At 39.1% G+C, this 68,302-nt stretch overlaps 7 protein-coding genes across 12 annotated transcripts; 2 read left to right on the top strand and 5 right to left on the bottom strand.

Annotated features, from left to right (window-relative positions):
- Positions 1-7,573: 7,573 nt before the first annotated feature.
- Positions 7,574-13,479, top strand: RB195_004805 (uncharacterized protein; the record flags this gene model as incomplete). The annotated part of the gene is made up of 3 exons (XM_064182817.1): positions 7,574-7,611; positions 7,750-7,844; positions 13,361-13,479. 3 exons carry the CDS (start codon positions 7,574-7,576, stop codon positions 13,477-13,479), a joined length of 252 nt encoding a protein of 83 aa, XP_064034084.1.
- A 5,061-nt stretch (positions 13,480-18,540) lies between these two features.
- On the bottom strand, positions 18,541-19,956 carry RB195_004804 (uncharacterized protein; the record flags this gene model as incomplete). Its single annotated transcript, XM_064182816.1, has 4 exons — positions 18,541-18,566; positions 18,664-18,821; positions 18,889-18,920; positions 19,828-19,956. 4 exons carry the CDS (start codon positions 19,954-19,956, stop codon positions 18,541-18,543), a joined length of 345 nt encoding a protein of 114 aa, XP_064034083.1.
- Positions 19,957-21,414: 1,458 nt separating this feature from the next.
- Positions 21,415-21,838, bottom strand: RB195_004803 (uncharacterized protein; the record flags this gene model as incomplete). The annotated part of the gene is made up of 2 exons (XM_064182815.1): positions 21,415-21,441; positions 21,647-21,838. 2 exons carry the CDS (start codon positions 21,836-21,838, stop codon positions 21,415-21,417), a joined length of 219 nt encoding a protein of 72 aa, XP_064034082.1.
- Positions 21,839-24,291: 2,453 nt separating this feature from the next.
- Positions 24,292-26,126, bottom strand: RB195_004802 (uncharacterized protein; the record flags this gene model as incomplete). The annotated part of the gene is made up of 7 exons (XM_064182814.1): positions 24,292-24,406; positions 24,657-24,754; positions 24,820-24,970; positions 25,262-25,365; positions 25,753-25,937; positions 26,001-26,037; positions 26,097-26,126. 7 exons carry the CDS (start codon positions 26,124-26,126, stop codon positions 24,292-24,294), a joined length of 720 nt encoding a protein of 239 aa, XP_064034081.1.
- Positions 26,127-29,610: 3,484 nt separating this feature from the next.
- RB195_004801 (uncharacterized protein) lies at positions 29,611-42,012 on the top strand (the record flags this gene model as incomplete). 5 transcript variants are annotated; one of them, XM_064182813.1, is made up of 20 exons in its annotated part: positions 29,629-29,680; positions 29,742-30,113; positions 30,162-30,185; positions 30,254-30,292; positions 30,354-30,409; positions 31,096-31,245; positions 31,332-31,355; positions 32,177-32,238; positions 32,290-32,353; positions 32,625-32,717; positions 32,791-32,820; positions 33,109-33,174; positions 33,230-33,295; positions 33,604-34,185; positions 34,250-34,340; positions 39,050-39,186; positions 39,382-39,524; positions 39,584-39,734; positions 39,797-39,935; positions 39,982-41,549. In XM_064182813.1, the coding sequence occupies 20 exons, from the start codon at positions 29,629-29,631 to the stop codon at positions 41,547-41,549; spliced, it is 3,909 nt and encodes a 1,302-aa protein (XP_064034079.1). The 5 variants fall into 5 exon arrangements, with proteins under 5 accessions (XP_064034080.1, XP_064034079.1, XP_064034078.1 ...); XM_064182812.1 differs by lacking the exon at positions 31,332-31,355; XM_064182810.1 differs by lacking the exons at positions 31,332-31,355; positions 39,050-39,186; positions 39,382-39,524; ... (1 more) ...; positions 39,797-39,935; positions 39,982-41,549 and having other exon boundaries at positions 29,611-29,680; positions 29,742-30,185; positions 34,250-34,396.
- Positions 42,013-42,783: 771 nt separating this feature from the next.
- RB195_004800 (uncharacterized protein) lies at positions 42,784-45,667 on the bottom strand (the record flags this gene model as incomplete). Its single annotated transcript, XM_064182808.1, has 8 exons — positions 42,784-42,957; positions 43,011-43,099; positions 43,162-43,308; positions 43,384-43,509; positions 43,741-43,821; positions 43,924-43,989; positions 44,097-44,185; positions 45,600-45,667. 8 exons carry the CDS (start codon positions 45,665-45,667, stop codon positions 42,784-42,786), a joined length of 840 nt encoding a protein of 279 aa, XP_064034075.1.
- Positions 45,668-47,653: 1,986 nt separating this feature from the next.
- RB195_004799 (uncharacterized protein) lies at positions 47,654-64,628 on the bottom strand (the record flags this gene model as incomplete). Of its 2 annotated transcripts, XM_064182807.1 has the most annotated exons (21): positions 47,654-47,821; positions 48,215-48,360; positions 48,449-48,501; positions 49,127-49,269; positions 49,474-49,636; positions 49,812-49,937; positions 50,227-50,445; positions 50,521-50,603; positions 50,671-50,731; positions 50,802-50,915; positions 50,977-51,152; positions 51,232-51,323; positions 51,391-51,459; positions 51,538-51,617; positions 52,553-52,727; positions 56,600-56,681; positions 58,251-58,368; positions 60,660-60,736; positions 62,223-62,367; positions 62,672-62,853; positions 64,524-64,562. In XM_064182807.1, 21 exons carry the CDS (start codon positions 64,560-64,562, stop codon positions 47,654-47,656), a joined length of 2,511 nt encoding a protein of 836 aa, XP_064034074.1. The 2 variants fall into 2 exon arrangements, with proteins under 2 accessions (XP_064034074.1, XP_013309043.2); XM_013453589.2 differs by having other exon boundaries at positions 51,391-51,617; positions 64,524-64,628.
- Positions 64,629-68,302: the final 3,674 nt, after the last annotated feature.

The following is a 68,302-nucleotide window of genomic DNA, read 5'->3' as shown; positions in this document are numbered from 1 at the left end:
TGAGAAAAGACGTGATTCACTCTTTTTCGGACGTCGCTACTAGCCGAACATAGACCTATGTACTGATCACTATTTCAAACAAGCAATCAAATAATTACACAAATGACGAGCTATGGGGAATAAAATTATTTTCTTCGTCATTGTCATCACTAAGACCAAGCATCACTGTTTTTTTCTTGTTATTAGCTGCGCCTACTCTCTTTTTCTCTTTTGTTTTCTTCTTCTTAATATTGAATAAAAAAAAAACCAAATTTTAAGTTAGAAAAAATAGGGTTTTTACAAACTGTCGCTAATAGCCGAAATATGGCAGCTTTTTTCTGTTATAGGTAGAATTATTTTTGGAATAAAACTCATTCATCAATATAATTCATTATTTTCAATGTTGGCAGTTTTTGCTGCATTATTCCTGGGTTTATGGCGACATGGTTTGTTACTTTAGATGGTTTTTCGCGCACTTTTAGGCCGTACTGTTTTGGGTATCGTATATCTTGCTTGAATTCTAGATCTATTCAAAAAATTCAGCTATTCCATGTCGTTTTCGTCGGCTATTCGGCGGATATGCAGTAATTTCTGTGCTGCTACGTCTTTGACTTATTCACTTCATTTAGACATGGATTAGATTAAGGACATTGAGTGAATTTCTGTCCTTTCATCAGTATGAAATTTTTTTTTCGCCAAAGAATCGTGCTCTAATTCCATTCTGCACTCCAACATCCACAAATGTGAATCTCGACTCCCCTGTGACTGTTGAGATCTAAGGATGTCCAGAAATATGAATCCAAGGTATCAATATGAATTTAGGTATCTAAGAGCAGAGTTAGGATACCATAAGGGCCTTGAAAACGGCAAACACAACCGCAAGCTCTTTGTCGCTATGGTTAATCGCTGATTTGTCGGCGCTCTTTGAATCATCGCACTCATTTTCACTCAGCAATCGCTACGAGGTCAAGTCCTAGTTCTTCCTCTTCTACCTCAATCCCGTAAATGGATTTATTTATGTGCTGTTTACGCAACGCCCTACATTCTGATGCTCAAATTTATCACATCGTTCAAATATCGACGACGACGCCTTATCAATCGCGACGATCTTCAGCGCGATCGTGAACCATCCACGTGCGCGCACCTGTAGCTGTTTAAATGTATGGATTGGTGGTGAATTTTGATTGATTGTGCATCCCGTGATAGCATCGCGAATTACCTTCAGTCGTCCACATCGTCAGCGAAATTGTCGCGCACACACACCAAACGCTTGACGTTATCGCCAGCCGCAATCGACAGGTGCGATTTGGTGATCGTGGCGATTTTTTTTTTGGGAAGTGAGGGGTTTGCTAAGAAATTCTCGTGGTTTAATATGCTTTGTAAATAGTGCAATAAAAAAATAAAATAGAAGTAATAATTTAAGGGAGAATAAGTAAATAATAATATAACAATAGGTAAATAAAAAAATGGTAAAGTAATAGCGTAATTAGTAAATAATGATATATTAAAATTTCAAAATCATCTCTAAGATGCGCAAGTAACTCTATCCTCATGTCCGTTCCGCCTATAACTGCTGATCCAGTATGCTAATCCAATAGAGGTCGGTGCGATCAAAAGATGGCGATCAGTCACAAGTAGGTTATGTGTGTGTACGGCTATCCGATTGTGTTTCTCCAGACGCACACAAATAAAATCTTCTACCATCTGCTCATGAAGTGATTAGCATATTTGACACGTCAAAAAAATGGGGGGACCCGTTGACTTTTGATTGAGCGGGGCCATAAGAGAATACCATCTGCAATGGGATTAGCAATACAAAACTAGTGCCTCAATAGAACTGGACATATCCTGATCTGATGGATGGATGGCGATTTTTTCGAGATTTTTGACAGAAATGCTCCGAGAAAAAGTGATGTGAGCAGAATTTGAAGTTCCAGATAGCCTTCCGAAAGCTATGTAGCAGAAAAAAACGCAAGGAAGTCGAGCACACCAGGAAATTTTTTCTTCTAAATTAAGATTTTACTCCAGGGTAACAGATAATATATATTAACTAGGAAATTGAGTGAAATGAGGTCATTTTCAAGCTAGATAGCTGTTCCGAGAACTGGTCTTTAAATATTTTTTGCCTGATTTTGGCACCGAAAATCAAACCCGACATTTAATATTCGCTAGAATTATTGCTTTTTTTCTTGATTTTCTATTTTCTAAATGTTTGTACGTAGAGCTGATATTATACAGATCAACTAAATTTGTCTATGCATTGAAAGTGTGGCTTTGAGGACCAGTTTTCGCACTTCTTTGCTGAAATTCTCGCAAATTCCGTAGGATCATTGGTAGCTACATATGAGTACAGGCTCTTCACAATAAGCGGTGACGGATTGCAGCGGTATTTTTTTTTCAAAAACTGTAAGATGTACGGAAATTTCGATAGAATTCCATAAGGACACGTGCGCATACAAAAAGTAAAAAACCACTTATATTTCTGGAATATTGTATGGGAACGATTTGTCCAAAGTTATTGAACAGAAGTGCTTGTGAAAAAAAATACAAATAGAGAGGATAGATGAAAAAATTTTCTAAAAAAAGTTGATGATTTGATTTAAGAACAATATTTGCATGGATGTAGAAAATAACGAAATCCGAGCACAAACTGAATATGTCCAATTTCAAATTCCAGGATATTATACAGCTTAGATGATGTTCCGAAGTAACAGAACAGCAGCACATTTGCAGCACAAGTGCGTCCACAAACTTTAGTTGAATGATGTCAAACGCTTGAAAATCATGGAAAAATGCAAAAAAAAGATTAACAATGTCTTTCAAAATGTTATTGGTTCAATTCCAGCAAGCATTATACTTTTTCAAGAAAAAAAAAGTGTGTGGGTCCTGTAACGTTTCGGGATTGTATCGTAGCATTAATGTGGCATGTACGGGTGTCTAACATACAGTAAATTACACGCTAACTTTTCCAGTGCACTAAAGCTAGCTTTACGTACAAATAACGAGAGCACAACTATAATAGAAGAAAACATCAGGAAATTAAGAAAGATCCAGATTTGTATGAAAATTTTCAATTTTTTTTTTTTTCAAGCTGTGAGCGTAAGCGCCTTTCGTTCATAGAAGAACGGATCGACGAATCCGATAATTTATATCAGGAACAGGCGGCATCACACAGACACAAATACACACAAGCACACCGCTAAACTACGGTAGGTCGGGAAGTCGGAAACATTAGTATCGGTGCTAGAAGAAGCAAGAACGGCCGGATTACATGATGGTGGCCGGTTAAGCCCGATGGGTCAAAGAATTGGGCGCTCTGCAGTGGTGGGTCGGCTTACTGCCGCCGGCGATACAGCAGCAGCGTTCCTCAGGTGGTATTAGTCATGGAGAAACATTGCCTAGGATTTCGGAAGCATCGAGAACACTTTGTTCCAGCGAGAACTTTCAAATTTCTTCAAAAAAAAAACAATTAAAAATATGAAATTAATGAGCAATCTTTAAAGAACCTACAACCTACTCTTGGTGTTAGAATGTAAGCCGAATAAAAAGTTTACTATCGCTCTATTTACAGAATATCTCCAGAAAAAATGCCAGAATTAATCTATAAAAATTCGAATATTTGATAAGGAATTTAAAAAAGATTACAATTCACTAAGACGTCTTTCTTGGGGAAAAAGCTGAGAAGATACATCCAAAATAAATGTAAGAAATTGAAAAAAGTAGCTGAAGACCAAAAATCAGGTCCATCTCTGGCGCTTACAACTTTTTAGTTTTTTTTTCTCGTGGACGACTATTAAGTAGCTTATGTAGGGCTACAAGCGACCAGCATAGAAAATCACAAATAATTTTCCTTTTTTGTTTTTTTTTGTCATTTTTCATTTCACTCTATTGTATTCTGAATGTTTCTTTTTCTATTATTGCAGATTAAGCGCTATTTTGAAAGATTTAAATTAAATTTGAGTTAATTAATTAATCATTAATTTATTATTATATATAATTAATTAACTATTTTAAATTAATTAATTTAAATTCGTAAATTCTGACGAAATTCCGAAGAGGACTTGAGGGTACTCTGTCTGAGGACATTTTTGCGTCCATCCTTCAGAAAAGTTTTTATCCTAAAATCCAGCAATCCTGTGGAATACGAAAGGGAATGTACTAACGTTTATTTCTACCGTTCGTTGATCACTAACTGCAGTTAGAAGAAATTCTTATAGTGTCAACTTTTTTTGGCGCGCTATCACTTTTTTGAAAAAAATCCGGTTTCATCGGCAGCTTTTCACGAATTGCGGGAGGTTTCTCTGATCATAAGTCTTCCACGAAGATCTTGGAACGGTCAGGTGGCGTGAATGGTTCGAAATTACCGCGGGACATGTTTAAATTTGCAAAATTTCGGCTACGTTCCCAAACACGCAACTGTTCTTTGAGAAGTTGTGGTCGATTTGATTTCTTATGACATATTTCAGCACTATTTCTGCAGTTACGTACTTTTCGAATCTCATCACCGCTATCTCATCTTCTGATCTTATTTGTCGACATTTCTCCGCATTACAGTATCAGTGTTGATCGTCTAAAGACGAACACATTTTTCAAATGTTCACAATCTAGTTCGATGAGAATTTTTTTTCGCGCACTACGATTGCTGCGATACGATCGCACCAACCGGCTGTCAATTGCGGCTGTCCGCGAATAAATTCAACGCGTGATAGTATCGCTTGATGCGATCGTAATCGCAGATAACGTGGACGACGATGAATCATTAATTTCGCACCGAAATTTACAGTACCATTCTGTGAGAATCAAGGTGATTTTTGGAAAATCGTCAGTTACGGTTCTACCGCAGGACAACTTTATCTATCAGCTAACAGTTATCTGAATTGCATGATTTTAGTCAAGGAAAGAGATGAAATACTAGAAAAAAGATAAAATAGAATAGAAATATTTGAGAGAAGCTTCTTTACAAGTGTTTCATGTAGTAAACGAGGTGTAACATGCAGGACTACCGCAAGTATACAGCTATTGTGCTCGCTACTTCTTGAACACATTTCATGTAACACATAGTTTTATTGTAAGCTCTATCCTCAGACCACAGTAATGTAGATGAAAACTCAAATTTCAAAGGACTGTAGAGAATACCAGTAGCTGTAAAGAACACGCATTATTACAGTAAGAACCTAAGAAAATCGATTCTTATTACAATTTAGCATTAAAATTTGTATTTGTACCGGCTATAAATCTCAGCACTTACTCAGTACAGCTAATTTGACGTTTAATGGTTCTTCCTTAGTAACCTGAGGCGATGTTTGGCGCCTACAAAAGCATTGATGCGAACATGAGTATATCAGGGTGAAAAGCATAATGTGAAATGTTTGTGGAAAATAAGAAAGGATTCGACCTCTCTAGAAATTTCCTATTCGATTTTTGTCTACGCAAAATCACACATCACATTCCATAATTTCACGCACACAAAATAAAGAAAATTCTGGAAAATCTGTGTAGCTTACAGAGCTTGAACAGTTATTGAAGTTATTGCCTGAGATTTATCGAAATGATAGAGAGACTGTAAAAAGAAGCGAATAAGAATTCCACTTTTGCTAACAGCTCCTTCAAAATGTACTTTGGAGTCACGTACAACAAAAATCCAAGAAAGAAAGTACTTTTTTTATTCCTAAGTTAACTTAGTTTTTCTTTTAGTTCATAGAATAATCCTAGATTACATTTTAATTTACGCTGAAGAAAAATCCTAGAATAATTTCTCTTTGTTTTCTCTCCTTTTTAGTTCAATATCTTCAATAAAATCTTCCTCCGGAAAAATTCTACTTTACAACACGTCAGTTTTCGCTTCAGAATGTTGCAGTGGGCCGGAAATGAAGTTTTGGGAACGTTTTGTATTCGTTCTTGAGAATAGAAAGTCAAAAAGAAAGGGAGGAAAACATTCGTAGAAATGAACCAGCGAAACTAGTTGTTAATTAGCGACCAATGAAAGAAGGAGGCAAGGTTGGTCCCATAACGAAACACAACAACTTCAAATGATGAAAACTTGCGAAACTATGGAGCTGCCTGCGACACGAGTCGAGTCGTACGCAGTCAGTGCATATTTGTGATGATGGTGGGTCTGTGTTTGGCTTGTTATAAAGAGATTATGACAAATTTTTATGTGCTCTCATCAAATAACACCGACATGTCACCGCACAGTTTTAACACCTCGTTTGACTGGCTACGACCGCCCGTCGCCGGGGGTACATCGCGTTTAGATAGCGCCACGAAAAAGCTACAATGTTTACTCGACCACCCCGGAATTCGAGTGGACTTATACGAGTTTCCTCTGAGGTTATTGGAGAGGTATTCTCACAAAAATGTATAAATTTATTTAATCCTTTCCAAATTCATCCATTATGATGGAGCGATCGCTCCGCCCCATCCACGTGTTGTCCGTGAATTTGCTAGAAAGTGCACGTACAAACCTCGTTCCAAGCACATTGGTCAAGAACTACACGATATCCGAGAGAGAATGTTCTTGTTTTACGTACTTGTCGCGTCAAAGTCGACGAAATGTAGCGCGTAGTTGTTGTGTGCACTTACAAAAGAATCCTTGCAACAATAACATTTCCAGGATACCTGTTTTCCACGATACGCTAATGTCCTTTGTTGAAAAGCTACGACAGAGAATTTTACAATCAAAAAGAAGGGATTTAAACAGGTTTTTCCTCTTACATTTTTCCACTGGGAACGATTCCAATAACTGGAAAGGTTGGAAAAGACGAGTTCCCTGGTTCTGAACATGTTTTATGCAAATTTTACGCTTCCACTTTTTTCTCAATTTCTTTTGAAAATCCCAAGAAAAATCCAGGTGCTATTTTTAATTCAAAATTATTTCAACAAGTCATTCAAATGGTCAAATAGTTAATAGTAATAAAATGTTAAATAGTTATTATTAGCTGAGACGGTAATCAATAATGGTACGTGTCCCAAATACGATACGAGCTTAGTAGAAACATGAAGAACGCTTTGTCTTTATTCAATATTTCAAACAAACAAACTTACTACAGTAATCTTTAGCATGATTCCTAGTTGTTCTGCGGTTAAACCGCATAGTTCAATGGTATAGGTCCGATTTTGTAATATTGTTGCTATTATTGTGCGTTGCAATGAACTCAAGCTCTTGACTGTAGTTTAGTCAGAGTCCAGAAGTTTTTGTTGCGCTATTAGCCGAAGATACTCCGTGGACTACAGCAAATCTTAAAAATTTAGGCTGTTTCGTTCCAATTCAGTTGAAAAAATTCGAAAGATTCCGGTTCTTGATGATAGCCATTCTTAGTCTTATGACTTTTGGATTTATCGATTCACAAAGTGTCTACGGTCTAGGATTTTTCGGGAAATTAGTTTTCACTTCAGCAGAAAGTAGAAACTTGATAAAATTCGAAAGCATTCATGGTATCCTGAAAAACACAGCAACATAACAACCGTAAAGTCATCGTCCATGCAGTCGAGCATCAGAAATACCTCCTATTTATCTGAATTTCCCCTGGAATTTTCCCGAAAATTCTTTTTTGGAGATTTTTTGCCAGCGCTGCTTCTTTCTTTTTGCCTGTTGATGTCGTACCTGCAATCCGTACGACCTTATCAGTTGAGGTATTTGCTTCCGTAAGCAAAATTTAAACATTGCTTTAAAACTTGCCGAGTGCATTTGTGATTAGTGGACAACTGACACACGATGTGCGATAAATGTCGTAAATATGTCGAACAAGTGTTTGTAATGATAATTTGCAGGACTATCAGAGTTGATATGGATAGTATGGAACGGTACGTCGATCTCTGCTGCCCGAAAAATGAAGATGACGCGGCATCCGCTCCTTTTACTAAAGGTTTTTCTGGATAGATCGTAAAATTTCTAAGAAAATGTATTGAAAATGGTCTTTGTGTAGATATTCTAACAAAATACATGTTTCTAAGTTCATTTCGGGTACAAACTGCAAATTTTAAATCACTGGAAATCCCTCGAAAATTTGTTCATTCAAACTTTTAAATTTTCATAATTATATTTAAATTTATCAATATATTACTGTTTCAAAAAATCGATAGCATTTCAATTATTATTTATGGTATCTATAGTGTATTTCACATATACGCGATCTATTGTGTATCGCTTTTTTGAGGATTTAATTCAGTTTAATTAATTTTGATTTAATTTAAGTTTAATTTTTCAATTCAATATTTCCTACAAAACCTTGCCATGTTTATTTTCCTTGTAGAGTCGGTCCATCAAAGTAAACGGTAGTAAAATCCGAAAATTTGTTGGGGGAAATTCATGTGATTCATCAAAATCCGCTATTTTTTCAAGGTATTCCCTAAAAAGTAGAGAGAACAATTGGAAGCCATACAGTTCCTACCACGGAAATTTTGTTCATAATGACATATGGGGAATTCTACCATGCATCAATGCAGAAATCCACCAAATTTCTCAGTGAAAAAAAATATGAGCTTTGAAAAAAAAAATTTTCTCTGTAACATCAAGAGCTTCTCCTACAGTACCCCCAAATCAATTCGATCCATCTACAGTACCCCTTATAGGCGATTAAGTCTAAACAAGCATATGTGTGTTTTTACACAGGAAACGGTTATGAAGCGTATCGCATAACGATCAGTGATAAAATTGTGTGTCACAGCGTCAACACACACACACACACACACATCGCAGTCGAACACCAACGTGCGACGGAAATCAACGTTTAGCGATTGAGGTGGTCCGTTTAGTGATATGTTGAAGGATCGCACAGGAATCGCTGCGATATCGGCAACGGCTAACGATTTGTAGGTGATCTCTGTTCTTGCGTGGGAAGAGCTAATTTCTGCGGTGAAGCGTTAGGGCTACGTTTCCCCACCTGAGTAATTATAAAAAAAGAAGTTCCTGGAACAGTTTCTGGAGCTGCTGCAGGTTTTTCGGATGGGAATGGTACTCATTTTTTCGCTCACAACTATACCTAGGTGGGACCCTTTTGCTCCATAGTCACGAATGGTTACTGGAAGAAACCTTAGATTTTCCGGACTTGGATTCCCAATGAACTGTTATTTTTCTACAAGTTCTATGCAACGGTAATAATTAGGTAATGATAAATATGAACAATGGAGATTCACGATACTTTCATGGAAATATTTGTGGACCTTCCGATCGCTAGTCCCATCGATTAGCAGCTTTTTGACATGGAAGTTCGCCTTAGCGATGCATCCTGATTCTTTTGAAGGTCATATTTTGGACAGAATACCCCTTTCCAGGACCGATTAGGTTATCTTTAACAGAAAGAAGTTTTTTTTGCTTCAGTCACAGCTATGTAGCACTGTCATAAGAAGCGTATACGGGAGGACATTAGTGTATGAAATTCTTATTCAGGAATGAGTTCTTATGTGGATTTTTTTAAAGTTGTTCGGGTTCGGGAAAAGTTCGGGTCTGAGAGTAGTCGGCAAATGGATGTTGGCACCGTGGTGACGAAGTACTGGGAACGAATCCGAGCGCCCATATTGAAATTTTTGACCTTCGCTTTTGTGGAATTTCTCGATTTCATCGAATTGTCGACCACCAATCAATTCAATTCGACAATCGAACCAACGAGGTCGGAAGTTCCGCAGCTAAATCAGAAACTGTGGAGATCGAATTTTTGACACTTCCAATTACCAGGAAACGACAATAAAGCAATGAAGTAATACTCGTCCGTCAAAGCGACTGCAACTTCATCCATCGCTACGAAATCTCCTATCTGTTTTCACTTTATTAATTCTTTTATTTATTTTTCTATGTTTTTTCTACTCCAGATATGGTGGCATCATGAATGGAAATGAAATTGAATGAAAAAATGGAAACATGAAATTCTACTCCGAAAAATCCTCCAAACAATTTACTCGAAGGGAATTATGAGCCTAAGTGCCGACAGAACAACGGAATGGAATGTATTGAAAAATATTTGCTTATTCCACGCCAAAAATTTATTTGTTATGCAAAAAATGCCTCAAAATACAAATTATTTCCTCTGCAGTCTTCTTTTTATCGGACGATTCCCAGAAATTCCTTAACTTAGTGGTAGCGTCGTAATTATAGGTGCTGTTACAGCGTAACTATAATTTATGTGGGCGTCGGGAATCATCAAGAAATAGAATAGGGATGCTGATTGTCCTGCTGCGGTACTCCCGACCTCGAATTCAAATTGTTTAGAAACTTGTAGTCGTCGGTCGGTCTGATCCCTTTTTGAGGTTTTTCTCCTTTTTTTCTGGAGATTTTTCCTGAGATTGCAGATTAAAGAGTTATATTTCGATATTTGGACCTCTTTCCAGCATTCTCCTTCGTACACCCCGTTACATCCATTCCCAATTACTTCTGGATCCCATCTAGAATATCGAGAACACGAAGATTTTTTTTAAAGAAAATAAAAATTATCTACATTGAATTTCTGCAGTATACGGTTGTCATCGCAGTTTTTATAAAGTTATTTTAAAGTTTTATCTGTCTAAAATGTTAAAATCAACACGATTCGCCTCACTGTGAGATGAGAAAGTAATTTTTAAAAACACTAATGAATAAATAAGTGTATAAAACACAAAATTTGAGAATAATAAATAAATATAACAAATGAATAGAAGAATATGAAACACATAAATCTTTTCCCTTCCAAAAAGAAAAAAACCGAATGAAATCCATTCCTTTCGCTTCTAGATTTGATCTTTTCACATTAGTTCAAAGATCATCCATGAATTGCTCCAAAATCGCCGCGATTACGTTATGCTATATCGTCGTTTCACTTCATCTGACCACCTTACGACAAAGCTATTTCCGATTCTCGTTAAACAGTTACTAAGCACTACGTATTGACAATCTCGCTCAGTCGAACGTTATCGCTGGTCGTTACGATTCGTTTCAGGACCATTTCCTGTGTGGCTTCTCGCTCAGATTAGGAGCGTTGTTTGCAGCGTTATCAGGAGCGTTATCAGGAACGCTGACTACGGTATCCGCCACTGAATATGCTGCGAATATCATTTGTTATTATTAACGGGAGAAATACCGTATCATATAATACACTCATCGGAGTTAGGTGTAAGAATACTATAGTGACAAAAACATTACTTTTCTAATTTAAAAAAATTTCATATTCTGTAATTTTTACCCCCAAAAAAATCGTTTTTTCTGAGCAAATGTCTGCTCGTTAATAATTAACATTCGTTTGGACTGCGATATCGCAGTGCGATAGTAATGCGAAGAGAACAACGAAAATCGTAGTTTTACAGGGATTTATTGTAAAATTGCGATCTTGTCGCAAACACAAATACGTAGATTTTCTGAAGCGATTAAAGCTGAATCAATGATGAAATTAAGTACAGCTTTCATGCGTTATTACCCGTTACTTTAAGCGGGTGCGATATCGCACCGCGACCACACATCACCAAGGCACCTCATCAATCCTACCATCATAGCCATAAGTAGTGTAAAGATAACAAATAAAATTTAAATGGAAAAATAATGAAGGAAAGTGTTTTTGGTGGATTTTTAGCGAAACAGGAGCGATTCCCGTGCCTTTTTATGCAAACTACAATTAACGACAATTACGAACGCGTTTCTTTAGGAGTTGTTCTGGAATTTTCTTTGCATTTCCATCACATTCCTCAAACATAGCGTTCAACTTTCTCGTAACCATTTTTCATCGCCTCACACCTACCACTTATCGCTGCGGTCGTCGTCCAACGATTCACGATCGTGGTGGTGGTTTTTTTTTCGCCGCCACCACGATTTATCATGCCAACCGAGGTGTAAACGAGCTATTAGCATGGTTCGGCGTGCTGGTGAACAGCACATAATTTGAACGTACTTGATTTACATCAAATGTCAAGGATACTGTAGAACACATTTATTTCACATCAAGAAACCCGTGTTTAAGGAGGTGGCGAACGTTCGAGAGAATTCATAGTTTGCTGAAATAAGGTGCGAGTTTGAAATGGTTTAAGACGTATAGGGGGAAACAGGGATCGGAACATTTGAGGTTCTTTTCTTTGTGTCAGTTGTCCACTTCGCCAATTCGTTATTTAGTTATTGTAAAGAAATTGTAATGACACAGTGACGTATGGTAAGCGATGCGTAATCTGATATATGTTTGCCTGACGGACAGCTGCTACCAAGTGGTAATGACAAGCTTCAAGTAGGTACGATATAATCGACGGAGAGGAAGTGAGGGACGTTTCTGGAATTATTGCAGTTGTCCTCGGTAACGGTGCGAAAGCGCTGAAGCTCCGGGAACTTCGGGAGTTTAGAGAAAACGACGACAATTTCTATCGGAATGACGAACTTCTGAAAGCACGAGTAATTTCAATTCAACGCATTTGTCAAGGGGTTCCACAGCCTTCTGAAGCAGCACCTTAGCAGCACGTTAATCCACGAAAGTGTTTATTCTCTCCGAATCTCCTCAGAAAATACTTTCTTCTTCTTTCTCCGTGGACAATCCTATAATGTTTCGAAAAAAAAACCTGCGGAAATCCCTATCAACTTTAAGCTGACCTTAAGGACTTTAATCAGAGATCTCTTAAAAGTTGTTTTACATATAAAGTGTACATTTTTTAAAAATTTTCTCAATAACTTTTTTTTTAAATAAAAATATGCTGACCTTACCAAGAGCTGAGTTTTTCTTTCTTTCGTTCACATAAGGCTGATATTTACGATCGACCTCAAACGTGTTGATTGTGCGATTAAAAATCGATCATCAGCACTATTAAAGAGCCATAAAATATTGATTCATGCAGGTGATAGTCATATAGCACATAATATGCACATACAGGTGGTCGAATTATGTCATTGTTGTGGAAGATGCTGGAAGAACGAGGGAGGGATTTGCTGTTTTACGCACACATTAATGGCCGATCGATATATTGATTTTCGCCGTTAATCCGCAAAATTCACCTGATACCAATTCCAACACGATTTAACGTGAAGTTAAGACATCCCTGTTTTTAAAATCGACTGGTCAAGGATGATTACTGTAAGCTTACTGTAGCTTAGCTAACTTGTCAATACTAAAGTTTTGCGTTGCGCAACCGCTTGCGGCACATGTCCGCCAGTTGTCTCAATTGTACTATCGCATATCACCAACAGCCGGGAGCAGCCATACCGTATACACGATGACGTCATCGTGATACGATACGTATGTGGCGTTTCAATTACTCCGGACATAATGACCTATTGACCTGCGCGACAGCTGACTCGACCGATCGGGGACCTTGAATGTTGAGGAGGATCGACTATTTTAAAGTTGGGACTGGTCTTGTGTGGAATATGAAGAGTTACCGTAAACGAGCTCATGTATATGTGCTCAGATCCAATAAATAGATGTCAGTGGAGTTTTTTTTTCAGGACAACCGCTACTTTGTCAGGTGTTCACAGCTGGTGTTAATTATTCATGTTGTCCTACAAATCCCTGTAATCAATGCGGGCGATCAGCAGCAGGTGCTGCTAGTGAGATTTTGCGGTGAACAGGGAGGGTGAGTTTAAAGTTAATGAAAAAAATACGAGATCTTAACTGTAAATAATCACGATAACGTCTCTCTTGCTGTCTAATCGGATAGATTGTAAAATACCAATTAATTCTTTTAAAAAATAACTATTCTTTAAGAAAAAAAGTCCCGGTTGGGCTCTGTTATCTACAGAGCCCTACCAGGACTTTTTTGTAGAAGATATGGCGGAATTTTGAAGTGTTCTTTTGCTGTACTGTTTTAATTGCCATAGATTTTTCGCCAGCAGCAGGACTACCGCAGCTGAAATCTTGCAGCTAACCACTATTATAATGTCTTTGAAGAAATGTAACCTCATTTTTTTATGTCTGAACTTATAAGGTTGCCATGCTCTTTCTCCATTAACCTGAAAACGTTCTCTTTCGTATGCAAAGAGCACTATAAGAGGTGTATTGCCGCCATTTTGCTGCGGTAGTTCCGGTTTTTTTCCTCGAAAAATAATCTGCTTCTTTTTTGCATCAAAACCAAAACAGCTGAGCGATTTCTGAAGGAAATCGCCGCCGAATACCATTACTTTTCTACATTTTCAGCTTTTTTCAAGCGTTTAGTCACAGTCCTCCTGAAACTACACCTTAAATGTGCTCTTTAATCCATTTTTCTTTCAAAATGTTTGCAGGAAATTGTTGAAAATTATTTATAATTGAAACTGTGGTACTTGATACGAATTTTTGCACTCCTATACGAAGAAAAATTTTCGAAGAAAAAAAGCAGCGGTTAGCAAAGACCCATTTTTTGACAAAGCTTTGGACAAAGCTTCTGGCATTAATCAATGCGGTTGGGATGCGCCCCTACGTTCACTTCAATTCAGAATCGTTTGTGGTTTACGAACGTAAAATTGAATGCGCAGAGAAAATGGGGAAAAAAAATCTAATTTTACGTAGGACGTAGGTAGAGCACATTGAAAACAATGAAACAGAAGCAGAGAAAACGAACGTGAAATTGAATGCGCAGAGAAAATGGAAAAATCTAATTGTAACTGGTCTACACTAAGACTTACGGGGCTAGCCGATGTGTCAAGTCAGTGTTTTTATCCTCCCAGACAAGTCTGGTACCAATTCATCGACCCCGGAGAGATGAAAGGCTTGGTGAGCACTAGGGCGGATTCGAACCTCCGATCGATCGTGCAGGAAGCGGAACTTCTTACCGCTACACCACACCCACACATCCATTTTTTGACGACAAATTAAAATTAGATTTTTTTCCATTTTCTCTGCGCATTCAATTTCAATGTGCTCTACCTACGTCATACATACTCAATCAAAAAGTAACCTATACCTAAATCTACTCATTTGTAGGCATCAACAGATATGCGGAGTTTGGTTGATGTACCACAGTGGGATGGAGATGTGATTGTGGTAGTACAGTTGTTGGTGTTTCGGGTCCTTCTGATCGGTACTGGTAGGTCAGGGCTCTGCTTCCCTCTAGTTTTGATAATTTGAAGAAATTATTTGAAAATAAGGGCGTTTCTGCTTCAAATTCCAGAAAAATTTTCAATAATCAGACATCAAAATATGTTTGTCATATGAAATTAGTAGATCGAACGTCATTGATAGCAGAGATTTACTCAAGTTGGGAAAAAAATTGGAATTAGAATGGAGCTTAGAGCTGCAATTTTTAACATTTTATTTCAACATTTTCCGCTATCCAACTAGAAAGAATACATGCCTACAGTACATAGTCTTGCTGTACAGTACATATAATGTACTATTATAGAAATTGAAAAAAAAGGAAACAAAATTCATGAATCCATGGCGATGATCGCTCACATTACATACGTTTAGTGAAAAGTATAGAAATTTCAGTCTCTCACCAGATCGAGTGCGTTTTTTACGATGACAAAATAAAGATATATTTATTGCTCGATATAGCACTGCTTGCCTGGTCGGTCGGTCAACAATTTTGATTGTAATCGTACGGATCTCGATACTGACCCAGAAATTTCATCGTTAATAGTAACGCTCTATTGGGATTATGTACTTTCAGCCCGGATCTCAAATCCTCAGTTTTTGGGGCCAATTACATGTCAAGAATGATTTCTTTAATGTAATGAAGCGCTTCGGAGGATAAGTCAAGCTACAACTAGCCGAGCCTCCGGAAAATCACTGAGTGGCTGTGATTTCCCGGAGGCTCGGAGGAACGAAGAAACGTTAGTTCTTAGTTAATAAAGAAAGATAAATACCAGGTCTCGGTTACAGCTCAGGCAAACCAGTCAAACCTTCTTATCCTGAATGCATTGTTCCATTTCTTCTTTCCTAGAGACAAACATATTTTTTCTACTCTAAGCACTTAGGTTTATTACTGTAATTCCTATGCTTTGTTTAGGAGAAATAAAACAAAGAACGCCTGTTCAGTAAAATTTTTGCATAGATTAGTTAAATATATATTCGAAATGCGGTCGTTGACGAATTCAGGGCATAAGTTCTCTCCTGTTCGCCTAGTTGTTTAAACACTTTCATTATTTGAAAAACGACGAAGTGACGTCATTTTTTCTTTTCTTCTGAGAGGAGACATTAGGTTAATTTTTGAAAGATTACATTTCAGGCCTTTTAATAGGCTTGACCAAGGGAAAAACCCAGGTCTAGCTCAAATTTGAAATTTTCGAGAAAGATTCTTTCCGTTAGAAAGGCGTTAGTATTTCATGAGCTTAGGTACGGTATTTTACAGTAGCCTATAAGTTATTTATTACCTATAAATTTGTAGAATATGTTTTTTTTTGCTACACAGTCTTTGCTCTTAGTTTTTGTTGACTAAGATATTTGTTCCTAAAAATAGTTTCGCTTAGGCAATCATTGATTCCAGTACCGTAACCGCTTTTGCTGCTCGATCATATCATCTAGCCGAGTGTATTCAAGGGCACCTGTCATGAGCACATTTCAATACCGGCGACACTTTCTTGACGATCGTGTAGAATTCAACAGATGGATGTTAACAGGTGGGAACTATTCGTTAGCAGTGAAACGAGTGGTGGGCGACGATCACATTGTGTTCCAGCCGTTATCATCAGCTCGATCAGCAACAGATGTAAAGCAGCTGTACCGACTGCGCGCTATCCAGAAGAAAAACGACCGGTTTTTTCCGACGAACTCAGCGCCTTTGCACCGTTAGTCAAAGATTCCGATAGAAGTTGGGGAACTAAGAAAGAATATCATTAGAATTTTTGGAATTTTCACTGGAAAAAAATATGAGAGACAAGGCTACTCCTCGTTCAGAAGTTCCCGCCGCTGTATTTGTTTACTCGTCGACCTGTGTCCTCGCACGACCTCCATCCGCGGTGAGCTCCTCTTCCGCTTTTTTTGAATGAGAGCAATCATGAACGATTACGTCATCATAAGGTCGTGATTAACTTGATCCACATCTGCACAAAGGTGCCGCTCGGATATTGCATCATACGGTAAGTCGATTTAAGGCACAGTAAATACAAACGATTAGAGCATATGTCAGATGGGTATCGATTACAAACGATTAACTCCGTTGGATTATCCCGAGAATTTTTTTCGCCGGGGACCTTTCCATGCTTTTTCCATTCTTTTAGCTGTATGTATTATTTGCGGTTAAATTTTAAGGTCGTGTTTTTTTTTTTCATTGAATAAAATGTCCAGACTATGGTAACAACTGTGACTGATTGTGGGTGGGTCATTATCCGTCAGGTTGTGAACCATCCAGCGTTACATCCATCGAAAATCAAAATTTTCTTCGTAACATATCTAGGATACCTAACTGGCCTGATCGAACAGGGTGGCTTGTTTCCAACGTGGTTTGGTGAAGAACGTTTGATCCTCCCCCAAAGTTTCCCAGATAGATATTTAGGAGTTCAAATTAAGTTTATTAATGACTTCCTTATAAGATCCATTAAAAAAAGCTTACAGCACCTCGGATACCGTAAAATGTCAAACTGTATAAGTACATATAGTTAAAGGCATCACCTCACAAATCTGAGGTGGTACAGATTTCAGGTGGAGTATTCCCGGAAGATACGGCTTCGAGTGTTCCGGCGCGCTATTTTCTACAAGGTGTTCGATCGGAGCGCGCCAGCCTTGTGCATACGCCGCATCTTCCGGGCCGTTTTTTACGGCAATTAGGAAGAAATGGACGCAACCACACCACTCTCCATAATCTACGATCCCATATACGAATACTCCACCTTAAATCCGTACCACTTCAGATTCGTGGGGCGATGAATTTAAAGCAGCATCTATAGAAGCATTCAACCGTCGAATTTCATGAAAGTATGATTTAAGTATGGTGTCAATCAACATCATTATTATTATTTTTTTATTTTTCTTTTATTTTTTCCCAATTATTTTTACGATCTAATTTTCCATCTTCGTCTTTTCTATCTTATCTAAGTTGAGTTTCGCCCCATATTTTGTTATAGATGTTATAATCAGTGCGAAATCAACGAAATGGCAGAGAATAAAGTGCGTGCGGTTGAAATCAAACATCAGAAATGGTCGCCAAATGCAACAACTCCAGCAAGAATTCGAACCAGAGACCACTCGTCCGATGACCAAGGCATTTACCACTGTACCACAGAAAAAGTTCTGCTTCATTATTTCAAAACCCTTAACATTTACGCTCCCGATGCTGTAGATGGTGTCGCATAGTATCGCACGGATTATCACATCCTAGGTATTAGCAAGCGCATTCAGCGCCAATGGATGTTCAACTCACCTTCTGTTATGAAAGTGAAATTTTGTAATTAGGAGTATTGTAGGCAAAAATGATCGCAGCACCTCTTAAAATGATCAGCAGTAAATACGCAAAAAAAGAAAACAAAAAGAAATCTGAGTGATTCCTCTCCACATGAAACGCTATCATGGTTGCATTTTTCAAAATTTCACTAATTTCAAACTACATTACAGTGAAATTTATCTAAAGAACAATATTTCTATCATTGTCCCTTAATTTCGATAAATACAACGCTACCAAAAAAAACTATTGAATCGATTCCAAAAAATTTTATTTAGCGCCATTTGGCTAAAACCACTACGTCTGTCTTTTCCTCTCTTTTCCTCTCTTTCTTCACATTGTCTCTAGTTCTGAGCCAGCTGAAACATTAGTTTTTTTTTTAGCTTTTTTTCTAAACCTACTTATTACATGATCGGAGCTAAAAAGAGCGAATGAGCACAACAAATCAACACATACCGTAACTAACTGGTCCCCAATCACGTATCGTTGATGTCACATCATCTGTGGTCATAGACTCAATCTCATCTTTCATTGTTTCTCTCAGCGAATATGAAATCTCATACATCAACATGGCGAAAATAATCGATACAGTAACGCATGTTGTGAGCATTCCACTGAAAATTAAGGATTTCTAGTAATTAGTCGAGAGACCTTAAAAGTCCATAAAATCATCGCACTCACCGCTTATAGATCACACAAAATAAGTAATGATGCTAACGATCACACGGAATGAACGTTGTTGCCTCAGGCGATATCGATAATAAATGAGTGATAGAACGTTTGCAGTTCTGGATTATCTTGGATTGATAAATTTCACGGGACGATTTTAATTCTTTCTCTCAGATAAGCGGAATAATATTGTGATTGTTTTTTTAAATGAGCCGGACACCAGGTTGTTACAATCCTTTATTCGTGACTAAAGGTTCGGCAATATCGCGTTCTTCGGGGCCTGAAAAGGTGAAATCGAACGTGATTAAATTCGGTCAAACGCCTTATCCGCCCAACAAAGAAAGTCCTACGTTTACTGTTGGGCCTCATAGCTACCAGTGGAAAAGAACATCGTACCTTAGAATCAGCTGACTATCTTGCCACTGCTAGATACCTGTTGTGAGGTGACTAGCGCAATCAAATATCAGCCTTAAAGGAAGCATACCACGAATCTGAGGTGGTGCGGATTTCAGGTGGAGTATCCGTATACGGGGTCGTAGATTGTTGAGAGAAGGGTGACTCCGTCCATTTCTTCCTAATTGCCATAGAAAACGGCTTCGAGCGTTCCGGCACACTTTTTTCTACAAGAAGTTTGATTGGAGCGCGCAGGCCTTCTGCACGCGCCGCATCTTCCGGGCTGTTTTCTACGGCAATTAGGAAGAAGTGGACGGCATCACACCCCTCTCCATAATCTACGATCCCGTATAGGAATACTCCACCTGAAATCCGCACCACCTCGGATTCGTGGGGTGATGCCTTCAAATTTCCGCGTAATGCAGAGGCATTCCTCTTTGCAATTCATCTTTGGGCTCTTGGAGTGGATCCAAAAAGCCTCTAGAGCCCTGCGCGCCGCAGTACTTGGTTTGTGCGCCAAAATCGTGATCTTAACTTCAAAATTTTCTTCGTTATGACCCTATGAGCACTTAATGCAGTGGAGTCACATGATTTCCTTTTGCCGTCCAGGTGTTCTTTGATTGGAATACATAGTGGTCTAGCTGTTTCTCCTATGTATTCGTCACCGCACTGTACACAGGAAATCATATAAACAACACATGAAATTCTCGATAGATTCTTGATTATATATAAACAACACATGAAATTCTCGATAGATTCTTGATTGAGAATTGAATTGCAGTTGTGTTGGTTGTGTTGGGAATGCTATAAGAATTTGTGGATGTTCAGATTATTTCCATGCGTTTATTTTTTCTAGGTGGATTTTTTTTTGCGTATAATTGCCATCACTGCTCCGTTTATCTACCGTTTCTCTCAATGTTAAGAGTATCCAAATTCTAGAGTTCCATAAAATGTAAAGAATAAAGTCCATGACACTGAAAATCTCATTCCTTCGATTTGTCCTTTCCAAATCAAGGGAAAATCATTTTTAGATCTTTATAGGAGGCATATGCAGGCTCCCAATGACTTGAGGGAACTAGCCGATGTATTAAATCAGTTTTCTATCACTGAGCACATATGTCTGATGTCTGCTATTGATTCATCGACTCCGTATGAATGAACGCTTAGTTAGTTGACAGGGAGGCGGTTTCAAACCACGTGCTGTGTTGTCGCAACTGAATCTCTTACCAACTACGACAGGTTTTTTTTTCAGACATTCTGTTTTCGCTAACTTTTTCTTGTCCCTCTACAAATTTCCTGGATTTTCAGGATCTTTTTGTTGGGGGATAATGGATGAGATCTGTGTATATTGCGCCCGTTTTTGGCCATGAAACGATGTTCTGCTTTGTTCTGTGTCTTTGCATAATTTTTCTAAAATTGCCAAATTTATTTCACATCTGGAATTCCCTTAGAGCTTCAGAAATCTCAATCCTACTGAAAATCTTCGATTTAAAGTGTTTAAGTTTTTATTTTTTGTTGGATCGCACACAATTTCTATTTCAACAATTTTTAGCATACTTTCTTTGAAGAACAAGGACTATTTCTCTGATGGATGCTCCGTCCTAAAAGAATGATTTAGTTTTAGTCTCATTTAGTCATTTGTCAATGGTTTATGATCTTATAAATGAATTAGAAAATAAAAAAACAAACCGAATTTCTAAAATCACCTTTTTATGATGTTGACCTCAGGGGATTCTTTTTGAAGAATTCCAAAGAAAAAAAGCTGAGTGAGAAACGACGTTAAATGTGTCTTGTGTACGAGTTTTCATGTCATAGCAGAAAAAAACAAAAAAGATTTACTGTGCATAAACAGGTTATTTTTTAACACCCTTACTGTACTGACCCCAAAACAAAAGTTTATCATGGTCCGCAATTGCACACAAGTTAAAATGGCCCATAATTACAATGGTGGTGAGTGTGCACTGATATGCAGTCTGCTTTCTACAATTCTGTAATTGCAGACTAAGACAAATATCGAAGCTGAGATACATACATATTATACATACATATATACAAAGCAATATCCATGTAATATAACATCTGAGAAGAGAGGAATCTCTTGGGAAGAAATATCACCGAGGACAGTTTCAGTAGTGCCGAAAGCGTTCATGAATTGTAAGTGCAGCCGAAGAGCTGAAATCAAAAACTTCAAATATGTACGTGATTGCGGCCTGGACAATGTAATTGACGGCAGCTTAGACGGAGTGTCCTTTAACATTACTTTTTCTGTAGCACCCATGTTTTCAAGCCTATTTCCAATCAATTTTAGCGAAATTTTAACGAATTTCACATAAGCTAGAAAGACGCAAAAAAAAAACGAAACAAAACAAAATTATACCTTCTTGATATTCCGGACTTCTTCAGATCTTCCCATACCAAAATCTACATCGTTACAATTTATAAAAGATGTTGCAAATGGTGGATTTAGTTCCTTCAATGATCCCATGAATCCCTCTAGATCTATTGGAAAGGCGGTAACCAACAGGAATAAGGAGAAAATTAGTAGAATTTCACGTGAAAATAGGAACATCGTTGTTCGGAAGTCGTTCGAAATTGAACGTACGTATGTGTATGAGGAACTGAAAACATTGAACCGCATTGTAACATACACGAAAGCTGATCAGCTGACAACTAACGTGACTGATAGTAGAAAGAACGATGGAGGAAGTGCAAGGTCAACTCTGAGCGGATCCTGGCATATACTCGAGGCTCACGAAGCAATGAAATCACATGAAAATGGTGAGAAATGAGACGGAAAAGATTTTAGTGGAATTTAAATACATTTTTTTTGGAAGAGATTACGATTGTTTTCAACGCTCCACGCTCCTCTGTTAAGTGTTGCCTTATGACAGAGTTATTCGAAAACAACACGGTGTAAACATAACATTCTGCCCTTACACATGCAAATATCGATTGACAACGACAGCAATAGTTGCTATTTTAACATGTGGAAGAAATAAAACTATGGATTCGGATAGTAAAATATGTGAGAGGAATTTATGGCGAAAAATTGACCTAAAATAGGCAAGAGTAATCCCGAAAGCACGCAAAATTTGAACAATCTCAGTGAATTCCATATAGCAGAATGTGGTGAATTTTGTAAATTTGCATTTTTTTCTACCTGCTCTGTCGTAAACTCTTTAAACTGTGTCCATTAGAAAAAACACATGTCTAGAATAAACAGCATAAGCAATTTCTAATCAATATGTTCATGGCGATGTACATATGTAGATGCTCTATTAATTCCCTAGGTTGTAATCAAAAAAATTCGAAATTTTTTGCACAAGTTTATATTTTGCTAATAATTATGCTGAAATAAGTCACTATTGTGCCTTCATTTATTTTTTCCTTTTTATTTACTTAAACACTGAAAAAACGGCGAAGAGTGAGGTGACGTCACCCAGCTCCCTCTCCCAACCCTCTTCCTCCTTCTTCTCCTCCTCCAACTCTTTCTCGGCTTGTGATTGAATTAAAATGGAAATTTCGGAATAATTTCCACACATCACTGAGCACCTCTTCTTAGAATCTACTCAATAAGTGGCAATAATTGAGAGCAAGTTCTCAGCAAATATTCAAGTAGCACTTGAATATTTGAAATATTTGCTGAGGCACTAATTTCTTCTGTTTTTTAAGTAATTTTTCAATTTTTTTTTAGCATGATGTTGCAAGTTGGAAGAGTTTCAAGGATCCAAATATCTACATTATCATCATATCGCACCAAAATACCAAGGAATTGTTGAGCATAATCATTACGCTATATAATAACGGGCTTATTCTGTCTACCAGTCTGAATGTCCGGCTAAAGCCGAACTTCAGACTTTCGGTGGTTTTAGCTTCGCTCCCTTTCACTGATCAATGAAAGTTAATTCTGTAAAATTAGATTTGTGTTTTTTTTAACAACGCTTTCCTTCTCTTCTTTATAGTATAAATTAAGGCAAAAGATTATGGAGTTTTCCTTCTGAACGCGTCAATTCTACGTTTGGAGAATATTCGACCATCAGCTACAAACACTCCTTCGATGTCAGATTAATATAGATACAATTTGAAAGCATTACTCGAAGTATGGGTATTCCTCCTGATTTCCCCCAATAGTTATCACAGAATGACGTTTTAGCATAAAATGAAGTGAAAGACATCATTCTACTGATAAAGATAACGTTCAATGCCGAGAGGACCCTAAAAACTACCGTCTCATATGCTTGCTGAGCGTATTGCTTAATATATTCAACAAGAGCATTCTCACGCGCATATCTATGACGCTGCGTGAAGCCAAGCTCCAAAAACAAGTAGGGTTCCCCCAAGGGTTCAGCTCCAAGGACTACATCCAGATCGCAACTACATCAGTATTCAGGCAATTTGGTCCGATCATGCAATATGCTGACTGTGCTGCTTATCTTAAAATCAACACAGCGAAAATCGTAGTATATATCGCATAGTGTCAAAATCTGCTTCGCCATGCTGCCCTCTCGAGAACAGAGTTATGTCCGTCTTTCTTGCCAGCGAAGAGGCTACTTGAAAATTAACGAGCAGGATCGCTACAGAGGTGTGAAATAACGATGTCCGTTCGAACAGATAGAAGAACTGCTCAAAATTGCTTGAAGGCAACGTATATGAGCAAGTTCAGGCATATTCATCAAAATGGGAAGTTCTAGGATCCAGTATCTTTCTTTGTCTCTTCACTGGATTCTCAACCACAGAGAACTTCGTTTATAATTGCTTGATTCCCAAACGTGGTTGTAATCTATTCACAATGTGCTTGTTGAAGATTCAGTACACCGTCTCTCTCAAGATGAGTTGTTTATGAAGCAGAATTTAACATCTAGCCTAATATTCCACTGATGTTCTACTGCGAAATTATAGGAAGATTATAAAAAAACAATAGATGGCCCATAGAAGAAAAATTGGAAGAAACCCTTTATTCGATCGAATTATCGGAGAAGCTTCGGATGGATATTAGTTTAGGAGAAATTATGTTTTCTGACTTCACTTGGTCAAATCACAAAATCCAGACTGATCGCAGATCCCTTTTTGGCACGTCTCTCCTCTATTGCATCCGCCTAATCCAACTTTGTAGACGACAGCACCATCCGTTAGGGGACTGAAAGGGAAAAGAGTGGATTACTTCATCTAACAAGGCTGCATTCACGCTTCTACGTGCTTGTTTAAATCTACTATTAGTATTCTCTCTTATCGGAAGTACTATTACATACAGATAAGCCCCTTCTTAAACACTCAACTATATAAACAAGCAAATTATATTGCGACTCTAACTTTATCCTCCTCATTTGTAAACAAAACCGAAGTCTTACTCAAAGTTATCAACTGGGCTGATACTAGTAATAACCTACTTCCTATTGAGCAGGCAGAGTGCTATATACTTTATCGAATTCCCTCTTCTGCAAGTTATATCCGCGCATCCAATTTTAGAGCTGACGGCTCTAACAAGCTGAAAAAATGTCTTACCATCTCTCGCACTAATACGTGTAGCTTGGAGAAATAGGCTGAACATACGGTCAAGTACTCGTACAAATTCCGATCCTTGTTCCTGTATACAACGTGTTTGGCGCTAATAGCATCATCACTGACCGCAAACTTATTGATCTGTTTAGTCCAGTCCCAAACAGCTGAGAACAGCTCATGGTCGTCAAAGTCCTGATCAATTCTGAAACATCTTCTTTTCAGCTAGGAAACACCCAAATTGATTTTTCTTCAAACATTTCTGAAGATGATCAGCTCGCATCTCTTCGTCCGTTCACAACCATTTCTGCAATGTGTGAAAAACTTGCCTTTAACTACGTGGGGAAAGTTTCGAAGATGAGTTTATCGCTACTTTCTCTACTTTGGTTCACAGTGATTTTAAAAACTGCTGAAAAGGGAACAGAAAAAAGTTAAAAAGAGCACATGGAGCGCTTATACACTCTATAGTCGATCATTTAGGTCAGTATGAACATACTGGTAGAACAAGGCTGTCGTTCCATCGGGAGCGGTAGGAGCTTTCGTTGAACAGCATTCACCCATCAGAGCAAAAGCTTTCTTTTCAAGGTTGCAGTCGTACTCCTGAGTTCAACGTAATTTTATCCCACACCTTTAACTTGATCTTCTTTTCCCTTGTACTTGCACTTATACTGAGGCAGCAATTAAATTTCATACAGAATCCAGAGTCTTTAACACAACCGTTTAAAGGGCAAATTGAAATGCCGGGTGGTCCAGCTGATTTTCTACGATACTACGATTTTCGTTATGTTGATTGTGAAATAAGCAGCATAGTGAAACATCTATCGCATAGTTGAGTCAAAAGACCTGAAGATGTTTTCGAGCGGAGTTTCCCGTTTTCGGGGATTCCGAACGATATAATCAGAAAGAAAAGTTACATTAAGCGTCGTAGTCCACCAGAACTGGCTCCAGCTTCTAAGATATCAAATATTTCATCAGGTTCCAACTTACTAATCTATCCATAGTCATTGCTAGTGGGAACTTCTTCCCATATACTGTTCCATTCCACGGTCCATTCAGTGCAGATCCTCTTAACAGTGCATAGCGGTGATTGTTGATGGTTTGGACAACGTAGTCACGAATGTATTTCTCATTATATGTGCCGCCTTCACAAAGCGGTTTCGGCGTAGTATCTTCTGAACGTTTCATGTGTAGAGTTAGTGCGATTTCTCTCACACAAAGGACAACGCGGTACTAACCAACATCTTGGGGAAGAGTAGGAGGAAGAAGGAGCACCTAAAATATCTGATTCGTATCCTTAAAGTCAGACACTAGAGGAAAGTCGACAACTCTACCCCAACTGCAATATTGAAGATGACGAACATGGCTGAATGCAAATGACGATGGCACACCTCTTTTATACAGATCGAATACGAGTTCGAAGTGCTGAAATTGATCGTTTGTACACGTGATCTTTTATGGATTACTATTTACCCATGTCTTTTGTATTCTTGGTTTAAACGCATTGAATCTGGTCTATATCTTGAATAGTCGGCTTGTGCTCCATTGTGTTTTTTGCTTCTATGTGGCTGAAAAATGCGAAAAACGTTGACAACTCTGTGGCATTGGCTTTGGATTGCTTGATTCAACAATGCATTCGTAACTGAAAACTTGAACTTTGAAATTCACGCAGAGTTAACCATGTTCATCGCGATGCATTGTCTCAATTCTTAAGATTGGAATTGGTTTTATGAAATTAACAACTTTTGATGTTAGTTTCATGGAAACGTCATCAGGCGTATGGCCTGTATTTGAGAATGCACCTTATCGGATCCCTTAAATAATGTACTCCGAGATATCTACATGGTAGATTCGGCGTTCGATCTAAGGTGCTCATACAGAAGCTGAAACGTAAATACTGATTCAGACTAAGCAGAGTGATCAAACATTGAGGTTTGCTTGATTAGGTACATGCTCTTTCTCTGAGAAGCGGACGTTCCATTTAAATTTGTACCAATTTTTTAGACAATCACTCTGGGGAATTTTGATCCTTCGTTTGATTTGGTTCTTAGTGAATTATTATAGGGGACCAAAAAATCAACAACACCGATATTCCCCATTTACAGCAATCGACAGCACATGTACGAAGCAATATGAAAGGTAAGGAACTTATACGACAAAGTGTCCTTACGATTTTACCTATTTAATCGAATTCGCAGAACATACAACTTATTAGAAGTCACGCTACAATGTTGTACCGATTACCCAGGTTCTAAAAGCAATACGCCACAAATTGACGAGTTTACATGTGTTCTTGAAAAGATACTGCTGGGATTGCAGATGACGCTCGATTACCTTTGCTCGTTATTCGAAGTCACAATCAATGAGCTCCTTACCACTTCTTTCCCTCTCACTCGCACCTACGGTTTGTACGGCTTCGGAGTGGGATCTGCGATCAGTCTTGATTATATGATCTGACCAAAACGTCTCCGTGAAATCAGAAAACATAATTTCTCCTAAACTAATATCCATCCGAAGCTTCTTCGATAATTCGATCGGGAGAAATTTCCAATTTCTGTTGACTCATAGTTGTTTTGTGATAAAGTTATAAGGAATGGCTTCCAGTGATACTAAGGAAAGAGAATATCCCAACCAACGGTTGGTTTACAGATTTAGAACTGTTCTCAACGTAATTTTATAGTGTCCTAAATTCTGCGAAAAGCCACGAAAATTTGACAGGTCAGAAATTTTGATCTCACAAGAAAAAGAAAACCTTTAATCTAAAAAAACTTGCAAACCAGCAATTTTTGTAATTGATGATGCTCGGTATTCAACAGGTTCCTCGTACAGTTCTCTCCTATCAGAAAACTGGAGTAAGTTGAATAGAAGAAATAGCGAGTTGGACAATTTTCAAAAAGTTTCTACACAGTAAGTGTAGGTATGTATGTAACAAAATACTCTGATTCACAGCTTCGAAATACATCTCTCTACTATATATATATATATATATATATATATATATATACATATATATATATATATATATATACATATATACATATATATATACTATACATATATATATATATATATATATATATATATATATATATTAGGTTATTCGGATATAAACGAGACTTTCGAAACCTTACGAATTTCGAACAGAAACTTGGACAGTTTTAGTTCCATTTTGTTCCTGGCGTTTTTCTGTATACTTTACTTTCTTTTTTGTTTATTTTTGATTTCTGTAATATTTTTTTTATCTCATGAAAATTTTTTATTTCATAAAAATAAAAATTTATTTATTTATTTATTATTTACTTTCTTATCTTTTTTTTATTGAAGATGTGATTTCGCGAAGTCAATGCTACAAATGGTTTCAACGCTTTGAAAATGGAAATGAGAGCTTAGAAGACGAAGAACACCGAAGTCGTCAAGTGGTAGACGACGAATTACTAAAGAGGGCGATCGAGTCTGATTCGACACAAACTACAAGAAAACTTGCCCTAGAGTTCGGATGTTCGAATTCGACAATTGACGAGCATTTACATACAATCGGGAAGACAAATCGGTGCGGCAAATGGGTTCCTCATAAGCTGAGTGATGAAAATAAAGCTGTCCGTAAATCGAAAAAAAAATCGAAGAGTTGGGCTGGAAAGTTTCCCGCATCCGCCGTATAGTCCGGACTTGGCTCCTTCGGACTAGCATCTCTTTCGATCGATGCATCACGGATTGTCGGAGAAAAAGTTCAACAATATCAATAGTTTTCGTCCCGACTATACCAGTAAGACTCGTATGTGTGGTCCTCCCTTTATAGTATATATATATATATATATATATATATATATATATATATATATATTAGTTTGTCCGGATATAAACGAGACTTTCGACTCAAACTTTCAAACATCACAAAATTTTTCATAACAAGTCTTTATTCCAAACAATATTCTCCACAACTATCAACAACGCTTCGCCATCGATCATGCAGGTTGGGGATGCCGTCCTCAAAGAATTTGGTTGGCTGTGAGTCGAAGTATGATGCGACCCAAGATCGGACTTAATCGATATTGTATATATATTATATATTGTATATATATATATATATATATATATATATATATATATATATATATAGTAGAGAGAGATGTATTTCGAAGCTGTAAATCAAAGAGTATTTTGCTACATACATACCTACACTTACTGTGTAGAAACTTTTTGAAAATTGTCCAACTCGCTATTTCTTCTATTCAACTTACTCCAGTTTTCTGATAGGAGAGAACTGTACAAGGAACCTGTTGAATACCGAGCATCATCAATTACAAAAATTGCTGGAAGTTTTTTTTTGGATTAAAGGTTTTCTTTTTCTTGTGAGATCAAAATTTCTGACCTGTCTAATTCTCGTGGCTTTTCGCAGGATTTAGGCCACTGTAAAATCACGTTGAGAACAGTTCTAAATCTGTAAATCAACCGCCGATTGGGATATTCTCTTTCCTTAGTATCATTGGAAGCCATTCCTTATAACTTTATCACAAAACAACTATGAGTCAACAGAAATTGGAAATTTCTTCTGGATTTCCTCAAAAATAAGGTTTCGGATGTCTCTATAGAGTTGCTTCAACTAAACTAATTAAATTAAACATCAGAACACTCAGAACTCAAATCGATCTCATTAATCGTAATGAAACTGCTTCGTTTCGGGATTCAACCGATCGAACATTTCCGTTGTTTTTAGGAAACAAGCAAGAATCTACTGCAAAAATAAACAAACACTAATCAAAAACTATATGAAGGTTCTGAGAATGGAAAGGTTCATTTCATATTCTATTGCTACAACGCGTGGAAGGTCATCGGAAAGCGAAAGTTCGGATGAATCCAAAAAACCAGATGGATCGAGACGGAAATTATCCAGAAAAAAAAGCTAGAAAATCTTCACAAAGTCGGTTTATGGATACTATTACGACTTTTTCGTGAGCATACAACATTATGGTGCGATTCAGGTGGATCCAGTGGATCGGAATCATCTCATAGAAAAAGTCCAGAGAGTTCCAAAATGTCAGGAAGCGGTTCAAAAGAAACCAAAGCATCCGGGGAAGGTTCAAAGGAATCCGAAAAACCCGAAAAGGGTCCAAAAGACTCCAAAATTACCGGAGAAGGTGCAAAAGGCTCCAAAATAGTCCGAGAAAGTCGAAAAAGCTGCAAAGTAGTCAGAGAAAGTCGAAGAAGCTCCAAAGAAGTCAGACAAAGTCGAAAAGACTCCAAAATAAACAGACAAAGTCAAAAAAGTTCTCGAATGTCTGCAAGTGATTCACTAGGACGCAGAAAATACAGAAATGGTCCAAGAAGATCCGGAGAAACCAAGAGCGGTTCAAGTGGGTCTAGCATGTCCGGTCCAAAGCGCACCCGAACATCCACTTCAGGAAGTTCCACAAGAAGCGGAGCTGGTTGGTATCTGGTGAAATCCATGTGAAGATTCCAAAAAATCATAAATCTCGTAGTAACACCATTTCAGGAGCTGAGGCATCGGTACAAGGTCCCGCTGCTCCAAATAGTAGGTTGCTAGCATGATTTCTTTTTGGTATACGGTAGTGATAAGGATTGTTTTTTTACAGTTTTGACTGCAGCCGAAAGTGCATTAGGGAAGGTTTCAATAATACCGACTAAAAGTGTACGTTCCTAGTAATTTCTTCTTATGAAAGGTTTTAGTGGGCAAGTGCGCAAAAAAAAAACGAAAATGGAATGTTAGCGCATAAATTTGAACATGTACTCACGTTTCGAATCAGTTCGTGAGCGCCGGAGCGCAGAAATACGGAGTAAGATGGGTCCCATAGTGTCAGCTAGATGTGGCATCGGCAGAAAAGCAGAAAGACGAGCTGGGACGGATCTCACACCGTCAGACTGCACGATTACAGCAGAATGTAGGAGGATGGGGTTTGACAGGCCCGTCTGCGTTGAACTGGCGGAAGAGGTGCGCTCTGTGGTCAAATCTTGCGTCAATACCAGACCCAATCAGCAGCATTTGCACATCCAGCACGTCCGTAAGCATCACCGACCAGCGATATTAAACGCTTCAAAATGAACTATATTTACTAAGCAAAGACAAAAGAAAATAACGGATACGTATCGATAGCTGTATAAGCAGGACAACTCGTCCAGTCCTTTCTGGATGCGAAGGTCTTCAAGCAAAAGTGTTGCTTGTTCTGTTACCAATCATTGTTCTCACACATTTTGCTAGTCCATCTGCGGTTGTGGGATCCGCAAGCGCTTTTATGGCAGTAGATCAGTTTACCAATAAACAACTTGAAAATGAAATGAGCAGGGTTTAAGTTCGATAAGAACATGTATGCTTTTCAGGTCACCTTTGTTCCGAATGATAAACGACAACAGACCTATGTGGTCCTACAGAACGATTCGGAGCGTCCTGTAATGTTTAAGATGAAATCAACTCGTCCAGCAGTATATAAAATGAAGCCAGTGTTTGGAGTTATTAAACCTAAGGAAAAGGTAATTATGAACCTTCAAGGAACAGCAGCCGTACACCCAATTTCAAGATTGTGAAGAACGATTTCTACTCATGAGATTTAGATCAGACTGATCAGGCGATCGTTAATGAGGTATCATCAGTAATATGTAAAACTAAACAACTGTAGACACCGTATAACAATGGGAGGAACATCCAGTATACCTTCCTACTTACCTTATAATGTTGAAAGTCTCACGCTAAAATCCAGTACAATAGAAACAGTAATTCAGCTACGGAAAAAAAACAGACCACGTTACCACAAGTGAATACTGATACATGGAGCGTAGAAAGGTTTTGTGGACGAGTTTCCGCAACTAACGACTTTCATTGACCATTCTACAGTAAATTTTATGTAATTAATGGCTGTCTATCACAAAATTGACGTAGTACGGAAACCACGAGAAGAACGTTGAGTTCGGTCCGTAGGCTACTACGGAAACAAATGTGGTTCCGTTCACTTCCCCACTATTGTCTCAGAAAACGGCGTGAGAACCGCTTTAGTACGTAGGAAGTACGTACGAACGCACAGCATTGCACATGGTCCGGTCCGCTCAGCAGCTTATTCGTTAGTTTTACTTGATAGGCTGGCGAGTAGACCTCATCAATCTTCGACCACTCGCTCGTGAACGCGGCGCGTGCCAAGGAGAAGGCACGTTCTAACGTACCTCGTAGGGGAAAAGCGCCTTCCCACGCCGTGTTTCTTAGGGGAAGATGAGCGGACTCACGGTCGTTTCCAAAATCTACAATCCAAGCGCTACGTTTTCCCTGAGGTTTCCACACCACGACAATTTCGAGACGTGCTGCCTTCAATTATCACATGTTCATACAGAAAAATCGGTGAACCTAGCATAACCTTATTTCTATCTCATCGCCGGACCTGGTAAAAAAAAACCATTCAAATATTTATTTCAGTATTCTATTCGGCTAGTGTATTTGGGTATAAAAATCGGCTACAGAATCCCAATGAACGATAGGTAAATGACTGCCCGTTCGGGAAGGAATTCTTGCAAAATCCATGTTTCTAGGATTACAATAGTTTTGGCGGCGGTTGCACACAAACCAGGTGGTAGTAAAGAAGTCGATGCACAAGTAAGTGATACAATCCTAGAAGTTTATAAACATCGCAGTTTATGGGAATTTCAACTATTCCGCTTTGAGTGGAGCTTTTTTGCGCAACGCAACCGCGCCGCATGGAAGTCACCAATGCTGCTAAGCATAGAACAAGATTTCTGTCGTTAAAATATAGTATCTCTGTTCTGCTCCTCTTACTTTAGTGCGTTACAGAAACGCCGATGTTTAAACCCGCGCCCACATCCTTGCCACTGGAATAGTTTATTTCATCCACTGCCATCTATTTCAGATCATGACCGAAGGCGAAATGATAAAGAGAAAATTACGAATATTATTCAAAGGTGTCAACGATCAGAAACCAGATGACGACGAAGAGGAGAAAGTTCGTGACTATTTTGATCTCTGGGCGAATCAATATTTTGCTAGACTTGATAAATTCCCATTTTTTTTTTCAGAAAGCATCGGCAGAAACAGCACACGAGCAGGTCAGATCAGTATCTCTAACATAGGTGCGATAGGGAGAAGCTGGACCCTCCTCAGGTGAAGGGGGTTTAGCTCATGGGGCGCAGCTCAAGTGAAGGGGATCCTTTCGCCCACCGTCCAAAAGTGAAGGGGGTAATTTCGCCAACCGTTTAAAAGTGAAGGAGATCCCTTCCCCAACGGTCAAAGGTGAAGGGGGTCAGAGCACCGGCTCCGCCTATCGCATCTATAACCTCTAGGTCTTCGGAAAGGTGTTAGGAATAAGTTCATATGAATGAATTGATGGATTTAAGGCAGTAAAAGATCAACAGTTGTACATGAATGGCTACGATGAAGGATATAAAGCTGCTCTATTGGAGGTTACCGGTGATTTTGCAGTCATTTAAAGGAACTATTGATCGAGGACTTTTCTAGAGCACGGGATCAAAAGAAAAGGAAGGTCCAGAAAAGGAACTTGAGCGTCAACAAAAAACTGGAATTGTAAGAAGTTCTATCTGATTTTCCCTCAAAGATTACATGGCCACTATTTTCATCAAAACGAAAAAATCCTTACGTTTTATCCCTTACGTTTATTTCATTTTATTTTGTTTTATTGTTTTTGTGTTTTTTTTTTTGTTTTATTTTATTCCTTACGTTTTTATTAATCATTTTCGCGATTCAAATTTTGAAAAAAAAACTTTCTTCAACTCTAAAAAAATAATTAATGACTTTAAAACTTGGAACATACTTATAGCTTACAAATTTAAGTGTAATTCTCAAAATTCTACTGATCCAGTCACATTTTACAGGGGAAAGAACGCGCTTTCCAAGAAGGTTTCAAGGAAGGCTACAAGAAAGCAGTGGCTTTGTTAAAAATGACCGAAAAGAAAGAACAAAAAGTATCAAAAGAACAACTAAAATCACCATCAAAGGAACCAGCAAAACCTGCATCCAAAGAAGGTAAAGAAGAACAAAAAGGGAAATATTCGAGAGAACGTGGAAAAGCGCCATCAAAGGAACAAGTGAAAGCCCCATCGAAAGAGGTGGTGAAAAGAGGTTCAAGACTAGTATCAAAGGAAAAAATAAAAGCACCATCAAAGGAACGATTGTCAAAAGAACCGGTAAAAGGCCCATCGAGAGAGGCGGTGAAGAAGAAACCATCGAAAGAAGTTGCAAAGGCCCCTCCGTCAAAAGAAGAAATAAAGAAACCGTCAAAAGAGCATGTAAGAACACCAACGACGCCTCCTTATTGGAAACCAAAGGAGGAAAAAAAGCAGGAGAAACCCTCGGATGGAACAAATGTTATGGCAAAAACACCTGGTGGAACGGATCCAGCATTGGGAGAGGCTTTAAGGCGAAAAGATATAGTTCATATAGGACCAACAGGAAAGGTACGTGTGATCATGTTGTGAATTTTCTCCTTATCGAAATTAGATCACTCGTTCATATTTTCAGCGGCAAATCGTCATAGTAATGTATCGTGACCCGAAACTTCCCGAAAATCTTCTTTCACGAAGTGGAGACGAAGATGAAGCGGAAGGAAATGGTTCGGACAGAACTGCTAGTGTGCAAGTTCCACCGGTGATCATTAGATCGAAATAAGAGCTTTTTTTTACTAAACAAACTGGTAAAAAACGTAACTGAATCCGTTTTCAATAAATAGTTAATTCCATAAAATATCACACGGGATGTTGGGAAAAACGTTCTCCGAGATGAGACATTCTGCCCTCACACTCACCATGTTTCTTTTTGGAAAGATAAATGTGATGGAAATGAGAACATCGGCATCTTGTTTTCTAACCAGTGTGAACGTCCGGCAAAAGTCGGACTTCAGACTTTCTGTGGTGTTCGCTTCTCTCCCCTTCACTGATCAATGAAAATTAATAGTAGTTTATTTATTCTATTTCTCTCTGTAATTCTCTGAAATTAGATTTGTGTTGTTGTAACAACGTTTTCTTCCTTTTTTCCTTCTTTTTTATTATAAATAAAGGCGGAAGATTTCATAGTTTTCTTTCTAAACGCGCCAGTTCTACACTTGGAGAATATTCAAACCTAAGCTTCAAACAAACCTTCGTTCGCAACACAGTGTAGATACGAATTGAAAGTACTGCTCGAAGTATGGGTTTTCCTCTTGCTTCTCCCTAACAGTTATCAAAGAATGATGTTTTGGCATAAAATGACGTGAAAGACAACATCCTACTGATGATGATAGCGTTCCACGTCAGAGCATAGAAACAGCTTGCTACTATTTAAACATCCGTTTGCACGCGTGTTTTCACTTTCTGAGGAACAGAGGAGTCGTAGAGGTGGAAAGCAACGCGGAAAGCGGATACAACTATAAAAAGTTTGCAACGTCCCATTTACCTTTTTCGAGATGCACACAAAGTTACTGCGCTATACTTCTACACCATGACACAGGAATTCGAACCCATTCGACCCGTCTTACCGTATTTTATAGCTTTGCGACACCAGCGCCCCAATCCGATGCCGGTGGACCCATCGCACCCGCTTCTATAGGTATCTGTTGCCGGCGCACCAATCTGACGCCGGTGGACCCGTTTTCTTTTTGAATCCCTTTTTGAACTCCCTTTTTGAATTTCGTGACTCACACACACACACACACACACACACACACACACACACACACACACACACACACACACACACACACACACACACACACACACACACACACACACACACACACACACACACACACACACACACACACACACACACACACACACACACACACACACACACACACACACACACACACGCGTGACAGAATAAGCCCGTTATTACATATCATGATCATGATCGCCTCGCCCAGAATTATGTAATTGCTTAATTTCCTAGCGCAATTCTACTGTACTAGCATTTTTAATGTGTCGGTACCAAAATGCAATGACTACATTCGTCCATCACGCGGTGCCTTAGTCATCTGAGAAATTTTTATTGGATGGTAATACGACCACGCCCATTTATCCAGTTGGATGAGTCATACCTGATAGAGGTTCTGATACTAATGTATAGCTGGGTTAAAACGACATGAAGCACGGACAATTGCGTAAGCGACTCCGCTCAAAGCGGCGCGGTGAAGACAGCGGTTGGAACCGAGGTGGGACCATGGGGAACTGCAGAGATGGGTGGTGGCACCGAGGATCCTCACACGATCCCAACCTCTACGCCCCACCGCGCCACTTCGAGCGCAATCGTTTACGCAACTGTCCGTGCTTCATGTCGTTTTGATCCAACTATAAATGACAAGGGTGAAAATAATAAAAATAGGACTAATCCGAGGTTACATGACATTTTCACTCTCACGCAGTAATACAGTAGCACTTCAAGTCTTCACTCATAGTTCGGCATCTTCCTGTTATGAGGTTGTTGGGGTAAAAACAATAGTCGTTTCCAGAACTGTCATACACTATGGTTTGAGATGGTAAACAACGGTTGGACATCGTAATGATTTTTAATAAGCTGTACACGAGGCTGTTAAATAATTTTATTGGCTAACCTTTCGGCAAAAACCTCGATTTTTGACGATTCTAATCCGAATAAGACATTCGAATCATTCGCTCATCAGTGATCGATCAGTCAGCGGTCCCTGCTAAACGTCTCCGATCCAAGGTGAAACAGTCGCTACGCCACTGGTTGAAAAAGTAGGCTTAGAGTTTGTCTGTTTAGTTGTGGAGAAATTTTGTCGTTTAAGTTGTGAATTAAATTGAGCATTTGGCTCTGAAGAAGGCGATTTTCTCAAGACATTAGCCAATGAAATTATTTAAAGGCAAGGTACCACGAATCTGAGGTAGTGCGGATTTCAGGTGGAGTATTTGCACAAAGGATAGTAAATTATGGAGAGGGGTGTGATTCCGTCCATTTCTTCCTAATTGCCGTAAAAAAAACGACCCGAAAGATGCGCGCGTGCACAAGACTGGCGCGCTCCAATCGAACTCATTGTGGAAAATAGTGCGCCGGAACGCTCGAAGCCGTATCTTCCGGGCAGTTTTCTACGGCAATTAGGAAGAAATGGACGGAATCATGCCTCTCACAATGATCTACGATCCTGTACACAAATACTACACCAGAAATCCGTACCACTCCGGATTCGTGGGGTGATGCCTTTAACAACGTCGTGTACAGCTTGTGAAAAATCAATACGATATCGATGTCGAGATGTCGAGATTCATTAAACGTCCAACTTTTCGATTGCTTTGCAACGGTTGCGTGATCTATGTTGAGCTCTTCAGCAACTTTTCGTTCTTCTGGCTCTACTCATACCACTTTCATTTGTTGCTCTTTAATGGCGGACGGTTCAGTGGTTTCGTACGTGTGACGGCGCAAGCACTTTATTCAAACTTAAAGGTGGGTTACTAAATCCTAAAATATAAAGTAATACAGAAATGAAAGAAGATAAAATGGAAAAAAATGACAATTGCCGATATTGTCGTATAGACGCCGCATGCGCATTTTATCTGCTCAGAAACATTTCAACCGTAACACTTCATTTTCAAGATGAATTTCATTTATTTATTTATTAAAAACACCTACAGCTGTGTCATAAAACAAAAACAGGATGGAATAGAGCTCACTAGAATCTCGCCTAATTTCTACAGGACAAGAGTGGCCCTTCGAAGCATGATAGGTTGACAGGTTGTGCTCCACGGTTGCTACAGAAGGTTAGAATTCAATGAATTCTATGTGAAGTGAACAGAAACCAATCAAAGCACATTTCAATCACTCGCGAATGAGTCTCGATAGCTCTCAATTTGTTGTTATCAACTTCTGGGGGCAACCGAAGTCCACCTTCCTCATCTTCGAGACTGAAATTGCCCTTGAGTTGATTTTTTCAAGCCACCTACGCGTAGTGCGCTCTGGACCCGTACAGCTGCTATCACCCCACGTCTTGATGATATTCGCGCCCTACTCCCGCTGCATTATGCTCAAGTCTGAACTCATACAGTAAAATAACGTGAATTTCTCATTTTTGCAACAGCTTCAAAAAATAAATAAAATATGACGGTATTTCAAAAGAAAAAACATAAATAAAAAAGCAGCGACAGCAATTAAATTAAATTATCATGTTTCTATTAATATCTATTCAAAAAAATAACCTTTCAAATGATCCATATCATGACCACATTTGTAGAAAGCTTTGATTTAAATAACATTTCACAAACATAATGAAACATGAAAACATGGATTGCTGTTACAGCACCTAATATCCTATTTTTTGCAAGAAAAAAAGATTTTTTTCAGGAGTCGACCTATAAATTTCTTCCTTGCAAAGACTCCATATCCATTTCTCACTGGAACAAAGCTCAGCCGGATTTTTTTTTTTCGCAGAAATTTTAGCGATTTCAGTCCAAATTCTCTGCTAATCATAACTCCTACGTTTTTTCTCCCTTTTTTTGAATGTAGAAAATTTCTATTGCTCAATATCATTTTTTCCAGAAAAAAGCTTTTTACTAGAGCAAATTGACAGATTTTGTGCAACGACTCCACACCCATTTCATACGCGAATTGCCCCGATTTTTTTCCACAAATTTTTACAAATTAGCTTAAATTCTCTGCACAACCCACTTTCCTCTAGTTTTTTTTTTTTAAACTGAATCTACAAAAACTTCTATTGGACCTTAACTTAAAAAATAAAAAAAAATAGGGAGATCTTTTTTAGCGAGTATTTTCCTGAAGTTCAAAAAGAGACCAACGAATCTGATCTGATTATTTGTAGGGAAGTTAGTGCCGAAATCTAAGCTGTGTTTGAGCTGGTCGGCTGCTCACTGCGCGGTACCATCGCATCGCAGAGCTACGACGAGACGACGCAGAGATCAGCATCAACTCGGCGTTGTTTGTTGCCGCTCGTATAAAGAGCGTCGACAAAGTTTGCGTGAACCACAAAATACTTCCGCGCGCCACACCGTTACCACTTCCTTGGGATCCTGTGAAAGCAAATTTCCTTGAATTTCCCGAACATCACTATGTGGGAACTTCTGTCATTTTTCCTCCTGCTACCATATCACTTATCAGCGCAAACTGAGGAATATGTTCCTGACGATGAATCTCTATTTGCACTCGTCTCTTTTGTACCAGATCCTTCCTCTTTTCCACAACCACCACCACCACCGCAGCCGCGACCTTCACCTCCTCGTCCTCCAGGTGAGAAAGATCTCGACAAGTGCTCAGGCACCGATGTTCTCATTTAATCCCAAGAATTCTCAAGAATCGCCCGAAAAATCGCTTATTATTCAGGACCTCGTGATGGCTGTTCTGCTTGGGGAGATTGGCAACAGGTGACATGTTGGTGGCCGGATCAACCGCTTTCTTCTTTGGCTCCAGCTTGTGCCAATGCGCCAAATCGAACGAAATGGCCGGATTACGTGAACAAGGTAAGAATACACATCCTTACCGGACATACTACTATCCAGAAGAATAATTTCGAACAAATGCTCAGAAAATAACTCCATAGTCATGTTCGAATTATTCGAACAAAGTGTTGCTGGTGGAAAATTCACTTAAAACTCGAATACTCTTAAAAATACTGATTCCTTTTCGCCGTGCATCACCTCCTTTCTACATTTCAGCTTGTACAAGCAAAATCCGAAGAAAGATATTCTATGATAGTTGACGAGTACAAAAAGAGAGGAGAACCTGCAAAATGTGGTTTCTGTAGTCGAAGTTTCGAATGTCGCATAAGAAATGACACTGATAGCCGTCGCCAGTGCATGTAAGTTACCGCTGGAACCAATTCTTGCCGACGACACCGATAGAATCCCTGATTTTCAGGCTTAAAGAAATCAGAGAAATCCAGCGATCCTGTGATGATTCCAAGCCTTGTGAGATTAGTGTTGAAAATGGTGGTTGTCCTCCGCCGGCTTTCTTAGCACGAGGTCGTCTTGGTCAACTGCAGAGTCTTATACGAGAGGGGAAATTCCAGGTAAGTTCAAGGTTATCTTACGCTAAACGAGTCCAGAATTTATCTAGTATTCCACCATTTAGGATTTTGCCACGCAATTTTTCGATATTAGCGGGATTAATGTAATGAACACTCAACAAAGGAGAAAGGGAAGATCATACGACGACTCGGAGAACTCCATTTGGGACAATTCAGACTCGATGGGACCCAATGGAGAGAATGGTAACCCGTACGGCTCTGAAGATAATCAAGAAGGAAATTCATTCAGACGTGGACAAAGCAGCGGTGAATATGGACCATTCAGTCCTGCTGAGAGAGGAGGTGAAAACCGATTCGAACCTGCCTCTTCAGGTGGAAGAGGTGCATTTGGTCCTGAAGGACAAGGTCGAGGTGGAAGATTTGGTCCCGAACCCCGCAGAGGAGGAGACCGATCCGGATCCAGAGGAGATGAACCATTTAGTCCAGGGGGTGGTAGAGGTAATGAAGAAAGATATAGTCCCGGTGGTGATAGACCAGACGGTGGAGAGCCACATGAAGGAAGAGGACCGTTTCGACCCGGAACCGGACGAGGAGGAGGTGGCCCATTCAGACCCGGAAGGAGACGTGAAGATGGCCCATTCGGACCAGGAGGAAGAGGAAGAGATGGTCCATTTGGACCGGGAGGAAGAGGAGGAGATGATCCGTTCGGACCTGGAGGAAGAGGAGGAGATGACCCGTTCGGACCTGGAGGAAGAGGAGGAGATGGTCCATTTGGACCGGGAGGAAGAGGAGGAGATGACCCGTTCGGACCTGGAGGAAGAGGAGGAGATGGTCCATTTGGACCTAGAGGAAGAGGAAGAGGAAGAGATGGTCCATTTGGACCGGGAGGAAGAGGAGGAGATGGCCCGTTCGGACCTGGAGGAAGAGGAGGAGATGGTCCATTTGGACCTGGAGGAAGAGGAAGAGATGGTCCATTTGGACCGGGAGGAAGAGGAAGAGGAAGAGATGGTCCATTTGGACCTGGAGGAAGAGGAGGAGATGGTCCATTTGGACCTGGAGGAAGAGGAGGAGATGACCCGTTCGGACCTGGAGGAAGAGGAGGAGATGGTCCATTTGGACCGGGAGGAAGAGGAAGAGGAAGAGATGGTCCATTTGGACCTGGAGGAAGAGGAAGAGATGGTCCATTTGGACCGGGAGGAAGAGGAAGAGGAAGAGATGGTCCATTTGGACCTGGAGGAAGAGGAGGAGATGGTCCATTTGGACCTGGAGGAAGAGGAGGAGATGACCCGTTCGGACCTGGAGGAAGAGGAGGAGATGGTCCATTTGGACCTAGAGGAAGAGGAAGAGGAAGAGATGGTCCATTTGGACCGGGAGGAAGAGGAGGAGATGGCCCGTTCGGACCTGGAGGAAGAGGAGGAGATGGTCCATTTGGACCTGGAGGAAGAGGAGGAGATGGCCCGTTCGGACCTGGAGGAAGAGAAGGAGATGGTCCATTTGGACCTGGAGGAAGAGGAAGAGGAAGAGATGGTCCATTTGGACCGGGAGGAAGAGGAAGAGGAAGAGATGGTCCATTTGGACCTGGAGGAAGAGGAGGAGATGACCCGTTCGGACCTGGAGGAAGAGGAGGAGATGGTCCGTTTGGTCCTGGAGGAAGAGGAGGAGATGGTCCGTTTGGTCCTGGAGAAAGGGGAAGAGGAGAAAATGGTCCATTCGGACCCGGAAGAAAAGGATCCGATGGTCCCTATGGTCCTACAAGACGAGGAACAGAAGGATCTTTCAGACCAGTATCTGGTGAAGATCGACTTGGTTCTGGCGAAAGATGGCGTCGTAACATGCCTGATCAGCTCCAAGCATTGAGTACAATTATAGGGAATTTAACATCTATCGACTCATACAGAACCTCATTTCCACGCATGAATGAATCTGCAATGAGTAGAAACCGTCAAAAAACTCGAGGTCGTAACCAGAAACAACGACCAGCGCCTTCAGCGGGAGCACTTGACATATTAGCCGATTTATTACACGGCACCACTTGTGTAAGGTGGGTCTTGGACAGATTTCATTCGGAATTACTGTAAAAACAAAGATATTATTTAGCACTGGCGAGAAATGTTTATGTTGTTGCGGATACTATGTGCCAAATTTACTCAGAGGAACTTGTGAGGATGTACGGAATATTTTGCCGGGTATTAACAACGCTTACAGTGAACTAACCAAACAACAGAAGAAAAAACCACGTAAGCTTGGGAAACGACATTTTTCTTTCATAACAATACAAAATTTGACCTTTTTAGGATCAGTTGACAATCTGGACTTCTGAGGAAGATCATCTTTGATCTGTTCTTGTGTGTCATGTTGTTTACTTCTATTTTAATACGAGTAAATCAGAAAGTAACTTACCGTTCATTGTGCCTGCGCGGCACTTTGCACTCGTTGCACAGTCGTCGGGAGTTCTTTTTTTTCAAGAAAATTCTGAAACACACCACCTCAAGTAGGTCAATCCTCTAAAAGAAAGCGAACTTGAGAACTCAAGATGGTCCTATCGTGAAACTGAAACCTAAACAAACCACAAAATTGAGAATTATCCGAAGAAACAATACACTACATCGGCCTATTTTTTGTTGAGTCAGATCCAATAAGCTATCAATAACCAATATCCATTGAACTTTTGTCCTCCTCAAGAAATGTTTTAAAAAATAAATGAGACATTGAAGCGCAGCACATTCCAATTGAATAATTTGTCATTATCCGTAAGTTTATTGCCGTAAACAATCACATTAACAAAATGAACAATCATCAAACATAACCGGAACGTTAATAAGCGAAAATGGTAAATAAAAAGTTACATGGCAAGGTCATAGGTTTTGAACTACGTGATTGACTTATTGACGTTTACTGACTCACAACAAAGCCGCCAAACCGCGCGCTCGCGCGGCTCTGATCTCGGCGGGCACCCAACGATTTACTCAATTCACCTCTAATTCTATAAATAAGCACTATATCAGTCTCTTCTCCTAACGATAGAAGGTACAAAACTGCGAGTGAGAAAATAAATAAAAAAATTTGAAATCAAATGAAAACTGAAGCGTCGTTACTGTTTGAGAGCTACGCTATGATGAGCAAAATGGTCTCCAATGAATGTTGCAATGAAATAATAGCTATGATCGTAATCTGGTTGCATTCGTAACTCAACCGTTACTTTATCTGTCGACTTTAAAGATTCTGGCAACAGTTGTCCTGCAGGCAAGAATGAGTCGCTCGCACCCTGAATAACATATCTCTTAAAAAAAAAAGCTTTATCCGATCAAACGCTAATACCTGATCAATAAGCACTTTTCTTGGTGGGCCGTCGTATGTTTTCAACAGTAATGACGAATCGTACTGTTCCCAACTTTTCGTGTCATGACCTAACCCAAAAAATTTGCATTAGGAAACACTTTGCTAGGACAAGGTGCACAAAAAAACATGCCTAAGTATCCTTTAAATGCTTTTTGACCCCATGGACAATTCATAGGATTACAGATCGGAGCAAATGCTGAGATCGACTTGAACAAATCCGGATTCTTCAAACCAATCGATATAGCTCCATGACCTCCCATAGAATGGCCAAATATCCCTAAAACCATGTAATAAAATCCACTCAGATGTTGTTTCCATAGGTTATTGGAGCGCGTTTGCTGTCAAAACTCACCTAATTTGTCTAGATTGATCGGTAACAAGTTTTTGATCACTTCCGGCAATTCTTTAATGATGTAGCTGTACATTTTGTAATGCTTTGACCATGGTTCCTCAGTAGCATCCACATAAAATCCAGCTCCTGTAGTGCGAAGTGTAGAAAGACAAGTAGATCATTTTTGTCCCTCATTCTGTGACTACACAACAAACTCGTGCAGTAATGAAGGTGAAGTTCACGATAAATTTTGCATAGTCTCAGTTCTTTTTCCCATAATTGAGGAAGAACTTGTTAAATAGATGCTTGTTTTTGGTGGAGAAAGATCTTACATACATCAACCCTATTCGGAATATGGAAGAAAAATAACAAACCTACCTTTCCCAAAATCCCAGGAATCACTATCTGATGGAAGATCAACTCCTCTCGGTGAAGTGTCCGGATGTATTACGATAAGCCCTTAATCGAGAACTTAGGGTAAATCTAAACTAGGAGCTTGTAATAGACACGAAGAATAGGAAAAAGATCCATTAACGCTAAGATGACAGTGCAATTCCTCACCATGCCCGCTGGCAAACCTTTGAAAACCAGACTTCTCCATGAAATTCGCATGAGTACATGTTAAACCTTGAATAATCTTGGAAATAATGAACTTTTCTACGCCCAACTCGATCAGTGCACAAAAACCCTTCCTATTCAAGTGCTTCTAGATATATTAAGTGCGAAGGACCTACCAGACAAGTAGAATAATCCAGGCAAGTGTTCGCTTTCCTTGTGGTCAGGAATATACGCCCCAAAGTGCATATCACAATTCAAAACATCACTGAAAATAGTTTTAAACATGATATGCTGGCTTTAGTACTCTTTTTGAAACCGTTCATACTCTACGACCACTCTTTTAGGGTATACATTGGACAGATGGACGTAGAACTTACAATGGCCAGTTAGGCAGTCAAAACGTATAGTCATGAGCAAGAAATGAATAATCTTATATTATTATTTAATTTTTTTGCATATTAAGATGTTGTCGCCATGTTAAGATAGCTGGTACAGTTATGAGTAGTACTGCAGCCTACCGAAAATTGATCCCATTTGTTACGACTCTGATCCTTAATCCTTGATCAAACATTTTCATACCCTTCCAACATCAGTTACACTCAGATCAAAGCGACTCGAAGCTCGGTGTAGTTCTATACATAGGTGCAATAAGGAGAAGCCGGACCCTCCTCAAGTGAAGGGGGTCCTTTCGCTAACCGTCCAAAAATGAAAGGGGTAATTTCGCCAACTGTTTAAAACTGAAAAAGGTCCCTTCCTCAACCGTTGAAAAGTGAAGGGGGTCAGAGCACTGGTTCCGACTATCGCATCTATTGTTGTATATGCACAAGCTGCTCCGTTACTGGCGCTCAAAGAAACGCAGTGGAACTAGCGGTTATGAACGGGGCAGCTCCCTCTCTAGCTCTACACGGATTGCAGAGATGATTGAAGCCACCTAGGGTCCCACCTCGATCCCAACCGCTAGCTCCACCGAGGCGCTCCTGCTGCTCCTGCTACCACCACTCATCGCTCCAGTTAGCGAAAGTCAGATCGCGATTCCAACAGCTGTTTCCATCGCACTGCTTCGAGCGCAACTGCCTACGCAACTGCATCGTCGTGTTAACCCGACTAAAGTTTTCAGCCGGCCATATCAGAGTACTAACTGAAATATAGTTAGGTGCGGAAAAGAGATGGAGAGAAATCTATTCGTTGGTGTTTGAAGCTTTACCGAGATCCTGAGACTTACAGCCAAGTCTTGACCGCAAGTCTCAAGATCTCATTAAGGCTTCAAACACTAACGAACAAGAGTCTCAAGGAGCCACGTTAACAACTAATCCCTAGCATGTGTTCGACTCCATCGATTAGACCAGATATACTCGCGTTTAAACGATCTGAAGCTCGGTGTAGCCGGGCAAGCGGCGCAGTGAAACGCAGCGATTGGGATCGAAGAGGACCCTCGCTAGCACCATTCATCGTTGCAGTGTGAATGAAACTTGAGACGGTCCCCGATCGCTAGCTCCACCGCGTTGCTTCGAGCGCGGCAGCTTACACAACTACACCGAGATTCATGTCCTTTTGAAAACAATAACACTTCAAATAGCGCATTCGCAGTAAGCTCCGTTAAAAGAAGACTACCATATCTTCTATCCACAAAGTGGAATAGAATATAAGAACGTTAAAAAAAGAAACCTCACTGAACTCACCTATGATGCTTGTAGACATTCTGATAACCTCTAAAACATCGCACTGACGACACAACTTCAGCAGCCATCACAGAATTTTCTACTTACGGTGTAAGAACACCAACCAACTAGAAGAAAGACTCAAAACCGTCGCAGATATTCGATATAAGTTCACGATTTTTCGAGACAAAAAAAACATGCTAGAGGACTGATCAAAGTAATAAAAAAAAAAAAGTAATAAAGTAAAAATAAAGTAAAAAATAAAAAAAAAGTAATAAATATCAAGTAATAAATGACAGTTACAGAAGGTGACGCTTCTGTTTGCGCGGACGACCGCAACGCACATCCGTCAGTTGCTACCTTTTAGCCCCTCGCAAAAATAAGAATATCGATGACTTTATTGCATACCCCTATATAATGTTTATACTCAAATTACCACTAATATCATCAGTAACCTCTATGGTAATGCTGAGAACATATATCCTGTTAAAATAGGCACTATAATAAAATTTATTATGCTTTAAAAACAAATCTTGTGCGTCACAAATAATACACGAAGTATCTCATTTTTTTTTTAGAAGAAATTTTAAACATTCCAACATCAAAGATAAGCGGCAAGATCGCAAGGAAAAAACGCTACATATCACCGCTTAAAACCAAGCAAACCGTGGATGTGTTGAACATTTTAAACGATTCAAAATGAAGACATCCAAAGTCATTGGCTCTATTATTTACAGAATACTACTAAAATAGTCGATCTCACACAAGTATTGTTGCGCAAATCGACTTAGATTTATGTTAACAACGGGAAACACCACAGATAAGTGATCCACCATATCAGACAAATATGCACAAGCTAAACCGAACAGCTTTTCACACAATAATCGACGATAAATCGACGCATCGATCACCAATTATTCAATCAACAACATCTAAAAGATAAGGCAAACGAGGTAAAACCAGGTATAACATGACATGGAACGGCCCGCAATATTTGACGACCAAATATTTAGTGATAATGACAATGAACAGGCATGTCTAATGATAAAACGATGAGAAAAATGAGCAGAACGAGAAAAAGTAATCAGAAACCTGAGTGCTAACAATTACAATTAGAATTGAAATAGATGATGTGGCGTAGCGTAGCGCTCCTCGAAAAATATTCTCTGATTGTTGAGAATGAGCAAAACTAAGAAAAATCGTTCGTTGAAAAATAGCAGTAATGTTTCTGATTGAATTGTTTTTTTGAGAATTTCCGTTGAACATTGCTACCAATGATGTCTGGTACCAATATGCATTTATAGAATTTCAAAACACACGAGAACACTTAGGACCTTTAAAATCAGTCTAAATCCACTCACATCCCTAACTCTGATGGGTTTAAAGCTGTTTATGGCACCATGATAGTTATTAGTCCGAAAAAAAAATCCTCAAAACCTTTACTTGGGAGAATTTCGCCGAGCGCTACCATCACCTTGGAAACTCTTGTCCTGAGGACAAGTCCCATACACCACATTTGCATAGGTATTAGCTGACTAAGTCCTTTAAACAACTCAATTCTCTAACTGATTTTTTTTAATTCATTTCAAAAAAAAAAAAACTCAGAATGAGTTGAATTTTTCTATAAAATGATTTACATAAACATCTAAAAGTATATAAAATCACACAAGTAGCAAAAAGTTAAATGTGAATTATCTCAAAACGTTGTTGATTAATGGATGTGTTAATTACTATACATATCGCACAAAAATAAGCAAACAATTCAGTCAAGAAAAAAATGTTACCAAATCAAAGCTGTTCGTCCGGTATCAATTCAAAACTAACCGAAATCTACCGGCCTAAACTGATTTCCTGAGAAGCGCCTGCTCGATTTCGGCAAGAAAGCACATCGTAAACTGGATATACCTTTTTTTAGATATGCGGTGATACAGTAAATGTACACATGCATATATGTATATCAGAAATGTACAAGGAAATACCTACTTGACACTATAGTAGAGTATCTGAGAGGAAGCGAAATAACAGAGAGATAAAAGCTTGAAGACAGAGAGAAATGATGTGATTTCAACGTAGTGCTAGGAGAACGACGATTTGTGAGCATGTATGAGTTGAAGAAGATTTGGGTCAACTTGCGGAATTCCTTCTCGTGATGTTACTGCTAGGTGCAACAAATGACAGATCATCGCCATCCAATCACAGCATCGAGGTTCGGCATTGTTGGGATTGCCAGATTTTGCTGGCTGCTAAAAATACGATATCTGAATTCTGTGATGAAGAAAAATACTTGCAAACCAAAGCGAAGAGAAAAGGGAAATTAGAATAGGCAGACAATTGGAAGAGAGAAAAAGCAAAAAGGAAAGATAGAAATTAACAAATAATTTAAATAAATGTGCAGAGAAAAAGGAAGAAGAAAAAACAATACAAATGAGTGAGTAGAAGAACTTATGAATGAATGAATGAATGAATGAATGAATGAATAAACGAAAAAAAATGATTTAAAAAATACTATGAAATAATGACAAAACAAATTGAAATCTAGAACCCAAATAGACGCAAAATATAAATAAACAATAAAGAATGCTTAAAAGAACAGATAAGGTGCACCAAAACCAGGAATAATAAAAAGAAATTCAAACCTTAGTTTCGGCAGTTCTGATCCGTTCGAAGAGCGAACGCAAACATTGAGATCCAGCGGTAACATCTTCCACTCGTGGAGCTGCTGAAGCCGCTACATTGGCAGCTGCTTGAACGCCTTTTGCTAACTGTTGATTCATTGGATTCCCTTCAATAGAAAAAATTTGGTTTCTCTACCTTTCTTTCTTTTTCTAACTATGCAAACTAATCTTTTTGTTGTGTTGTTTTCTACTTACCATTCAAAAAAGCTATTAACAGTGGATTGGCGAATCGAAGAATGTAGATGTTACTGAAAAAGAACACTTATACGTATAGGAAAAAAGCACTCATAAGAAAAACAAACAATGCTCCATGTACAGAAAGTCGCTCTGCAATCTTTCTGAGGCAAACTGTGATACATATGAGTAAAGGATGAAATGAGGACACAAAAAAAAAAACGGGATAAAAACGAACATTCCCGCCCTTACGATGAGTAGATACTGGCTAAACGAACCAATTACACGTTTTAGAAATGCATATGTAAATACGGAAGTTTTAGCGCTAGTTCCAGAATTTTCTCAGTGCTGCATCAGGCAAAAAAGAGGCAAGATGAGGAAGAAAATACGTGTACATTGAAAACCGTCAAATTAGAAGAGTAGTTCCTAGGAAGTAGCGATAATGTGGTAACATGAGTATTTAAGCTAAAGAGGACTGTCATTTCGGAAGGTTGTTGCCGCTGCTTACATCGTTGGACATGCTAGCAATAGGAGGAGAGCTGCTGACAACATTAAAAACCTTTGAATAAGAAGAAATGCTCGAGCTCCTCCTTTTTTTGGAGAGCCCTTACCGAGAATTCGCAAATACCATCAAAATACAAAAGAGGAACATTCGAAATAAAGTAAAAGAAAAAGAAAGAGTAGCGGTGTAAAACTAACCTCAACACTCTCCGCACGAGATGAGGCTCGTCAGGGAACCGTTCACCAGCTACTTTGGCTACACAGACAAGTAATTCGTTCAATAGCGAATCAGGTGTAACTAGTTTGTCCAACAGATCAATCACGTGATCAACATCAGCTTGCTGAAAAGTATACCAGCGCTTTAAATGCCTTTTATTGGTTGAAATCTAGAATCCATGAAAGAATTGTCATTATGAAACGTTTAAAAGTATCAACTGTCGCAGAATCCCGAACCGAATCATTTTCGTGTAGATTGTCGTAGTGAGGTTACGAAATTTCGAACAAATGGTGCTCGTTGCGATTGAAAAAAAATGCCAATAATCCACCTGAAACACCTTCACACCGGAAACTCCCAGCAGTTCGAGAGCATCTTCAAGACGTGATCGACCAGCTATGCGGAGAGCTTGAGTGAGCAATGTTGTGATTAGAGAGTCCTGTCGCATAACGCTGTCAGCTGAAGATGTTGCCAACACTCGACGCATCAGACGACTACAATAGGAGAATTTCATCGGTGAGGAGGAAACTGCGAAGTAATTAAAGAATCGGCTTCTGATTACTTAAAGTTAAATTACGAGTCAAAAACGAATAGAAGGGTCAAACAAAAACAACGAAAAAAAATATTTTGACAATCAGAAATCTTCACAGGATATAATGAAGCAATCACCTTATCAAATGCAGTAGATCATCCGGACTCGGCAACAAGAGTGAGACGATCGACCAACACAACAGCGACCGTTGTTGTATGGACAACGCATCGGACGCCCATTCGAGGAGATCAGCATCTCCCTCTCTGAACTTAGGATTTTCCAAGATTCTCTTTAAGAGGAGACAACACGTAAGAATTCCAAATAAAGGAAGCAGAGAGAAAAATAGAGAGCAAATACAAATCCAGACTTCATGTAAAATATCACTGGATAAGCAGTTATAATTGCTTATCAAAATTGAAATCGACAGGGGAAATCCCTCATTTTAAGAAAACTATGTTCACTTCCACAGGTGACAATCTATATCGTTTAGGACAAACTAACATCTCACTTAAATTCATGCAGCTACACAACTTTAAGGAAAAAATCACTCACTTCAAGTACTCTACCAAAGGCGTGTATTGTTCCGGGGCTAGCACCCTTATTCTATATCGCACAGCACGAAAGGTGAATCCAGACTCTGGAGCATCAGAATGAGATCTTGAATCAGGCAGCGAGAATAGAGCTGATACTCCGAGTGGACGGCTCTTCTTGCCGCCACCAGGATGTGACAACACTGAGAATTGCAACGTCCCGTTTTCAGGAGGAACTAATCTAAAACTTAACTTTTGGGATTCTTTCGATTGAGAAAATCCTCTGAAATAGATTGCAACGAATACGAACACTTACGGTAACAAGAAGGAGCAGTCAAATATAACTGATGGTAGAGCACCTTTTCCAGGTGACGCTACAATCACAGGGGTACTACACACCTGGAAGCATGTATAAAGTCAGAACAAAGATCCCTTGTCTCGCAAGAAAGATTTAAATGAATCTAACCTTTATTCCACATATCATACCGTATGCAGAATAGAAACCATCAGGTTTTAGTGATTCGGATCTAGAAAATGTTCAATTACTGCTCAGCGACTTAGAGTACACGATAAATTCAGGAGAGAACTTCAATTTACCTGTACTTGTCGATATGAAGCTGTAATACTGCTACGAAGGACTGTTTTGGCGGTTCGAATTGTAGACCAATCATGACTGGAACAGCGCCCGTTCGAAGGCCCAAAACTCTTGGTCTAAAATTAGCAAATTTTATTCGAAAGAAGAAATATTTACGTATAAAACGTATGAACCCACCTCAACAACTCAAGCCATTTTATGAGTACATGTGTTGGACGAAAACAAAGATACACGCCGGGTAGATCTATGTCTGTCTGCGAGAAAAACACACAACCCTCACGCGAAAAAACGGAATCGTCAAGTAGATACATCACGCAATATGCCAAATCAAGAACTAGACGTGCTTTAACGCTCTGAAAGAATTTTCTTCTGATGTGACGAAAATTTCGGGAAGAACGAAAGAATTTCGCGAAAAAATTGTAAAAGACCAACCATTTCAGTATCTGCAATGAGCAGTTCACATCCACCATTCGGATCATCACATAACGTCAGCCAACATTGCTTCCAGGCTTTTTCTTCTCGAGCTAGAAATTAAAACAAGTTGCATGAAACCTAGTTGTAGAAATACAATTCCAGGCCAATGAAACCTACATTTTCTCAGAGCCTGTACTGTTGCAACAGTATGCGATGCGCAATTATGGTTCACATAGTCGGCTGTCGCTTCAATTGATGTAATATTAGGCGACCAGTCGGAGTTACTCATCGTTGACGATTCAACATTAGCTTCATGGTCCTCACTTGGATGATGTGAAGATGATTGGGATGGCAGGATAGCATGCGTCAGGCGAACGTCGCTAGCTATTGGATGCACACAGTATCTAAGAAAAAATTCATGTTCGGTTTTTCTTTTCACAAAGAAAAGTATAAGAGAAAATGTAATTTTAGAAATGTTACAGCCATTGAATTTCTCAAATGAGCTATCATAAATTCATAGTCATGTCCTGTCTACAATCCTTAATAATTCCTTATTTGCATATGAATATGTAGAAAAAACAATAGTCTTTGTAACCCAAGTACTTTTCTACTTACGAGATCACAGCCGTGTTACATCAAATTTACTGCTACCCTTCACTAACTTTCAACTTTCAAAAAAAAAACATACAACCAGATCAAGGATTTACATTCTGCTTATGAATAATTTCAAACTGTCAAAACAGTTTAATCCCATGTAGCGCTAACACGGTTATAAAGCTGCTTGATGTTATAACAGTTCTAACGCTTCAAATTTAAAAACAAATGTATTCCTCTCCATCTCAGTTTTAATTCTTTCATACAAACCTTTGTTTCCGCAGTGTTTTGTTTCCTTTCGTGTAAATTTCTAGTTATACAATATGTTTTCACCACTCGGACAAATTTTAGGAAATCAATTAAAAGAAATTGTGCAATTCTACGTGGGAAAGCACGGCGATGACATTGCAATGAGCATGCCACGCGTTTAAGCGAATGTATGTACGTGAGAATATTGCAGCCGACAAACATTGTTTTACAATTTCCGTCGACTGGACGTAATCCTTACACATTTGGTGGTAAAGAACGCTAAACTTTTTGAATGAGTGCGGATAAAACATAAAAAAACCTGGTGTCTACTGTGAGAAAGAAGAAAAAACCGCCACACAAAAAGCATTTGACAACCTCAACCCGAGACACAATCGTACTTATAGCAGAGCACGGTACCCTTTGTCTACGAATACTTGCTATGACTACCCCTTAAGAGAAAAACCTATAATCTCTATATATAAACACTAAGAAGTACCTGTCTATAATATGCTGCAGAGACGGGAAATGCCGGCCAGCCAGAAGGAAGCCTTCTGTGCCTTCCGGTGCGCCACGGATAAGAAACTTCTCGATTTTGTTCCGTGTGTTCACCAACAATGCAAACGCATCAGGACCTTGACTAGATGTTCGCACAAGAAACGCTCCAGCACCTACTGAAATTCAATATTGAGAAAGACGTAGCAGGAGGAAAAAAAGAGGAAGTGTTCCGACACTGCTGCATTCTGAAAACTACCAAAATAATTGTTTCAACGCAGAAAAGAATCGATACAATGTATCCCCACCAAAACGGAACAAGTATGAGGATCAGTGATTTCCATCAGATTAGAAAAAAAGAGGGAAACAACTGTCAAAAAAAGGTCTCCAGAAAAAATAAAGGTTTATTCACGTACTAGTAGCTTACTCGCTAGTTGATTTGCCTCTTTCACTAGAAAAAAAGCCAAACAGAAATTAAAACAAAGCGGAACGGTGCAGCAGAATCGGCAGCTGCATCGCACCTTAAGTTAATCCACAGATCGTAAAGAAATTGAAAACGACAATCATTACCGGAGCAATGTGTAAGAAAACTAAATGTTCGAAACATGAAACTTCAAATTGAAGGTGTTCTGGATAGAATATTTCAAAAAAAAAGAAGAAAAACTAAAGGATTCAGAAAGAAATTTGATACTGACCAAAACTATCACTATAACTCATAAATGATTCACAAAGCGATTCTCCGAACAGTTCTAGGGACACTCTCATAATCTTTCTAACTCCACATTTAAATCGAGGTTCTTTCACAAATACACAAAGAGATTATTGCTTTAAACAAAATTTCCATAGGGAAAGGAAGGAAAATCACAACGACAAAAACTGATTAGGCCGAAAATTAAAACCCAGTACCCACATGACAATCCCTGCATTTATTTTAGACATGCCTAGTTTGATGAATAATAATGGAGGGGCATAAGTGACGCGCATGGATGGTGGACAGCAATGTATTGTTGTTGTTAGCGATTTCTCAAGCAAAGAGATACAAATTTTCAGCGAGCTACGCTGACGTAGCTTTCTGGCGCTAACGTGATATAAGAAACGCGTAAAAATCACCTAGAAAGGACGAGAACGAGCTCATTCTCTGGCTGCGTGGGCAATACATTTTGCCTCAGGGCGTTCTTATGGTGCATACGAGTATGAGGCGCTTCTCACGACAACAACAGCTGCTGCATTTATGGAACTCACTAATGGGCACTGCTTCAATCAAAACCTATGCTGTTTACACCGATGCAGTCCATTCACAGCAATGAGATTTCATGAATAGCTGCAATAATCTTAAATACGTGTGATATGAATGCGAAGCTGTTTCATGACCGCCCACGTCTTCAGCAGCAATCACAGCACATCACAGCGACTGCAGACAGATTTTCATCAAGTTCTGCGGAAAACATGCAAAAGTACACAAATGAAAGTGGAGAAATGCATCTGCACGCGTAGTTTTACATTCATCTAACAGCTGCATAGCGAATTCTTCGAACTATACGACGGACAGTAATCAAAAATAATGTCAAATAAATACGGGAAACCATTACGTGTACTAATACAGGATCTTTTCACAAAAACAAGAAACACTTCAATCGCTATGTACAAATTTTTCTAGGCAAAGATAATTCCCTCCCTTCTTACCCAAAGCGATGTACAATACTGTACCAAAATAATTGCATCGGAGGGTTCCATGCGGAAATGAGGACATCTAACGAGCCGTTGTCAAGGCAAGGTGAAGAAATGCAAAACTTGGCAAAAATGTTTTGTAGAACCATTATTTGCAATCCATAGACTAGATCGATACGCGCACTTATAATTATCCTTCCTAAGAAATGGGAGCTGCCGCAGCATCGAGGGAAGCACTGAAGAGATATGCATGGGAGTGGGCGAGACTTGAATAGGATATATAACGAGCCTGAGGTCACGAAAATGGACAGCGTTGTGGCATAGTGAAAAAAAAACAGCGGAAAGGAAGAAAATAAGGAGAATGAGCCTGTGCCTGACTTTTGCTACCACATCGTGCCGCCCATTTGGATTCAATTCTGATGCGAGGAAGATCGCAAACAGAACTCATTCTTTTATTCAACGTGGGCGTAATCCGAACGAAAAACCATCTTTTTCGTTTTATCACCTTTGAAACATTTGTTTGCGACGTCTTTTTACGATTATTATTCCACCAAATCTGTATTTATCTGTGTTCATTCATTTTAAAACCACTCTAAGAACGACCAAACCCCTTACGGTTTTTTTTTTACTCCGCCACGACAGAGATTTTACGATGGAACACATAAAATAATCTGCTGTTCTGGGACCATGTCATAATCGTTATCCTTCAGATTGTTCTCACGTTGCAGCAACTATGTTTGTTTTGCTGTATTTATTTATTTATACTATATTTTGACTTGGTTTTTTTGTGGGAAGATTTGTCGCACTTGAATAACACAAGGCTTATCCCTCTGGACTGATGACATCGCCCACGCTCATGGATGTCTCAACACTCTTTGAGATTAAACCCCAAGTTTTTCCCGCATTTCTGGATCCATTGAGGGTTTTTTTTCGCGTGAATGCTTTTTCTTTTCCAAATGAAAAGTTCTTCTCGGCTTGCTCATAGAAACAGGAAACTGTTGAAACATTTCAGTCCATTTCGAGTAATTGAAGAGCCTTATGGTCCCAGGAGACGTACGCCCACGCACAGCCTTTCAGCAATCGCGATTCCCCGGTTGAGCACCGAGCCTGTTTTGGTTGAATCGGCCATTTTAACTTCACAATTGGTTTAACGACGCTTGTCCACTACTCTGACGTCAGATAATGTGTGCTGGCAGAATAAAATTTAGCAGGAAGTAATTGCGAATTATTATCCTAATTATTATTATCCTATATATTATCCTATTATTATCCTAATTTAACTAGCACTTACCACTGTAAAAATGATACACATTGATTAACAGCAGACGTTTCAACAGTTCGGGATATCTCAGCGCTAGACCTATTTCAAAATCTATACGGCGTCATTTGCAGGATATTGCAAGAAGAGGAAAACGGCGCATAAAAACAGCTAAAAACGCGAAAAGGCAAACGATGAGCAATATCCTAAATTGCAGACAGCCGGACGGAAAAAGTAGTTTTCCCACCAAATGAATAACGTCTACACGCAACTGTATCAACTGATTTTGATATAGAAAACTTTTGTAATATATCGAAATTTAATCAGTTTCTCGCCATCAAAATTCTTTGAAGCGACGTTCCAGCATCGGGAAACCCAGAAACATCTATGCGGCTGAAACAAGTTCCCTATCCTACCATACATGTTCCCTCAAAACGAGAGTGTGTATGTGAAAGTTACTATGAATTAAAACGTGTAGAAAACAAAAGTGAACTTCAAAAAAAAAACAACAAGAGTTCATGGAAACGAGAACTGCTGCATTCAAAAAGTTAATTTAAATTTCAAAATTTCCACAAAAATTATATGTATATCATCAAAGCACAAAAATAAATGTTTCTCTTTGTTTTTCTCTTTTTGTTTACGTAAAAGGTAATTAGGTGCATAATGTCCAAAAATAAGGAAAGCTATAAAGGTGAAACCTGTGCTTGGCCTCTAGAATATGTGTTGGAGGTTTGGGAATATCGAGAAATGATCAAATTATCGCAGAAAAAATTGAATCCAAACCAGTATCGTGCACAAACTTTTCTCTAAAGGACCAATATTTCTGAATTGCATATACTACTATGTGCATCCTACAGACTTCTACAAGAATGAAAAAGAGAAGCAGTAATGGAGATCCTACACAGCGAAATTCTCCTCGACAATTTTAGCCACAGTAGAAACTCAGGCTTTCTTTTAGATGACCGGAGAACCGAAAATGACAGTACCATATATTCCATACACATGATGTATAGGAGTGTAAATGCCTAGCGTTTCAATGTATCAATGTATGGTCAATGTATTGATTTCGATTTCGATCCGTACTACGTATAAAACTGAATATTCACATAAATACATCTAACTTACCACATGTCAACATCCTTAAAGCATCCGTTGTCAAGACTGGATGAAAATATGGCAAATCCTTGACACACAACGATTCCGACAGCTGAAATTTCAATTATCAATAAAGTTTATAAATTTACCATTATTGTGACTTTAACATATATTACCAATAAATCAGAAATGACGCAAATTGGGGAAAAATGTTGAATCATAATTGTACTCTAGCGCAATGACAACTATGGACCGATATGGAGTATCGATTATTCAGACGACAAATCCAACAATGAAATCGTGGATAACAATATGCAGATAACAAACAGAGGTGTCACAACGTACACGTAGGATGATGCAATTATTTTGACACCTTATGATCATCTAACATCCACTAACTGAATTTAACAACCGCACACCTGTCGCACGTTGGAACGAGGTCTGTGAAACTGAGATTAGTAACCGATGGAATTTCAACAGAACATTCATCGGCTATTAACTAACTGCCTCACTTCTGCAAAACTGTTACTACGAAATTTCTGTGCCCCGCTACGGAACGGACTGAAATCAGGCAAATATATGCAGAACATTTTCTTAATGTTAAAAAGGGGAAGCAACGCAAATACATCCGGAAAACTTTAAATGAAACAGAGCGCTGACGACAAGGAACTAGGTCCACCATAAAAATTTGCACTTAAATACGGTACTACAGCATCTGCACATAAATTATGGAAGTAACGTGCAGTTTAGTCAATTAATGAAATTGAAAACATGAAGAGAACGAGGTGAAATAGTTGGAAACGACGAAAATCCCCCCGAATATGTTCAACGTTGAGATAAGTGCCGCTCTCAGCAATGGAATTGTGAAGAATTATGAATTATCACATGACAAACTAGCTAATATAAGCGTGTTCCATTATCGGCGTACTCAAAACCAATTATATTTATATACAACAGGCAACGCCCACTCAAATTCATTTATATCTTGTTCATGAAATATACTGCACACGACGAAATGTCGAGTCCATCCCACGCATTCCATTAAAATACACACAAATATGCGCTGATTTCGCAATTCCCAATTAGATAACATCAAAAGACAGTCTGACTGATCTCATGCTAATAAAATATTGTTGGAAACCTACGTATGCCAATGTCTGCACTATTTTAAATGAATAGATTTCGGCATCAAGTCTAGAGCAAACAACAGATGCATTTGTTATTACCGTTTGCAGAAAAAGTATCATCCCACGCACAAAAATTCCGCTTATATACCTCTCCAACATATAAAATGTCATAAACACCCACATGCTCGCACAGCACAATCCTCTCTCCATACGTATGTCCTCTAGGGCAATTACGACTAAGCAATGGTAAGTGTTTGAGCGAAAAAATTCCGTCTAGTGCTAATTTCAGATTTCTGCAAAAATGACGAAGAACTTACCCTTTTACTGAATTCACAAACGAAGAACATTAGCTCTAATTCCTAGTTAGTTCATTACTTCTAACATTAGCTCAGTGGATGGCTTAGCTCGGCGAATAAGGATAACAAAGAAAAGCGGATATTGGTTGCGAAACATTTGCACGCAATAGTTCCACAGTTAAAAAAAGTTGTGTTAAAGTTGTTGTTAACTTTATAAAGTCAAAGAAACAAAATACATGGAAAAGTAAGTTAACTCACAATAGGTACCACAGCTTTCGTGGATAAATAACCCGTTTGACCCGTATTTTCGTTCTTTGCTAAAATGAAGCTGTTCTCCAGAACACGCAATTGTGTTATCACATCACCTCTCGATATACTGAAAAGGAGAATCCAATTTAACGAGTTAACCGTAGCTTTAATAGCAAAAAATGAAACACAAATCTTGAAACAAAAAAAGGATAGTAGGATCAAAACGAAATGAAGATAGCTGCAGTTGCGTAAGCGGGTGCGCTCGAAGCGGCGAGGTGTAGCTAGCGTTTGGAATCGATGTGGACCATTGCGAAATACAACGACGAGTAACTAGTAACTAGCATGGACTTCCTCCAGATCCTAACTGCTTCGAGAGCAGCCGCTTACGCGACTGCGCAACACTATTTTTGTAGTAGAGCTATTTTCTATTTTAAATTATTTTCTATTTTTATAAATTAAATTATAAGGGATTCTGAAGGACAAGCCTGATAGGAACTCAAAATCCCTTGCAATTTCATTAAGCTTTGTCTCTTGAACCTCAGCACAATTTTGTAGAAACCCAGTGCGTGTGGCTACACTCAAAATCACACTTGCATATTATTCTATTCGCAGTCAAAGGTTTAAGTGAACTACTATGCTCACGTCCAATGTGGTAACACTCAGAAAAATAACTTAGTTTGATGTTTTGTATTACATCAGAGTGTTATTTTCCTGGAGTATCAACTTAATTTCGTTCTCGAGAATTTCGTGGAAAACTCTGGCTATAATAAAATATAACGCCTACGTGCGTGACGCCTACAAAATCATGATAGGATATGGAATGAATACTTCTACTCTTGATCGACATCCTTAATAACTTCCTCAGAACAAAATTTGATGAAACTCCGACAGAGTTCTTAGAACTGCACTGTACAAGAAACCTATAAAAACGTTGTTAAGAAGATTGTGCATAGTGAAACGTACACTGGGATTTTCCAAATAGAGAGTCGTGAGGAGTTATCATCCATCATATGTCTTTGAAATACAGTCATATGTAGTATTTGAATGATTGAGGAAGGATCGAAATTTGAACAGTGAAAATAGTTTAAAGGCACCCACCTCTCCATAATCACCCCACGAATCTGAGATGGTACGGATTTCAGGTGGAGTATTCGTATTCGGAATCATAAATTATGGAGAAAAGGGTGATTCCGTCCATTTCTTGCTAATTGCCGTGAAAAACGGCTCGGAAGACGGGCTTCGAGCGTTTCAGTGCACTATTTTCTACAATGAGTTCGATTGGAGCGCGCCAACCGTGTGCACACGCCGCATCTTCTCGGCCGTTTTTTACGACAATTAGCAAGAAATGGACGGAATCACCAACCTTTCCATAATCTACGATCCTGTATACGAATACTCTACCTGAAATCCGTACCACCTCAGATTCGCGGGGTGATGCCTTTAATTGAAATGAGAGAACAAAAGCCGCAAAAAGTTAAGGACAACCTACTCTATACACTTATGGTACTGGAATTAGTCTTCTCCTTGAGCCAGTCATGAAGATTGACATTTCGGAGCAGCATTTCCTTGCTGCTCTGAACTATCCATAAAAGCAACATAACACGAAACTAACGCGGCACGGAGACCCCAGGTGAGGGGAGTTCGAAGTTTAGTTGTAGATTTTGGAAACGAGTGTGGTTCTGCTTATCTTTCTTTAATGCTAGTAAAAATGGCGTTCTTTCCTACGAAGTAAACGACAACGCGTCACCTTTGTGCACGCGCCGTGTCGATAAGCGAGCGGTCAAAGATTCATGAGGTCTCTTCACCAGCATATTCAAGTAAAGCCAATGAAAGGCTCTAACGTATCTCGTAAGAACTAAATCGGTTCCCACCCCGTTTTTGAGGACTTTTTCTTTAGCACGACTAGCGTAGCGGTGCTACGCTCGTTTCCGTAATCCACAACACGAACTCACGTTTTCTGCGCGGTTTTCGTACCACGTCAATTTCCTAATACGTTTCCTTTAAGCATAGTTTAGGGCAGCAAGGACAAGATGGCGACAGATCTTTTGATCGCACTTCCGGAGTCCCACAACGAAGAAAAGTGCGACAATCGGATCTGGGAGTCAAAATGTGCGTTACTTCGAACAAAGTTCAATACTTTAGCAAATACATTATAGAGTCTTATCCGACTTGAAATATGATACGGGTGTGGATTTCTTCTACAGGATTCTTTCATTTCTTTCATATTTTTCTCCGTTCTCTTAAAAGCCGGTTGAAGAACCTGAGAAATCTCCTAAAGTTCCCAACTTTTGTCAACTAATTCTCATGAAGCCCAGTGTGCCAGAAAGGCTATTTACTTATTTTATAACGCACACCCCGTGAATGCACGCAGTGCCTACTATATATCTGTGGAAGATTATAAAAGAAAAACCTTCCCACCTCAACTCATCATTGTCAGCCAAATCCTCGCATTTTGAAAGTGATAGGAACCGGTGCATGTGGGTATTATGAGGAGTCTGAAGTGGCAGGAAATTTCAACTGCAGTCAGTAACTGAAGGAAAATTTAGTGTAGCACCAATACAGCTAGTGTTAATGGGGAACATAAAGAAATTGCAAGATTAGTCATAAGAATATTTCCACCAGAACTTGTGCCTTCTATGAAGTCAATAGATTTTGTGTGTGTGTGTGTGTGTGTGTGTGTGTCTGTCTGTCTGTCTGTCTGTCTGTCTGTCTGTCTGTCTGTCACTCAACCGTAGTCCTATTTCTGAAAGTAAGGAAATAGCTAGTAGCTAAATCAATCGTAGCCTCAAACCTAATCATTAGTTTTAGAGGATCTATGGCATGTAGGCTAGAGCTACCAAGAGAAAAAAAAGGAAGATAGAGCTTCCACAAACAAGACTGCGGATGAGTGGCCCCCACAACTACATTTTACCCGATTTTTTTTCGAACGGTAAAGAATAGGGCAACATTTCTATTTCAGCAAGGTTACAGTGAATTATTTCGACGTTTTACGTATATTATCTGATTTTGCAACAACCCTTTACTTTGAAAAGAATGTTTTAATGGTGGTCTAGGTTACTGGATTGAACCCATTCCATTCAAACTCAGTTTCTTCCTTATCTGGGAATCTATCCTATAATCACTCCTCAAATCCATGATTATTGAAAGAATTGTGCTACCAGCAATGTTTGAAAGCAAGTCAAAGAGAACGAAACAAAAAAAAAACCCAGTGACTTTGCAAAATTTGCAACTTGCTTTGCAAAAATGGCAGGAATGTATGCAATGCATACAAAACCAACTTAGAGAATTTCCTAGTAAAATTGCAGCACATTTACACCAGGTGTCGAAAAAATGCCAAGAAGTTTAACCAGAACAGCAACTACAAGGTGAAAATGTTCCTGTCAGTTCCAAATTGATATTTTCGAACTGCATAAATACTCACGAAAAAGGATCACTATAGTTTTCTAACAATAATCAAAGTGTCATTTTAGGGGAAAAACGCATTTCTATATTGGGCTCCCTCGACACAATTCGCAAAGTACCATGGAAAATGGCAAAAATATACAAAGTTGTAAATGGGGGAGCGTTTCAAGAGGGCAATTTGGAGAATACGTGAGTGCCCATATAGTCATCTTAAGTTTACAAGCAGCAGTTTCGCTGAGAAACCCAAATTGTAAAATGTGAAGCTAACTTGTTAAATGTTATTCTTTTTATAGCTATCACATCTAATTTGCAAATACTTTATAGGTAATACCACATCAGATGATAACAGCTGCGGACACAAACGTGTAACTGATATTGCAACGTGCATAATTCCTTAACGCAAGCAAAAAGGTGTCAGATCATCTCAAGCGTACAAATTTGATAATTATGGTAAGCAAAGAGATAGAAACTCAAAAAAAAAAACACCAAATGGACCGAAGTGTTTCTAATGGTAACATTGATGTTCAAACAACTATGTTCAGACAACTGGAACATCAAATAACATCCAGTCTCACTCACCGTCACAGTAGACGAAGTTGAGGTCGAGAACGGTGCTTGCACTGGTTCAGCCGTATCTACCATCTCACAGTGATGCCGAACTGCTTCAGCGAGTGTCGTGAATTTTCCAGCATTCAAATAGAAGAAACGGCCCAGCTGGTGAATTCTTAAAAACATGAAATCAGCTCAAAATCGATAAAAAAAAGCATCGGATGAATGAAGGAGAACGACAGTTCCAATGATGAAATGACAGATGAGCGCTTTAGCCAAATGTTAAAGGAAGTTTTGAGGCTTGCCTAACTGGCAACCATTACAAAGAGGAAATATATATTAAACATCTTCTAAACAAGTGCCAAAGCATGGAATCAACCTAACAAAATCATCCTCAAGAAATTCTCGAAACATTGTTTTTGCAAGGTCCTACAAACCATAAATCTTAAAGAAGGGATAATTTTCAATCAAAAACTCACGGCAAATGTAGTAGTAAATGGTTGTCTGTCACACATGACAAGAAGTATCTGGTCGGGCCAGCTTTGCGTACAAGAAATCGACCGGGTTGGGCAACATCAAGAAGCACTTCCGCCTCCGCCTGCGAAATCTCGCCATGATACCATGGACGACCCGCAGATTCCGAGGGTGAAGTGGCTTGTGACTAAAAACATTCAAGCAGTATGGAAAAACCACAATGAACTATGAAGCCATTAAAACGTTGCAAACCAAAGAGAGGATTCTCAAGTTAAATGAAAGGGACCTACATCTTCGATGAAGAGTTAAAATATTATAATTTTTCATGGCATTTTTTTAGAACCAATTGTGTTTTGGTTAAGAGATCAAGTTCCAAGCCAGATTTCTGATCCCAAATTGCTGTGTTCCTAGACAATATTCAGGCTAGGAATTTCATGAGTACTGCGACTAAATCCAGCATACCACGAATGGTGAGATCACGTGGTGAGAAAATCCACAGGAAAAGCTCGAGATGGAGCCTTAGATTGCAGGATTTGGGATGTCTAGTAGTATATCTCCTAGTCGTCGCAAAAAACGGTGTGGAAGATGAAAAAGTCGTTTTTCTACGACGATTTCAGTTGCAACGCACCACCCTTGCGCCCATCCATCCACGTCCGAGCGGTCGAAAATTAATGAGGTCTTCTCACTAGCCTATTCAAGTAAAACCAATGAATAGGCTGCTACGGGACCAGAACGCGTTCATAGAGACGCGTTCTAACATATTCCGTAAGAACTAAAGCTGTTCGCACGATTTTTACCAGGATTAACGAGAGATGGGAGAAACTATTCCACAAACCCCAATCTACAAATCCATACTTAGCTTCCCCCGCGGATTCCCTCACCACGCCAGATTCGTGGTGCGCTGCCTCTGAACTGTAAAGTGGTCGTGTTTTAAAAATGAGTCATACAAAGACTTTGTGCACAGCGTTACACACTAAATTGTTCTAAATCTACGTGAATTATATGACCTTGTTCGACACGTCAATAGAAAAATGAAGCAATCTTGACTGAAAATCTATGGAAACGAAAATGGAAATGAATCTAGTTTTAATCAATTTAGTCAAAGATTATCTGCTTTCTCCATTTTAGGTACATTCTAACTGATATGCACAATTTTGAGAGCAGGAAAGTATTTTCATTTAAACAACACTAGTTTTTTTTTCTTCTAAAAAAACTCCTCGTGGAAATGACATCTTCATTGCAGACTTTTTCTTTCTGCACTTTCGTGGAATTAACAGATACTTTCGAAAGATTAAAAAAGAGGGACAAATGACATTCTTATTAACGAGTTTCCTGGTTGATGGTTCAAAAAAAAAAGACAACACAAGAAGTCACATCTCTGAGCCAGCATTGAATTTTGCACGAAATTTTGCAAAACAAAGGTACAATTTGTTAAGAAACGCGGAACCGCCCTGTATAAACCCGCAATTTTTTTTTAAATCAAAAATGTGCATATGTCATCAACATAGTATATAAGGATAGTAAGTACAACTATACCTCTACGAACTAAAGCTAATTAAGAGATCATGTTAAGCCGATTTTTTTTAACTGCTTAATAAAGTGTTGATATTAATTAATTTAAGCTTAAGTTTAATGTCGAATTCGACACATGCGGAAGTGAACTATCATATGTAGTACCATATATAAAATTTGGTAATTGACTATATGAAATTAATCTTTTTCAGAAACTTAAAGAATAAATAACAGAACCATTTCTATCAAATATGAGTTTTACAAATTAACAGCATCGAACTAGGATAAGAAGTCTATATTTAAAACTAGTTTCTTTTATTTTAGTTATTCGATACTGAAACTTACTGGTAATCGTGGACTTGACGACGACGTCGACTGCAACATAGATGAGTCGTCGTGATCATCTGTGCACGGTGATATGACGATTTCATTCGATGGAAGCATCTCCATACGATACCATGTTGTTACGTATTTTATCACAGATTACCTGAAATTGTATGTTCTACTGAGCAAAGTCAACATCTTGAAAGAAGCGCATCAAGAAGTTGATGATGTTGGGATCTTCTCAAGAATAAGTAGAGGTAAAGGTGTAGTTTGCGAACGTGAACACGATTATTTTCAATTCTCCTTAGTACCCCATGAAAAAGCAGTGTAAAACAACCTTATGTGATGTGATCCGTAATCTTGCCTCGCCAACAATACCACTTTTGTCGGTAATAGAATGCAGGCAATCCGCAACGTGTCTACAATTGTGGAGATAGGGCTGCTGCTGGTAATCGCTTGATTCACATCAGATGGATAGCGGACGTTGGATAATGATGGAGTTACTCGCGTTCTATCGCTCAATAAGTTGCATCGTTAAGAAACGGATCGCACAACGCTGTTTCACACGCTTTTTCTGGATTCATAGAGAAAACTTAAGTGCGAGAGTGTAATTAAAGGCAGCATACCACGAATCTGAGGTGGTGCGGATTTCAAGTGGAGTGTTTGTATATAGGATAGTAGATTATGGAGAGGGGTGTGATTCCATCCATTTCTTCCTACTTGCCGTAAAAAAACGGCCCGGAAGATGTGCGCGTGCACAAGGCTGGCGCGCTCCAATCAAACTCCTTGTGGAAAATAGTGCACCGGAACGCTCGAAGCCGAATCTTCCGGGCCGTTTTCTACGGCAATTAGGAAGAAATGGATGGAATCACTCTTTTCTCAGTAATCTACGATCCCGTACACGAATACTCCACCATTCCAGATTCGTGGGGTGATGACTCTAAGCTCATACTCGAGAAGCACACCCGAGCCCTACATATTTGTGGTGAGATTCCAACATTGTCAATTTCATGATACGCTGCCTTTAAGGCAAAACTACATTCAGCACCAAGAAAGCAGTGTTCGCAGATAATCGGCAGTGCTGCGAGAAATCGTGCTTTGCCTAAGAGAAAGAAAGGAAGGAAAATAGGACAACGCCCGAATAAAAAAGGAAGTATTGAAGATGAAATGCACATCCAATGCAGTTACAGAGTTTGATAATAAGATGAGTGTAACAACATCGAAAACCACTAAAAAAATAAATGAACAACGTTAGCTTTGAGCAGTGACAATCAGACTTGGAAAGACAGAGTGGCATAATATTCGCACAAGAAATGGTTGATAGGAGGAGAATCAACTGCAAGCTACACGACACATCGATTGTTTTGAGGGACGATAAAGTTGGAAACACCGAATGTCACGTTTGAGAACCGGAAGTGCACACTGTCATAACGAGTAATGGCGATATGATGATTGAATAAAGAATTCGGACAGTTCAATGAAATGACATGAGAACAGAGGACCAAAATCAACTATACGTACTGTGTACTTGAACTGTTTTATGAAAGAAAATGCGTTAAAACACTGCACAAAGAAGCTCCTGAGTCTCAATAACTGATAATCACCTATGCCTAGCGCGCTAGAGCGCTGCACAAACCGCTGTACGAACTATAAAATGTGAGTCAAAACTGACAGTAATGTCGACTCCACGACAAGTATTCTCATGAGCGCTGCACTCTAATAATACAATAACAGAACCAAAGGAATTCATATATAATTTCTTTTAGTCGGTATACTGATAACAGTGAATCAAATATTCACATTGTTGCAAATTTTATTTGTTCTTGAAGAATAGAATTCGCTGCTTTGTCGTCCATACGGAAGTCCTAGTATTCGACAAATTAGCGAGAGCAACTACTCGCACGCTGTTCTCCTGACAAGAAAAAAAAAACAAAAGAAAGTGAATGGTTCTATGCGTAAATCACGACAAACAACGCAAATCCTCCATTCAAAATGTCTCAATTTAAGAAATGATTGAGATCGAACAAAACAGAAAGGAAAGAGTACATATTGAAGACTCCCCGCAAAGAGTGTGTAGAACTTCCGGATTTTTGGCGGATATCATGAGTGGCATAGGTATACTTCAGTTTTTGTCAACTTGCACTTCAATGAAACTTTAATAAACAGCACGTATATTAATTTATTATTAGTTTATTAATGTATTATATTTAATAAGCCGCAGCGATCTAAAACCCTTTTTTTGGCGGATATCATGAGTGGCATATGCTGCCAATTAAAAAATAAACCTAATCTACACAACTCTGCCAATCTATACTAAGCTCAAGCTTGTTGCTTTTAGTCTTTTCACCCATGGAAAAACTGAGAGCAGCCTACTAACTAGGCAAGGAAGCATCGAAACGCCAAAGTGACGTCAACAGTTGTCACTTTGGCGTCTCAGGAGTTCCTGGCCAGTACGCAGGTTTTCTAGATCTCGCACATCGTTTGACACAACAAAGAGGAACGGATAGTGGAACGTGCCTTTTTGCATACAGAAAACAGAGGATTCATCCGCCGTATCTGCAGCAGCTTGCACGTGAATCAGGGAGAATTTAGGCTCGACTGATATGTTCGCCTTTAAATAGCTCCGGGGCAGAATGTCGTCGTAAGCAGTACCAAATTACTGTGAAGCACAGTCGAATAGTTTTTTCAAGCCTGCGAAGGCAAGATGCAACGGACCTTCCTTTCTCCTTTCTGTATCAATATTATTTTTGTAACGTGCTTTGAGCTTTGAAGAAAGAAAAAGAGAAAGTAATCATACCCCCATCTAATTCGAGAAGTCGGCAATATTAATTCCTTTAACGTCGCGATTCACTGGCCGTCCATACGTGTTATCTCATCTGCCACAACTTCATTCGGAAGCTGCATTAGACACTTTACATCCAAATTCCAGTATTTGTTCAACTGAGAATCGAATAAAAAGTCCCACTGTCTGCCGCAGATCCTCTGCACTCGCCATTATTACATTTCAGAGCTGATTCGGTTATCATCTGCTAGACGGAACTATCTGCAGAATGAGTGCTTGGATAAATTCTTTTGTTGGGCCTTCGAAGCAGTTACGCCATTACTTACCCTTTCCCTCTCCCCATCTGAAATTTCCTAGTAAAAACTAAAGGAAACCACCCACTAGACAACTACCGAAGTCTTCTGAAATCTTCTCTGAGACTATCTTCAAGAAGTAGCTAGACTATTCTCTTTTAGATTTAAATGTAAATGTAAAACAACGGTTGCAGAGATAATCTACAGATCTGTGATCCTTCAGCCGTGTTCGTTGTGAGATTTCAGTGTTCAATGAGGTTGCCATCTGCTCGAGCACCACCTTTACACACCAAGCTACTTGCAGGCGAGTATACATGTAATAGTGGGCCTTGGTGAACAGTTAACTCTGAGCACAAGGACAGACATGAAGGTACGACCCAAACATTCGGAGCGTTCGAACTGTGCACTCGTTGTCGGGAGAGGACGCGAGCGGATCAGAACGATGAGGACGTAACTAACTTCGGTTCAAGGAACGGCAAGGGTCACCGCTCACAGAAGCTGATCAACTTAGCTGTGCTGCTTCTATGTGAAGAATGGTCTTACCGTGCCGGACGAGGACACAAATCTTGACAGCTTTGAAATCTCTGGTCCGTTCACGGATTTCTATCTACAGGTGAACTGAGGATTCTGTCTGGGGAAGAGGGTTCTCCTGACGACTATGCTCTGTACATTACGCGTGTACAGAAAACACCTGTCTATTCAAGACATCTTTCTTCTTTTTTGCA

This window comes from Necator americanus, chromosome I (assembly GCF_031761385.1).
Source record: "Necator americanus strain Aroian chromosome I, whole genome shotgun sequence".
Lineage (NCBI taxonomy): Eukaryota > Metazoa > Nematoda > Chromadorea > Rhabditida > Ancylostomatidae > Necator > Necator americanus.
The sequence above is the reverse complement of the archived record's forward strand: the minus strand, read 5'-3'. Positions and strand labels throughout refer to the sequence as shown.